The sequence below is a fragment of the Chenopodium album genome, chromosome 4 (genome assembly GCF_948465745.1).
Source record: "Chenopodium album chromosome 4, dcCheAlbu1.1, whole genome shotgun sequence".
NCBI lineage: Eukaryota > Viridiplantae > Streptophyta > Magnoliopsida > Caryophyllales > Amaranthaceae > Chenopodium > Chenopodium album.
Window position 1 is genome coordinate 14,921,215 of NC_137837.1, and position 72,089 is coordinate 14,993,303.

Genomic DNA, 72,089 nt, shown 5'->3' on the forward strand with positions numbered 1-72,089 from the left:
TCAAGTCAACAGACAATCCTTATTTCCACCTAAGGGATTTCGATACCATAATAAATATTAAGGGGATTGATAGGAAAGTCTTCCGTTCACTATTTTCTCTATCTCTTGAAACCGTTTGTCAAAAATGGTTCTTTTCTCTTGACAAAGAGAAAACCTCTACTTGGGATGCTATTTTAAACGCTTTCATTGATAGCTATAAATGTAATATTCAAGTTGAAACCGATCATAGGGAACTTGAGATACTTAAACAAAAAGAGAATGAAGGTTTCACTTCTTTCTTTAGTGGAGGGAAACTTCCGCTAAGATGATTCAAGTGCAACTGAAAAAGAGTCTATGAGATTGTTCATAAAGAATCTCCAGGAAAAGTATTCCAAACATCTCAATTACCAAAGCAACTTTAATACTTTCAAGGCCGTTTATAACATTGGAATCAATATTGAAGACGACCTTGCAAAGGAAAAAGTTGTTAACAATAATTCCAACAGTGGCTGGAAAGGAAAGAAGAGCGACAATCCTTCTTCTTCCAAAACCACCTAATCAAATAATGTTAGCACCTTTAATCTAAATGAAGTCCTCGCCATGAATAATTAAGGACAAAAGAAACCATTTAAGAGAAACTTTACTCCTATTGGTATGAGTTATGACACCGCATTCGACCGTCTTCATGCAAATGGACCATTTGGGGATCCACCAGTCGAAAGGAGGACGGCTAATTGGAATCCCAATGCACACTACAAAACCATCAAGGTAGGGGCCATCTTACTGAGAATTGCTGGAAGCTAAAGGAAGCTACCCAAGACTTGATTTATAGCAATAAACTCCCAGTGCCTCCTGCAAGAAAGAAGCCAAGTATCAATAGTGCACCACTTTTTAATTCCTTGGCTATTTCTAATGAGGAAAATTGCGTCGACCCCTCATCTCTAATCAAACCAGTCGAAGAAATTCATGTCATTGAGGAAGAAGAGGAAATCTTTTTCAATGCCATGAGTGATTGGGCCCCAGACAAACAACCTCCCACCAGAGAAGACATTTTGATTTTCATAGATACAATGGGGAAAACAATAGATATGTGTAGAAAAGTTCTTGAACGCACAAAGTTAGAACAAAGTAAGAATGTCAATAAAGAGGTGACACCTATAGAGACTATTAAGAGGAAGCCATTTTCTCTCTAATTTGTCGAAACACCCAAAAGGAGCAATAAATTCTATACTCCAATTGGGACCACATATGCAAATATGTTCAAAATGCTCTCCGAGAGTGGCAAAATTAAACCTCTCGAACCGAGACCATTTGAATCACTAAAGAGGAGAGACAGTAACTATTGTCCATATCATCAATCAGGGGGACACACTATAGAACATTGTTTTAAATTCAAGGATTTAATTCAAAAACTGATTGATAATAAAAAGTTAGTCCAAATTCCACAAGAGAAAGTAGCTACCATCAATGGAGTTTGGGAAAGTGATGATGAGGACGTCTACCTAAAGGATTCGGAGGAAACCCCACTCTCCACAATATATCCAGTGGACGATATTTGGGATGAAGAAGATTCACCCATAGACGTTCTCACAAGATCTGGGAGAATGCAACCTCCCATTACCGCACAACAACCTATACCTACTACTCAACAAGTTCCTATACCTATCATAGAAGACAACGATGTTGTCAAACAACTCAAAAAGACTAAGGTCGAGATGAATGTATGGAAATTACTAGCTACATCCCATCAACATAGGGTAGCAGTAATGGATGCTCTAGCTAAGATAGGAATAGATTCTGAAACCACTCCTGAGGGGTTGGATAACTTTCTCACGAGTGATCTTCCTAGTCCCATCAATTTTATCACCTTTTCTAACAAGGATCTACCCCTCAAAGATGACAAACACAACAAAGCCTTAAATCTCACAGTAATCTACAAGAGAATGAATATCCCAATGACTGGATCAACAATTAATGTTTATCCACTTCAAATTGCGAGAATGTTAGGAATAAGGGGTGAAGACTTGTCTTCATCTACACAGGGAATAAGAGCTTATGAAAAAACTCGCCGTCAAGCCCTTGGAACAATCACCATGAATGTAACGACATGAGTCATAGAACATACTACTACTTTTCAAGTGGTAGACATTAAAGCATCTTTCAACTTATTGTTGGGACGCCCTTGGCTTCATGACCTTAAGGTCGTCCCTTAATCTCTTCATCAACAAGTGAAGGCTATCGAGAATCCAGTCATAAATGTGGAGCACGATGAAAATTATGAAGATTTGTGGGGCGTTAATGAAAAGGTTTCCTTAATCGAGGAGGATGAAAGGACCCATCTTTACTATGACCTCCACTCTAACATGATAGTAAATGATATCCTCAGTAAACAGGGACACTTTCCTAGAATGAAACTTAGAAAGAAGAAAGAGATATCAAAGCAAATGGGACTACCTGGCCTCCCTAAATTGGACACTTTTGGACTTGGTTTTGAATCGACTCTAGAATATCTTAAGCGAGCCCGGGATAAAGCCAACGCACTTAGGAACGCTCGTACCCATCAAAAAGAAATCCCAATGGATTATTATCCTCTCACCCTTAATGGACAATTCATGAGAGAATGAGAGGATTATCCATGTCATGAATATCCTGAACCCTTTATCAAGAATGGGATAAGATAACGTGGGTTTGAAATCTTCTTGGATTGCAACTTTCTAGATGATACCCCAACTCCTATCCATAAGGAGAAAGCACCTCCATGCTTTGACTGTAATGTCATGGGACTTCTCTTTGGGCACGAGAAGAATGAGCCAACATATATTGAGGATAATTCCTTGCTCATTCAAATGGTACTAGAAAGTGATAACTTTGATCCTTCTAAGCTTATCACTCCAGTAGAGGGATTAGTTCAAGGATGGCGAAAGACCGTGAAGGTGACTACTCCAAGTGGAAGAAAGATCTCTATAATAACAGGACAAGGACCATGTTTGAGGAATCGTTAGAGTCCGAGTCAGAGTCTTCCCTTATTGAGTCTTCTAAGTCTCTAGTTATAGCACCTTCCCCTAGTTCTTCTGTTTTAGCACCTTCTCCTAGAATAGTTAGTAGTCAAGTCCCAGCAGACATATCTCTATTTGATGTAATGGAATCTGAGTGTAATAATATGTGTTCATTTGCTTACTCCTCGTGTCACTCTTTAACCCAAGATGACGATCATTGCTTAACTAACAATGAAAATTACAAAGAAATAATTAAAGCAATGGAAACACTCGAAAATAGAACACCGGTAATTGAAGACATTGAAACGGTTGATATCTCAAAAGATCTAACCATTAAAAGAGAAGTTAAAATCGGACTACCGCTTAATAAATATGAAAGAACCGATTTAATTAATCTACTAAAAGAGTTTCTCGATGTATTCGCTTGGACATATTAGGATATGCCAGGGATAAATAGAGAAATAGCTCAACACACAATACCATTAATTCTAGGAATGAAACATGTAAAACAAAAGTTAAGTCAAATGAAACCCAGCGTAGCTCTTGAAATAATAAAAGAAGTACAAAAACAGATAACTGCAGGTTTTATCAAGGTATCCAAATACCTCGAATGGGTCGCAAATGTGGTCCCAGTTCCAAAGAAGGATGGAAGAGTAAGAATGTGTGTCGACTATCGAGATCTAAAAAAGGCAAGTCCAAAGGACGACTTCCCTTTACCACACATTGATATTCTAGTAGATAATTGATATGTCCATTTTATATAGTGTTTTACCCCCGTCCCTTGGTCGTTATTAGTAGTGTTTTTGGCTCTTTTGGGCCACTTTTATTACTAATTTGTGTGTTCTAGTGTTTTCGTAGTTTTAGTTGTATTTTACAGGAAATTGCACTCTTGGAGCATTTTCCCGGGCTTTATGGATCAACTACGGAAGCTAGAAGGACACGACCACTTTTAAAGCCCACGATCGGTGAAAGCCGGTGATTAAGGGCTCGGTAATTGGGATCCCGAGGCATTTGGACCAATTATTCGAGACCCGAGAGGAAATCCGGATTGGGCTGAGAAATCTAGCCCAATCGAAGTTCCAAGCCTCGAGGTGAAGCAAGGGCCCGATCGGGCAAGGCGCAGCAAGGCCAGGTGTTGTGCGTGCATAAGCGCGCCCGATCGTGCGAGCATCTAGCACGATCGGGCGATGCTGCTGGCAAGGAACGCGAAGAAAAAGGCGCGCCCGATCGGGCGCGTGTTTCTGGAAGAGCTCTTTTATCGAGCAATTAGTTTCTAATTAGGAAGTTGTTTTAGTTTTTTTTAAGTACGTTGGAGGACGATTAGTTTGACTTACCTTCTACTTCTTCCATCTTCTCTCTTAGACTTTCTCTCTCTACTTAGGATCTTTTCTCTCTCTTAACTCTTCTCTCAACTCTTGTTCTTGATTTTTATTTCCATTAATACAGATTAGTTTGGTAACGATTTCTCTTCTCTCAATCTTATTTCCCTTCATCATGACTTATTTTATTGCTTTGATTAGTTTAGTTTTTAATATGTGTGAGTAGTTTTATTTCTAGGGTTTATGGGGATCCATAAATAATATGAAGGGGTAAATTGTTGTTGTTAATTATCAATGCTAGATTAATTTCCTATTGATTGATTTAATGCTCTGTGACTAGATTTGCGCAAATCTTTTATGCATGAGTTTAACAATATTGATTCGAGATTCGACAGATGAGAATTGATGTTTAGGTCTAGTTTCAATAGGCATGTTAATTTATAAATGGTTAAGTCGAGATTCGAGAGATGAGATTTAATACCGGTAAATTAATTGTGTGATTGTAATACGTAGCGAAAGCCCTTTACAATCTGGTTAATTGATGCATTGATGATTGACTATTATTGATTATTGGTATTGCATGATAATTTCTTATTGAATTGTTTTAACGTTTTACAATTGCGGCTTGTAAAAGTATAGCAATATTAAATTGATGAATCGAGCAGATGTTAATTTGATATTAAAGGCTATTTTCAATAAGAACTTAGATCTAGTAAATTGCGAGAGCCTGTTAGATCTATGTTGATTAATAAATTGCGAGAGCCTGTTAATCGTGTTATTTATGCAATGTCAATGATTGATTACTATGTTTTACCCTGGAGTATTATTTATTGGTGAACCTATGCCCTAGATCCTTTTATATATTATTTTCTCCCTACTCTTAATCTTCGTAGTTTAATCTCCTTTGATTACAATATATTGGTTACTCTATAATCTAGATTATATTATTTAATTAGAAATAGAAAGACTCGTTTCTCTATGGATTCGACCCTACTTCCCTATCTACTTTAGTTAGAGGATTTAGGAATTATTTTTTATCAGGGGATACGACTTTACCCTGTCAAAATTTGGCACCGTTGCCGGGGAAACGGTTTTATTTTTATTTCTGATTGTTTTTGTAGTCTAGATTATTTCCCTTTTGTCTCAGAGAGCATTGCTCTCTGAGACAAATCTCATATTTGCTTTTAATTTTTGTTTATGCCCAGGTGTTCCAGATCAGGTTACATCCCATTCGATCCTGAGATCGAACGTTCCTTCCATAGATAGAAAAATCTCTACAAGCAAATCCTGGCGGATTCTGGTGATAACAACAATAATCACCGATCCTCCAACTAGTTCTAGCGATTCAGAGACATCATCAGACGCAGAATAAGAGATGGCGGTCCAAAGAAGCTTAGTGATTATTCACAACCAAAGCTTACGGATTTTCCACATCTCACCCCTACTCCAGCTCTTGATGGGGTTCAATTTGAAATTAAACCTCAATTTATAACGATGATAGAGAGGAAGTAATTCAGTGGAGCCAAGGGTGAAGACCCGAATCTTCACATTGCCGACTATTGTCAATATTGCAACACCATCAGGCAAGCCGGGGTCACTCAAGACCAAATAAGGGAGATTCTCTTTCCCTTCTCTTTAACTGGAAAATCTAAATTGTGGTTTAATGGCTTAAATAGAACTACACTTGGTATAACTGACTGGGAAACTCTTGTTTTGAATTTCTATAACAAGTATTATCCTGTAGAGAGAAAAGCAGTACTACGGAGTGCGATCCAGAACTTTGCCCAAGAAGCCGATGAGTCTTTATATGAGGCTTGGGAGAGGTTCAAGGACTTACAAAGAGAATGCCCTCACCATAATTTAGCGCAATGGCAGTTAATCCAATCCTTTTATAACGGCATTGGAAATTCCTCTAGAATAATTTTAGACTCTGCAGCTAGTGGGAGATTTATGAATCTTAATGTTGATGATGCAGGTCAGGTTATTGAAGATATGGCGATACACAATTCCCAATATGGGAATCCTAGAGGATTTGCTAACAAGGGGAAGCATAGTGTCGACTCTGTATCCTTTTTGCAAGCTCAGCTAACCTCTATTTGCTAAAAATTAGATAATCTCAGCACTGCTAATGTAGCTAATGTTTCTGCAATTAATAATAATTCTAATGAGGCCTTCTGTGAAAATTGTGGTATTGTAGGTCATTAGGAGCAAGATTGCAGGAGTTCCATGGAGCAAGTTAATGTCTTCCAAGCTTATAGGCAGAATAACCCATACTCCAACACCTACAATCCTGGGTATCGGAATCATCCGTACCTTTCCTCCCGGAGCACTAATGTTCAAAATCCACCACCACAAGAACCACAGGCGCCACAGCAGCAGAAATATTATCATCCCAATGCTAGCCAGAAGAACCAACCACAACAAACCCCCTCATCTTCCGACCCTTCTCTGGCGGAAATTAGAGAGTTGTTGGTTAATATGCAAAAGCACATGGAGAGCAGAGATGTGACAATTGATAAAATTCTAGCGCATAATAAAATTGTAGATAATCAAATTGCGCAACTCTCCGCTACTCTACAAGCCCGCCAACAGGGAGCTCTACCGGCGCAGCCAACCCGACCTACGGATCAAGCATTTGCAATTACTCTAAGGAGTGGTTCAAACTATGAAGGGCCCTCTATGCCCAGAGTTGATGAACCTGTCTTATTAAATAATGCTAATCTTGATTCCGTTAAACCAAACAATGTAGTTGATAGCCCTGCAGGGCTAAAGGATAATACTAACATATCTAATTCTACATTGCAGGGTACAACTCCAGAGAAGGTTGCTACTCCAGACAAGAGTAATAATGCTCCAAAGCCAATTATCAAACTTCCATTCCCCAATCGTCAATTGAAGACAAACTTGGATAAGCAGTTTGGTAAGTTCCTAGAGGTAGTAAAAGATTTGAAGGTAACAGTTCCCTTTACTGAATTGATCACACAAATCCCCTCGTATGCAAAATTTATGAAAGAAATATTGACGAGAAAAAGGTCTATTAGTGAGGAAGAGACGGTAGCTTTCACTGCAGAATGCAGTGCCGTACTTCAAAATAAGTCTCCACCTAAATTAAAAGATCCGGGTAGTTTTTCTATCCCTTGTCATATTGGCAATCTCTTGATTGATAATGCATTATGTGATTTGGGTGCTAGTGTTAGCGTCATGCCATTATCTGTGTGTTCTAAGTTGAATATGGGTAAATTAAAAGCTACCAATATAACTCTACAAATGGCCGACCGTTCTTTCAAATACCCCTTAGGTGTTTTAGAGGATGTCCCCGTTAGAGTAGGTAAATTTTATATACCTGTAGATTTTGTTGTTCTTGATATGGCTGAGGATATGCAAACCCCAATTATTTTGGGTAGACCATTCCTTAACACTGCAGGAGCAGTCATAGATGTAAGAAGTGGTAAGTTAACACTATCAGTAGGGGATGATAAAGTTATTTTTAACCTGAATAATTCCCCTAAAAGCTCCATGACTGAGGAGAAATGTTGCAGTGTTAATGTGGTTGTAAATTATTCTAACAAGCCCCAAGCTCTTGAAAAAGATCCCTTGGAGGCGGTATCTTGTGTTGCATCCTTTTCAGATGAGATAGACAAATGGCAGAAGGAAGTCGATGCAATAGAAAGAGCACTCTAAAATGTTGGTCTTGGTTTCGAGGATGAACAGGTGGAACCAATTGAGCAAGTTGTGCGAATCGAGCCTACGGTAAGTGTTCCGCCAGATCGAGTTGCAAGTGTTGAACGCAATGACAATTTGAAGCAACCTTCGATCGAAGAAGGATTTTTAGTGCGTAGCATTGAAGATCCCCCAGTTCAAGTCAAGGAGGATCCACCAGATAAGGTGATTTGGCGTCCCACAGGGTATGTCAGAAAGCCGCATCGCAGCCTAAACACCGCTAGACCGGGTGAGAAACCACCCGATCAAGCGTTAGGCCAAGGGTCCTAGATATTGTATTTGGTAAGAAGGTCGTGCGGGACCTAGATAAACCAGCGCTTTGCGGGAGGCAACCCGTATTTCTTGCTTTCTAGACTAGCTTCTTTTTTATTTTTAATTTTATTTTAGAGAGGCGAGGAGAGTGAAATTTTACCGTTTATAAGTGTTTTTGTACAGGTATAGGTTTAAGTGGTCGAAAGACTTAGAAGAAATTTGAAGACAAAGAAGAAAAAAAATAGCTAAGGAATTCAGACCGGGCACGGGCCCGATCGGGCAGAGCTCGCCCGATCGGGCGCGCAAGCATGACATATTTCCAGCCTAAAATTCGCCCGATCGGGCGCGATCGGAGAGCTGGGAATCGAGCAAAATTCGCCCGATCGGGCAAAGTTGCCCGATCGAGCGCGCAAATGCCGTCAGAAACTCGAGCTAATTTCGCCCGATCGGGCGCAAATCGAGTGAAGGAAAAGATATATCTGGTGGAGCTCGCCCGATCGGGCGAGTATGAGGGCGAAAAATCGTTCGTGTTCACGCCCGATCGGGCGGAGCTCGCCCGATCGGGCGCGGAACTGAGTTCTGGGACTTCAGCATTATCCTCCCGATCGGGCGAGGCTCGCCCGATCGGGCGCGCCTATTTTGACCGTCCCTTTAAACTTTTCCTCTTCTTTATTTCCTCACTTTCTTCTTATTTCATCTTCTTCTCCATTACTTTCTCTCTCTAAAACCTCCATTTTTACACCTTCAAACTCACTTCTTTTTCAAGATCTCCTCATATTCATCCATCAAAACCTCAAAATTCTTACATATTATTAATCCTCACATCTCCCTCTACATTTCCCACCTATTTTCTCCCACTTTCTCTCATACTTCCTTCAAACACCTAGAGAGAGAAAGCTCCAAGCATCAAGTTTTTTCCAATAAAATGGCCTCAAAACGTTCAAGGACACAAAGGGGTGAGAGTTCGAGGGCACCACAACCAACAGTCAACCCGGATCTTCAAAATCCGGGATAGGAGGAGGTTGTCATTACCTCAGAGGAGCAACGGGCTAGGATGCTAAACCTTATCGATCGCCAGGTACTCTCTACCCGTTTTATTCATCATCCCACACTAGTTAGGTTAGGCCTAGATAAATATTTGGAAAAATTGTTCAAGGGTATAGGCATGAGTGGTTTATTTCAAATGTGCCATGATACGTATGACTACTTAACATTAGAATTTATTTCAAGTTTTAATGTTATTAAAATGAATGCACTAATTACTCATGTAAAATTCCGATTATTAAACAACGATGTGAGACTAACTCTTAAAGAATTCGGAAAGTTGTTTGATTTGAAATCGGATAAACCGATTGAACCCTCTCAATACCACACCACCGTGGTCTATAAGAGGCTAACTGGGGAGGATTTAGTTAACCTCCAGCATGCCAAAGGGACGTGGATTCAACATCCCGTCCCAAAACTTTGGCAAAGATTTGCCGGCCTCACTATTTTTGGGAGGCATGAACCAGCAAATGTTAGGAGAGATGAATTGGAACTTTTGGCATCCTATGTAATTCCTACCGCCGAAAAATTGAACATACCCCATAGGATAGCCAATCACTTCCAAAGGGCGGCCAATGCGGCCAAGGCTAGTAGGTCTAGGGCACCTATTTATTTTGGGGGGTTAGTGACCCACATTCCTAGGAAACACCTAGGTTGGAACCTGGATGGGCATAGAAAAGTTGTAGGATCAAACCTCATGGACCTACCCTATTTAGGGAGTTTGAACTGGGTGCAACCCGTGGGGAGTGATACTTGGTGGATAGTCCACCGACAATCGGGTAGGAGGGACCAAGCCTTTACCTTACCCAACCCCGCCTTGACCAAATTTGAGAAGGGGAAGCCTTCTTATACTTTCGATATTAATGGTCAAGGTGAGGTTCTACCACCTCACCCTTCACCACAACCCCACCAATCCCCCCTAGACCATTCCCCACTCACCATTCACCACATTACCAACCACCTCCACCCTTCACGTATGGCATGCCCACTTCCTCGGTCGACTACAACGTCGACCCCAATTCCCCTTATGAATTTTCGGCTTTTAGGAGCCAATTAGACCGCATCGAGACGGGGCAAGGGAGAGTTGAGGGTATGATGCAAAACCTAGATTCTAGGTTAAGCTCCTTAGATGGGCGGGTTGGTTACATAGAGAGGAACCTCGGGAGAGGCCTATACCCCATGTATGACTATTATGCCCGTCGGGGGGCTATTCCTCCCGATTCACTTACTCCCGATTGGTTCCAATACCCCCAAGGAGGATATTCTCACCCCGGTGCGTATGGTACTTATGTGGACTACTCTTCAGTCCACGGATATGGGGGTGATGCTCCTTTTGGGGGTATGGGTGGGAATGTGGACCCTAACTACTTTGCAGGTGGTTCGGGTTATGGTGGTGCTGGACCAAGCCAGGGTGGTGCCGGTTCGAGTCATGGAGGAGGATATGAGAGGATGGATGATGATGAGGACTAGCTATGTTGGGCTAGTTTCCGAGCCAATGAGGACATTGTCTGATTCTGGCTTAGGGCAGATTTTTGTTTGGTATTTTTCTTTTTCTCTTTTCTTTTATTTTTGGTGTGTTTTCTTAGGTTAGATTTCTTGCTTTCTAGGTTAGTTTTTATTGCTTTCTTATATATGAAAAATACAAAAAAATTGAAAAATAAAAAAAATCCAAAAATACGTTTCAGTGAATTGTAAATTATGCTTCCCTGTGCCCCTTACTTGAGAAAATTGTTTTGATTCTTGGTTATTGATGATAGGCATTGTGGATTAGTTAATCATGATTTGATGTTTGATTGCCTTGAAACCTTTACATGCGTCAATTTTGTCCAACTACTTGTGAATATAGTGCTTGACTAGTTGATTTGGTTAGGAATGTGTGATAGTTCCTGGTATGTCAATGAATTTGAGTATTGGTTTGCAACTATAAGTAATGTTTATATGATTCATTATTATGCACATTGAGGAGGACGAAGGCATTTGTTCTTTTAGGTGGCCTTCAGATGATTGTAGATACATTTGTTCCCTTCTTGCTACCCATGTTGTTGCCTTGAATTTTTGTTGTTTATTAGCAACATTACAAGCCTATTTTGCCCCATTGGTTACTAGTCCCAAGCTTGGCTTGGGGGAGCTATTAGTGAGTGACGTGAGGGAGTTTGTAGTGTGCTTATTATTTGCACAATTTGGGTGGGTTTTTGAGAAGTTGTTTTGTTGTTGTTCATGTTTATTTTTGACGAGCTTGAGAGTTATATTTTCTTGCAAAAAATAAAGCATGATATTATGAAAAAAAAGAGAAGTTCAAGAAAAAAAAACTAATGTGAAAAAATAAGTGAACTTCAAAAGAAAAAAAAAATGTTCAAATGTTCTAGTTGGAGGGTGATCAAAGGAAAATAATTTTGAGCCTCAATGAAAAAAAAAATTCAAGTTTGGAAAATAAAGTTTGTTTATTCACTCTACTTCTTCATTATTATATCTTATGAGTGAAATTGTAAGAGTTGGGTTTATTTATTATGATTGGAGTTTATTTGGTTGATGTTAGAGTTGGTTATGTAGGAGATGTATGATCACTATTTATTTTGATCATGGGTTTTATTAGGATATGGCTCCTTTAAGCATAGCTTTTCTCTCACTTATTTCCAAATTTATTCTACCCTTTACCCTAGCCTTACATTACAAGCTTTAAAGACCTTCCGACCTTTGTGCATAGAATTGTATGAATGTGAAAGTGTTGTTTATCAATGCAAGTTATGATTTGGCATATTTCGAGTCAACTAGTAGGATTGAGCGTTCATTGTTTTATACACACAAGAGTGTGAGTTGGGAGGGCATTGTTCACATAAAGGGGTTGGATGGAGAGCGATCGAGTACATCTTTTACTCGCCACAAAAATGAGAGTTGAGTGTATGAGCACTAGTCTTGAATTCTATATGCTCTTGTGGTTTGCTCTATTTGACAATTGTTAGGGAAGAAAGGTAATTGGATGGACTTGATTGGTTGACTCTGAAGCATGTTTATTTGATTTACCCTGAATCGTTTGTGCTTGATTTTTATGGATTGGGGTGAAGCATATTTATTGATTCATTGATGAGATCTTTGCTTAGGGACAAGCAAAGGTTTGGCTTAGGGGAGTTTGATATGTCCATTTTATATAGTGTTTTACCCCCGTCCCTTGGTCGTTATTAGTAGTGTTTTTGGCTCTTTCGGGCCACTTTTATTACTAATTTGTTTGTTCTAGTGTTTTCGTAGTTTTAGTTGTATTTTACAGGAAATTGCACTCTTGGAGCATTTTCCCGGGCTTTATGGATCAACTACGGAAGCTAGAAGGACACGACCACTTTTGAAGCCCAGGATCGGTGAAAGCCGGTGATTAAGGGCTCGGTAATTGGGATCCCGAGGCATTTGGACCAAGTATTCGAGACCCGAGAGGAAATCCGGATTGGGCTGAGAAATCTAGCCCAATCGAAGTTCCAAGCCTCGAGGTGAAGCAAGGGCCCGATCGGGCAAGGCGCGGAAAGGCCAGGTGCTGTGCGTGCATAAGCGCGCCCGATCGTGCGAGCATCTAGCACGATCGGGCGATGCTGCTGGCAAGGAACGCGAAGAAAAAGGCGCGCCCGATCGGGCGGCCCTTCGCCCGATCGGGCGCGTGTTTCTGGAAGAGCTCTTTTATCGAGCAATTAGTTTCTAATTAGGAAGTTGTTTTAGTTTTTTTTAAGTACGTTGGAGGACGATTAGTTTGACTGACCTTCTTCTTCTTCCATCTTCTCTCTTAGACTTTCTCTCTCTACTTAGGATCTTTTCTCTCTCTTAACTCTTCTCTCAACTCTTGTTCTTGATTTTTATTTCCATTAATACAGATTATTTTGGTAACGATTTCTCTTCTCTCAATCTTATTTCCCTTCATCATGACTTATTTTATTGCTTTGATTAGTTTAGTTTTTAATATGTGTGAGTAGTTTTATTTCTAGGGTTTATGGGGATCCATAAATAATATGAAGGGGTAAATTGTTGTTGTTAATTATCAATGCTAGATTAATTTCCTATTAATTGATTTAATGCTCTGTGACTAGATTTGCGCAGATCTTTTATGCATGAGTTTAACAATATTGATTCGAGATTCGACAGATGAGAATTGATGTTTAGGTCTAGTTTCAATAGGCAGGTTAATTTATAAATGGTTAAGTCGAGAATCGAGAGATGAGATTTAATACCGGTAAATTAATTGTGTGATTGTAATACGTAGCGAAAGCCCTTTACAATCTGGTTAATTGATGCATTGATGATTGACTATTATTGATTATTGGTATTGCATGATAATTTCTTATTGAATTGTTTTAACGTTTTACAATTGCGGCTTGTAAAAGTATAGCAATATTAAATTGATGAATCGAACATATGTTAATTTGATATTAAAGGCTATTTTCAATAAGAACTTAGATCTAGTAAATTGCGAGAGCCTGTTAGATCTATGTTGATTAATAAATTGCGAGAGCCAGTTAATCGTGTTATTTATGCAATGTCAATGATTGATTACTATGTTTTACCCTGGAGTATTATTTATTGGTGAACCTATGCCCTAGATCCTTTTATATATTATTTTCTCCCTACTCTTAATCTTCGTAGTTTAGTCTCCTTTGATTACAATATATTGGTTACTCTATAATCTAGATTATATTATTTAATTAGGAATAGAAAGACTCGTTTCTCTGTGGATTCGACCCTACTTCCCTATCTACGTTAGTTAGAGGATTTAGGAATTACTTTTGATTAGGGGATACGACTTTACCCTGTCAATAATACAGCGAATCGCGCACTTCTCTCGTTTATGGACGGATACGCGGGGTATAACCAAATTCTCATGGCAGAAGAAGATATGTAGAAGACAACATTCATAACACCTTGGTGCACTTACTGTTACACGGTGATGCCATTCGGGTTGGAAAACGCGGGTGCCACTTACCAACGAGCAGCAACTGCCTTACTCCATGACATGATGCACAAGGAAGTTGAAGTCTATGTAGATGACATGATTGTAAAATCAAATGATCGCCCAGGGCGTTTGGTAGTCTTAAGAAAAATTTTCGAAAGGCTAAGAAAATACAATATGAGGTTGAACCCATCTAAGTGTGCTTTTAGAGTCAACTCAGGAAAAATCTTAGGATATTTCATTAGCTCTAGACTAATAGAGATAGACCCAACCTAAATCAAGGCAATCATGTCAATGCCACCGCCCAAAACCGAAAAGCAAATTTGGAGATTCATCGGCCGGTTGCAATACATAAGTAGGTTCATATCCAAGTTAACAACACTATGTGAACCAATATTCAAGAAGCTCAAAAAGAATGTGCCAGTAATATGGGACGACGAGTGCCAAAAAGCCTTTGAAAAGATCAAAGCCTATCTCGCTAATCCTCCTGTATTAGCACCAGCACTCCCAAGAATCCCTCTTAGGTTGTACCTAACAGTCATCAAAGAGACAATGGGGGCTATGCTTGCACAAGAAGTAGAAGGAAAAGAGAATGACATCTACTATCTAAGTAAAAATATGCTCGAGTATGAAATACGCTATACACCACTTGAGAAATTGTGCCTCGCATTAGTGTGGGCCACAACTAAGTTAAGACATTGCATGCTCGTTCACACAGTCTTTGTAGTATCTCTAATGGATCCACTTAAGTATCTTTTTGAGAAATCTACACTAAATGGGCGAATTTCAAGATGTATAGTCAACTTAGCCCAATTTGATGTAAGATTCATGCCCCAAAAGGCTATTAAAGGATCCGTGGTCTCGGACTTATTAGCGGACTTCCCAATAGAAGATTTGACACCAATACATGAGAATGACTTTCCAGACGAAGACTTGATGGTCACAGAAGATGATACTTGGACTCTATACTTCGATGGAGCCTCAAACCAAAAAGGATGTGGCATAGGGGTATTATTGGTATCACCTAAAGAAGAACATATTCCAATCTCCATAAAGCTAGATTTCGACGTTACCAACAACGCTGCAGAATATGAAGCATGCATGGTAGGCCTCGAAACAAAATTGGCATTGGGAGTAAAGAAACTTCAAATATTCGGAGATTTTTCTTTGATCATCAACCAAATTTCCAAAAGATGGAAAGTAAGGAGTGAAAGCTTGGCCCCTTACCAAACATACTTGGATTCTCTCACAAACTAACTGGAAAAGGTAGAGTACACATATCTACCTAGAGAAGAAAATTAAATCAATTTGTTGATGCCTTAGCAAGACTAGCCTCAATGGTTAGGATTCCTACGGAAATTGAGCAAATGCATAACGATAGAAAAAAGACATAAACCGGCTTATATTCAAGCTATAGAGGATGATGAAGTGGTCCAAGAAGAGGAAGAAGAAGAAGAAGAACCTTGGTATACGGACATCCTCAACTATGTCACCAAAGGAGAATACCCACTCCATGCTGATAAAAGAGCAAAACGAGCCTTAAGACTTTTGGCTTCCCAATATGTGCTCATAAACGACGAGTTACATAAAAAGGTACCTAAAGGTTGAGCTCTTCTATGTATAGGCAAGAAGGAAGCCCAAAGGGCCATGAGAATAGTCCATTAAGGAGTATGTGGAACACATGTGAATGGAAAAATGCTAGTCCAAAAGATAATGCGCGAAGGGTATTATTGGACTACCATGAATAGGAACTGTCATCAATATATCAAAAGATGCCCTAAATGCCAAATATACGCCAACTTACAACATGTTCCTCCATCTCTCCTCTACACCTATACATCACCATGGCCATTCTCAACATGGGGAATAGATATTTTTGGAAAAATTACTCCTCCCGGAACAGGAGGCCATGAATACAATTTAGTAGCAATTGATTACTTCACTAAATGGGTTGAAGCAGCATCATATGCAAAACTCACTGCAAGGCATGTAGCACTCTTTATCGAAAGAAACATTATCTGTCAATATGGAGTCCCACATGAAATGATAAGTGATAATGGAACTCACTTTCAAGCAGAATGTGAAGAATTGCTACAAAATTATGGCATTCAACATCATCACTCTTCTCCATACAGACCTTAGGCAAATGGTGTAGTTGAGGCAGCTAATAAAAATTTAAAGACCATCATTGAGAAGATGACAGAAAATTAGAAGGATTGGCCTGACAAACTCCACTTTGCTCTATGGGGTTATCGTACGTCAATCGCTCGTCAACAGGAAATATGCCATTTTCCTTAGTCTATGGAATGGATGTCGTACAACCTGTAGAGCTAGAAATACCTTCATTATGCATCGCGTTGGAAAGTAAACTTGATGAAGTTGAGTGGACAGAGCAAGATATGAAGAGCTAATTATGCTCGATGAAAAGCGACTAGAGGCTCTACATCATACTCTGTGCTATCAAACCCGTATGGCTAGACACTTCAACAAGAAATTCAAGACAAGAAACATCAAAGTAGGAGACTTGTGTTAAAAGCATTAAGGAAAAATGTTTTGGATCTAAGAGGCAAGTTTAGGCCTGATTAGTCTAGACCATATATTGTCATAACTATCCTATCATGAGGTACTACAAAACTAACTGATATGGATGTAAAAGAGTTCTCAAACATGAAAAATCTTGACCAACTTAAGAATTACTACCCATGATTACTTGAGTAAGATACTCAAGAGAGCTACGTTTGGCCTGATTGAAAGGAATGGTGTCCTTCGAACAAGTGTATTATTCTGATAGTGGGTTCAGAATTATTAGAAAGCTAATATATTAAGTAAGGTCAAGTGATCGGAATGCCTAGGTGGAGTTCGCTTCCGATCAGTAATATTAATGTATAATTAATATTACAGCTTAATCTTGACTGAACTCTTTGGGTCACACCCAAGCAATTAACAAACCAACTCGATGAATTAATTCGGAAGAAATTAATGAGTCACCTGAGCATTAAATATTTATACGTTGGAAATTCGAGCTTAGAGCGTCAAAACCGAGCGTCGGAAGTTGAGTCAAAAATAGTAAATGACGAGACGCGCAAATAATAATAAATCGACAATATTTTCCAAAATACACCTAGCATCGGAATGCCCCGAGCATCCGAGTGCTAGGGGCATAATGTACTAGCATAGGTGGCTAGCATGTGCACCAACCCGAGCCTAGGATGGCTGGTGCATGCTAGCGCACCAATGCTAACAGCCATGGGCAGCCACGGTCGCAAACAGCAGCACCCCGCACAAGCATGTGTGGCTTGCTAGCTGCGAGTAGTAGCAGCCCGCATCACCTATGTGCGGGTGGGTGGGCCGTGAGCTAAAGGGGAAGCAAGTAAAGGGAGGGTTTAAATATGAAGGACATGTGGCAAAAGGAGAGTATGGAGTGGGGAGCAAGTATGGTCCCCTACTCTCCAAGTGGTCCTCACTTCTCTTTACATGTATTAGTGACACTTATAGATTTATTATTAGTTTTCTTATTTATTTTAATTTAGCTTTAAAATAAATTGTGGAATTTCATGCTCCCACATTGATGGGATAGAAATTCCCACTCTCCCTCTTCCCTATTGTAGGCGTCGCTCGAAGTGCGCCTACGTTAAAAGCATGTGGTGAATATGCTTGGAACTCTTAGGAAGTAGGAATCGACATATACGATTAGGGACAAGGAAAGTAGGGAGTCGCCAACAAGTTTTTAAGGAACTTGTAAACCGTTCACAGATCATAAAAGGCAACCACGATTAAGTGACAACGATAGGCAACAACGATTGACCCGTGAAGGTTACACCCCATTCATAATCCATGAGATTACTAACTCCATATGGTTCGAAACCACGAAAGGAGGATCGGGGATGATGGTACAAAGTGAGTCATGGAGTCACATTCGCCCGTATTGGCCTCTACTCGATTCTTATAGTGAAAAGCGATTCCTGCGATCTCAAAGGCATGCAAACAAAGATTCAATTTACTCCAAACTATTATTAGGCTAAATTGGTTGAATATTAATGCAACATATAATTCTAATATATTTGTGATCACTTGATTAAAAAACAAGATTAAAAAGGATCCTAAACCAGTTGTCCAAATTATCTCATTAGGCGTGATTTTCAATTACACATTCCCTTTAACATGCAATATAGTGATCAATAAAATATAATAAAATAAACATTAACATTGGAAGAAATTTAACCATAATAGCGTTAGTCAAATCAAATAACCCTAATCATGATACTAGCAATATTTAAATAAAATAACAGTAATTAAATTAATTAATTACTCACATTCTGCGCGTTCCTTTAAATTGCTACATCATGAATAAACTGTTAGTAACTTCAATAAAAAAAATATAAAACAAATAGAAATTAAATTAAATAAAGAGTAGATTTGATTTGGTCCAAACCCTCAGTTAATTCTACCTTTCACGCCTTGGTTTAAGTATAGAACTATGGGTTAAGTATGAACTCCTTGGAGTGCTTAAAGGGAGAATGGTGTAATTAGAAATATAGATTTAAGGCTTAGAATATGAGAGAGAGAGAGAGAAGAGAATGATTTTTGGTGTAAAAGAGAGGAAGAGAGAATGATTTGATGATCAAGATTGTTGATGATTGGAAAAGGGGAGATATGACCTCTATTTATAGAGAAAAAAGAAGGTCGAAGAATCAAGAAAAGATAAGAATTCGAATCGGATAAAACTCTTGCGATAGACAGCAGTTTTTGTTTTTATCATATCTTTTGATCCAGAAATTGGAATAAGATGAATAAGATATAGTTGGAAAGCTCTTGAAGTCTAATTTCTAACCCAATTAGAATAAGATTAAAATATTATGTATAATAAAAGATATGGCCGAAATAGTGAGACGGTGTCAGTTTTGGATAGAGTTTGACATTTAATTCATATCTTTTCCGTTATAGCTCGGAATTGATATTATAATATATCATTGGAAAGATAATTTCAAGGGATATCCAACCATATAAAATTTGGATAAAAAATATGAGGCACGAAAATAATATCTGTCTATCTTTGAACATCTTTCAATTCGGATAGAAATAGGATTTTCATAAAAAGGAGTTTTATTCAATTTCAAACCCATTAACCTTATCTTTTCAAAAAGGATAATTAGGATCTTTTAGAAACTTATAGAAGTTTCTAATTAATCCTATTTGGTTTAGGAATTGAATCAAATAATTTGGACCCTCCACATGATCATTGGGTCGTAGGTAAGGTGGGCTTAGGTTCGGTTTGGGCTCAGTTTAATATTTTGGCTATAACTTATTCGTTATAACTCAGATTTGGGCTTATAATATATCGTTGGAAAGATATTTTCAAGCCCCATCCAACTATTCAATTGTTGGACCCGTATTATGGACCAAAATAAATTGGATTAAACGTTTTTATAAAAAGGACACGAAATAGATGATTTTAAAGGACACGGAATGAATTATTTTAGGTTTAAAGACACGAAAAGAGGAAAATAAGTTATGGTTTGGGGAAATGGGCTAGAAGTTGGGTTGGTTTATGAAATGGAAATATGGATTTAAGCACTCCAAGATTAAATACTCAACCCGACCAATAATGGCGGTGAAAGGTTGTTCATCATCGGGCTTGGTTTAGGGGAGACATTTTTAGGTGTCTACACCTATAAATACCCATCTTGGGTTTTTGGGAAAAGTGCTCGATTAGGAGTTCAATAGAGCATTGCATTAGCAAAAACTCTTAAACTCACATAATACTCGGGTTTTGGTCGGACCTCGCTAACCTCGAGGTAACGGACCTAAAAGTTGGTAGTTGTTTTTGCGGGTGGATCTCCGTCGGAGGCTCTCGTATTTTTGGGGCTAAGCTTCTCAAGTAAGAGCCCAATTTGTGGGACGAAGCACGCAACAAAGGTAAATTTCCTATTTTTCCCTTTTGTGCTTATTTATGCATAAGTGATATTATTTATTGCGAGCGTGATCCTTGGCTCGGGTTTTTCCGCGGTGAGTGGGACTCACCAAACCCCAACACTGATTCCTTAGGAAAGGATATGTAGGCAACCCTTATAGGGTGTGGCCACTTTAATTGTTACAAATCTCGCAACTCAACATCGACAAGTCAACTCAGAACAATCGACGCGAAAAATTCAAGACCAACGCATCACAGAAAATTTGTCGCTTGACAAACTGTAGCACCTGGCGACAAAATGTAGTACCAGGCGACAATTAGTAGCGTTTGGAAACAAAATTAAAATTGCAGCGCCAATTTTTCTGCATTAATATGGGCGAATTTTGGTGTATTTCGGAAATTTTTTACTTCCGTACTCGAATAATTTTCAGAAAAATAATTAAAGTATTTTCATTGCTTTAATAGAAATTAAAAGTAAATGTTGATTTAATTTAAAAACTAAAAATTGCATTAATAAAATAAAGTAAAAATTACATTATTGATGGAATTTAAATAAAGCTTAAAAATAAATTAACTTAAAAATTAAAAATTGGCCTGCTAGCATGCCTCGTACATTTATGCGGGCTGCTAGCCCTGGCCTGCTGCTAGCAATGGTGCGCTAACGCGCACCAGCCAGTCTAGGCTCGGCTTGGTGCGATTGCAAGCCACCTTGCTGGGCCATATGCCCTAGCACTCGGTTTTCTCGGGGCATTCCGATGCTATGGGTATTTTGGTAATTTTGTTGACTTATTAGTAATTTTCTCGTCTCATCTTTTATTATTTTTTACTCGACTTTCGACGCTCATTTCCGACACTCCAAGCTCGAATTTTCAACGTCTAAATATTAATTACTCGAGTGACTCAATAATTCCTTCCAAATTGATTCGTCGCGTTGGTTCGTTAGTTGCTTGGGTGTGACCCGAAGGGTTCAGTCAAGATTAAGTTGTAATATTAATTATACTGATTGGAAGCGGCCTCCACCAAGGCATTCCGATCACTTGACCTCACTGAATAATTAGCTTTCTAATAATTCCGAAACCTCTATCGGAATAATACACTTGTTCGAAAGACACCATTCCTTTCAATATTGCTAATAATATTATGCTTTGATGAGATTATTAGGATGATGATGATTTGTGGAGTTAATATTATCGTCACTATTATCATGTTGCTTGATATATTATTGTTATTGCTTGATCACGCCCTCTCTTGCAGGTTTAAAGGGAATTTGTACTTGAAATCACGCTTAATAAGATAATTAATAATTTGAATTAAGCTAATATGAATTTAATACAATTCATCGCCAATAATAGATTTATTTGTGTATTAATAATCAACCAATATAGATTAAACAGGTTTAAGATTAATATATTGATTGTATGTTGATCGAAAAGCGCACATGAATTTGAGAAAAACAAAGTGGAGGCCTATTTAGGGCAGGTTCAATCTCTTTTATGTTGGATTTGTACTTTTATCCCCGAATATCTAGTCATGGTTCAGGACCACTATGGAGTTAGCTATCTCTGTGACCGTGAAGGGGTAAGGTGTAACCTTCACCTCGTGAACGGTTTACAAGTTCCTAAAACTTGTTGGCAAGTCTTTAACTCTAACTTCCTTCCTTTAGGACACCATCATACTTAAGTGCATGATCACAGTGGGGCTCAAAATTGGGTCACATGAAATATTCCTTACAATAATGGTCTTGACATTTTTCTTTCAATTAACGTATTACTAAATAATTTGGGCTTCCTAATCCGGGGCCCCGGGCAGCCGCCCTGTCTGCCTCGCCCTAGATACGGGGCTGCTCATGTGGTCCTTATTTCCTTCAGTGTTATTTGTTTTTTCCCAATTATTTATCTTCTCTAATTAACATCCCTTTATTTATATTTCCTCAATATTGTTAATTGCACCATGTGTTACCTCACACTTGTCAAATCACCTTTGAACATTAATATCTTTAATTTGGTTCTAGTTAAAATTGCTACCTCCGTTAAATGTTATGTGCAACTTTAGAATATTTTATATCTTACAAATAATGCCCCAAAGTTGCACATATAATTAACGGAGGTAGTATAAAAATTTAATCTTTGAAATATATCATTCAAGACGAATCTAATAAATAAGATCACACAGAACCATATATTTTCTTAAGTATAAAACATAAAAAAAAAAATGGTCAAAGAGAGATGTGTGAATAGTGAGAAGTCCAAATGATACGTACAATAAACAAAAGTAAATATCATTATGCTACCATTTCTTTTTCCTTTTTTATTCCCAAAATCACCACTTAGTAATAGTCAAAGCGATGCACTTAAAAAAGCAGAGAGTATAAAAGAGACGAAAAGAATTTTGAAATTCACATTTAGAATAACAGCCCAAAACCCGCCGTATAATATACTTCCTCTGTTCTATTCAAAAAATATATATATACTTCCTCTGTTTTTTTAATTATTGCATCACTTACCTTTTAAGGAAGTTTCACAAATATTGCACCATATTCATTTTTAGAAATAAAATATATGTATTCACGTTGCAAATACCCAATATAAACTTACTTTTAACACTTGATTCTTTAGCTGATGCATGTTTACTCCCTCCGTGACACATTAGTCGCAAAAGTGGCTTGGCTCATAGTTTAAGAAAATTATAGACTAGACTTATAGACTTATTGTAGACACCTAAAAATGTCTCCACAAAACCAAACCCGATGATGAACAACCTTTCACTGCCGTTATTGGTCGGATTGAGTATTTAATCTTTGGAGTGCTTAAATCCATGTTCTATCAAGTATATTTCATGAACCAATCCAATTTCTATCTCATTTCCCTAAACCATAACCTATTTTCCACTTTTTGTATCCACATCACAAAACCGAGGTGAACTGATTTTATGGATATATAATTTTGATCCAATTATTATTTTTTTGAATAGGCATTTTAATAATATTTCCAACCATATATCATAAGCCCAATTCCGAGTTATAACGGAAAAGATATGAGCAAAACACTAAACTCGGCCCAAAACCGACACCCTTCCACTAAAACGGCCATATCTTAAAATCTAAAAATTATTTTGACCTGATTTTAACTGGGTTGAAAAGTAAACTTGATAAGATTTTCAATGATATATTATATTCCTTATTCCGAGTTACGAATCAAAATTTAACACAATTTTAAAAACAGGTAAAAAAAACTGGAATTATCGCGCAGCAGCTAAAACGCCGCGACGCGGCAAATGCGGACGTGTCACGGTGCCTTTTTTTGTAATTCTGCATGTTTAATCCACCGTGTCACGGGATTTTTCACCGTGTCACAGTGCCCATTCCGTGACACGGGGATGTTCCGTGTAATTTCCGCATACTTTTTTTTACCGTGACACGGTGTACTGTACCGTGCCACGGTGGACAATGCCGTGTCACGGTGCATGTGCTGTGACACGGGGTATCTTCTGTTCTTTCCGCGCAAACCCTTCACGCGTTTTCTCTCCAGTACCTTAATTGTTTCCCGTGTCGCACTGTTTTCCACCGTGTCACGGGAGTGTGCCCCGTCTGACGGTGCCTGGCACCGTGTCACGGTGTTCTCTGCAGTGTCGCTGTGTTGATTTTTAGGGTTTTTATCTTTTTAGGGTTCCGTGTGTTCCTTCTGCTCATTTTCCCTATAAATAGGACCCTTCTTTATGCAGTTCGAGGCATCAAATCATTCTCTCTTCCTCTCTTTTACACCAAAAATCATTCTCTTCTCTTTCTCTCATATTCTAAGCCTCAAACCTATATTCCTAATTACATCATTCTTCCCCTAAGCACTCCAAGGAGTCTATACTTAACCCGAGGTTCCGTCCTTAAACCAAGGCGTGAAAGTTACAAATAACTGGGGGTTTGGACCAAATCAACTCTACTTTTTATTTAATTTAATTAATTTTTCATTTGATTTATATTTTTTATTGAAGTTACTAACAGTTTATTCGATCATGATGTAGCAATTTAAAGGAACGCGCAGAATGTGAGTAATTAATTAATTTAATTACTCTTATTTTATTTTTATATTGTTAGTATCATGATTAAATTAATTTATTATTCGATTTGACTAACGCTATTATTGTTAAATTGCTTCCAATATTAATGTTTGTTCTATTATATGTTTATGATCACCATATTGCATGTTTAAAGGGAATATGTAATTGAAAATCATGCCTAATAAGATAATTTGGACAACCGGTTTAGGTTCCTTTTTAATCTTGTTATTAATTCAAGTGATCACGATATTTTAGAATTATATGTTGCATTAATATTCAACCAATTTAGCTTAATAATAATTTGGAGCAAATTGAATATTTTGTTTGTATGCCTTTGAGATCGCAGGAATCACTTTTCACAATAAAAATCGAGTAGAGGCCAATACGGGCGAATGTGACTCCATGACTCACTTCGTACCATCATCCCCGATCCCCCTTTCGTGGTTCCGAACCATATGGAGTTAGTAATCTCATAGATTATGAATGGGGTGTAACCTTCACGGGTCAATCGTTGTTGCCTATCGTTGTCCCTTTATTCGCGGTTGCATTTTATGATCCGTGAACGGTTTACAAGTTCCTTAAAAACTTGTTGGCGTCTCCCTACTTTCCTTGTCCCTAATCGTATATGTCAATTCCCACTTCCTATGAGTGTCAAGCATATTCACACATGCTTTAACGTAGGCGCACTTCGAACGACGCCTACACCTATAATATAAAGTATTGTTAGTACGAGATAGAAATAATAATAATAAATAAAAAAAGTAGTGTGGGTGGGGTTGGTAGGAAAGAAAAATTATAAAATATTTGTGAAAGTGGGGTTAGTTGGAGAGAGAAATTATAAAATAATGGTGGATCCTTTCAAAATATAGTAGTTTTGCAACTAATATGAAACGACCGAAAATAGAAAGTGTCGAAACTAATGAGGACGGGTGGTCACAAAATATATGGATACATAGAAACATATGCTTTTAGAATTGATACATATAGCAACAACATATGTTTTCTAGTACAGTTAGCCACACCGCGCTGTGTGGCTGCTTGTTAAAAAAAGGAATAATTTTTATAACACTGACATAGTAATCCCATCATACGAACGGAGTAACCCTTATTATACTTATTGATGAGATGAACTTTTAAATAACAACGTAACCCTTATATCATTAACTAAATAACCTTATAACACTAACCAAGTAGCTTCGTGGTGGCTATTCACACAGTGTAGGCATCCATATATAAAATCTAGTGTACTTTTTATATGTTGACTTTGTTTTTTAATACTTACAACACTTCCCTAAATGAAAATGTCACAATAAATTTTGCGTAAAGTTGTATTTACAGCGTATTAAGATAGTTTTAAAATTAATACATAACTTAATATAATAAAAATGTTTAATACTTCAATCCTTAATTCAATGTACGTAGAAAGTGGATAGGAAAAAAAATAAGGGAAATTCTCTTTGGTGAACCCCAACTTTTTCATTTTCCAAGTGGTAAACGTTTTCAATTTTTATTTTCAATGGTAAACCTAAATTATTGCTTACCATTTATAAGGGTTATTTTACTAAAAATCCTTAACTTTAGTTAGTTTTTTTATTTTTTTAATAATTAAATTATTATAAAAATATTTTTTTTAAAAAAAAAAAAAAAAGAACCCCTCCCCCAGCCAATCAGCAGCCTCTCCCCTTTTCCGGCGGCAAGGCCCCCACCGGCGACGCACGAAATCCCCCACCCTCGGCTGGTGAACACCCGAACTCCCCCACCCTCGGTCGACAATACCCCCCTCCTGTTTTCGGACACCCACCTCTACCCCAAATCGACCCAAACCGCCTCAAAATCCGACAACCACCTCCATTTCTCCCTAATCCGACACCCACCTCTACCCCAAACCACCCCAAAATTCGCCCCAACCCTTCCCCGAAATTACCCCTCTCCTGTTTTTCGGACACCCAAAACCCTAATCACCCCCCTCAAACCATTCGAAAACTCGAAACCTCCCTGAAATTCGTTCTACCCATTTTCTACGGTTTCGGATTTTAGGGTGGTTTCGGGTTTTTAGGGTGGTTTCGAATGGGTTATTGGGTTTGGGGGGCCGAAAAACTAGGGGAAAGGGAGAAAAGTACAGTCGTCGACGCCAATGGTTGGGTAGGGGCGTCGGTCGCCGATGGTTGGGTAGGGTGTCGGCCGCCGAGATGAGGTGGAGGGGCTGGAAGTTGGTGGGGGAAGGGGTGGTTAAATTTTTTTATTTTTTTATTTTAGTATAATTGTTAAAAAAATGAAAAAAAAAAAAAAAAAACTAACTATAGTTAAATGTTATTGTTACAAAAAAAAAAAAAAAAAAAAAAAAAAAAAAAAAAACAACCTAACTATAGTTAAATAATTAGATTAAATCATTATTAAGGTTACCAGGCCAATTGATTATTCATTCTATTTGGGGTTTACCATTGATAATTAATTTTAAGAATGTTTACCACTTGTAAAATTAAATAATTGGAGTTCACCAGTGAGAATTTCCCAAAAAATAAAATAGGAAATGAGATAGGATGAGATGAGATGAAATAGAAGAGGGGGTTTATCTCGATAGTCAAAACGATCTTGTGATCTTTTGAGGAACAGAAGATAATAAAATTGTTTATTTTTCTCAACACAATTCAAATTGCATCTCATTAAATAAAAAAGCACAATTTACCCAAAAAAAAACATAATTTGACAGCGTTAGCTTTAGAATAGGCGTTTATTATTATTATTATTATTATTATTATTATTATTATTATTATTAAACTATCACCTGAATAAATAGTGATATCAACGTGGCATATTTTTAATAGCAGTTCATAGGTAGAATGGTTTTTTTGACTAAGACATATTTTTTTACTACTTATTTTTCAATAATTTAATATAGTTACGTCCATATCAATATAACTATATACTAAAAGACACACCACCAATCACATGTGTCATCTTCTGGTGTGTCTTAAGTATTTTTTTTATTATTTTTTAAAATATCTATAAATAAAATTGTTACTTTTTAGTTAATGATAACTTAACTTAATTGATACCATTTCAATTTGTAAGGAAAATATTATATTTTTCATGTACGAAATAATATCTTACTTATTATAAATCCTTATATTTTAACTTATGATTTTGTTAGCTAAAATATACTCTGTACAATATCTACTTACATAAAAAAATTTGGTTAGGATATTGTTATAGCTTATAACGCAAGTTTAGGTATCTTATTAAGAGATAGTTACATATCATATTAATTAACATTATTATTTTTTTATTAAGCAATTGTTACTTCATTTGTGATTTCGACTTGCCTAGTTTTTGTTTCCAATATGTTTTCTTTTTAATATTTTATTATATTTCTTTCCCTTATTTTCTAATGATTAAAATTTATATTATCATTGATGATATATAGACTTATAACGATCTATACTTCGGGCCTGTTCACATTTACTGAAATGAGTTGAACTAAATTGAACTGATTGGAGCTGAACTGAACTGAATATTTTATGAGAGAAGTAAATTAGGAGCTGAACTGAACTGAAATTAAGTAAATGTGAACATGCCCTTCATATATACTACAAATGATATAATTTTAATCCATCAAAAAATTCCATTTTTTAATATATATATTTTTAATATACATCAAAAAATATGTACTACTTCATATTGAATGTGCTTAATTTTATTTATAATCACATACAAGCATTGATCCAAGTGTTGTATATATAGTGCAAATTCCAAACGTTTTGGAGCACTTAGCTAGGTCCTATTTGGCAAAAGTAGCGGTAGCGGGTAGCTTTTAGCGGTCGAGCAGCGGGTAACTGTTAAGGTAGCGAGTAGCTGTAACACCCCAATAATTCTCTCTTAAAACCTGTGAATACCCTGAACAAAATCCAAGAGAATTATTGGCGTGCTACCGTCACGTGTTCAAACGTTAAGGCTTTATCAGAAATTAGCAGCGGAAAACCAAAACAGTTATAAATAAACTTCAAAACAAAAGAATTAAATCAAAATAAGTGTTACAAACCATTAAGGCCCTTATTCAAAACCCAATAAAAGTAGTAATTGATAAAATCCAGTCTTTGAATAAATTCAAGCCCAAAAGAATTAGTGTCAAATAAAATCGAATTAAAATAAATTCAGATTGCAAAAGAAATAAAATGCAAACAACCAACTCTCTACTCAAGATCCCACAACCCTGATGAATGCTGCATGTGTAAGAACCTGTGGTTACTCTGCTCCCCAATATTACAAATGTAAAAATTGGATCGTCACAGGGTCATTGAAAGGCGAAGGCCATGACCAAAGAAAGACACACAAAAGCACGCAATCAGCAAAGCTGAGTACATACAAGCTGCGAAATTAAATAAGAAATCCCTAACATGCTACTAATAATCACGCAGAAGCATCATTAAAATACGGACTCAACACATGGCCCAATTATCAAATTTATTAAGACCTCACTAGTTGATATTAACTAACTCATTTATTTATTTCGTTGGATTTAGCAATAGACAAGGTTGTCCAACCCATGTCCCATTTGGAACATCAATAAAATAAAAATAAAAAACCCCATGCCTCCTTTCGGAAACATCAATAAACATCCAACGATCACGGGCGCGACTCCGTGGCCGTAGTTAGTATGAGACCTCACATAACTCCTAGTTTTAAAAAAAATATTTGAAATAGGAGACTCGTAGATCAGACGGCCTCGATAAAAGTACACGGCTAATACCCCGTGTACCCCAACCCCTGATTGTCATTACTCCAGAAGTGCACCAATCCAGAGTTTTATTGCTCATCCATCTTGTACTTTACGTGATTTACAGGTTTAGACTTGGTGATGACTCACAAGACAAGTTTCCAATTTCAATTCTCGATTTATTAGTGACAAACAACACTTATTATTTATTCCTTTACTACCTCGGTGTATAAACACCTTGAGTGCATAATGCACCCCAAAACCTTAACCTCGTCTTATAAGACTTGAATTCTTCCTTTACTCATCCTGTTTGTATAATCATGAATGAGTTATAATAAATTAATCTTTACGCCAATCATATACCTTTGCCTCTAAGCGTACCTTGCATAATTAGAGCACAAATAATACTTGCAATATAAAGTAGTGCACATCATTTGAAATTCACAATGTATAACCAGACAATTTAACCCAGTCAATCCTATACATGATACTAAGTTCTCGATCCGTCCTTAAACATGCACCTACAAGCAAGGTTTCGTAACTTGTACGTACCTTGAATAAACGAATTGGTATGCCACTTTACTAACTAGAAATCACCTTCAATAAACTCCTCTCCTAAACCAAATAATAATATCTCAATCAATACCCAATCAATCAAATTTACAGCAATACTAACTTACTTTTAAAACCTTCAAAATCCAAATCAAACAACACTTTAAAACCTTCCTTTTAGTTAAAATTAAAGGCTTATATATAGTTCTTTAAATTTTCTTCATAAAAACCTTAAAATACACTCTTATACATGAAATTACAGCAAGTTTAAAGTTTAATAAAAATCAGAAAATTATTTAAAAACCCCCTAATAATCTCCCTTTTTAATGGGTGATTAAACCCTCTTTATAAAACATCAAAAGTACGTAGTACTTAGAAACTATTTCCAACACTTAAAACTTCAATAAAAACATATATTTATGCTTAATTAACTTTAAACATAATTAATTTTATCAATCAGACTCAAGGATAATATTTTAAGTATAAAAAAACTTTGTTAAAATAAAAAAGTGCCCGAAAATCATATTTAGAAGCTGAATTTGGCCACGAGAGGCTGGTGCTCACTACCAAACATAGTGATTCTTTCTTAAAACGTTGTTTCCACATGAAAAACACTACTATTTCATCAAAATCGGGTGACTTCAGAACCTGATTGGGATTAAAATGGGATTAATATTAACGAACGTAATCTAAAAATTAAAACACGAATTTACATGTTCAAAATAATCTGGAATTAAGTTAAACTAATCATTAGTTATAATCACCAAAATTTCAAAACATCATTACTATAAAAGCCCTAAATCAATTGTTCATAAAACCCCTAAAATCAAGATTTTCAATAAATTGAAACCCTAGGTTTATAATTCATAAAATATGAAAATTTATAACATAAATATAATCTGAAATTTATAATCTTTATACCATCAAAATATAATTTGATACTAAAAATATAATCTTTATACTAAAATCAAAACCCAAAACAATTAAATTAACATTAAGCAAAATAATGAAACAAAAGAGGATGAGAATAAGACTAACCTTTTTGTGTGGGAAATTTTTGGAGATTCATGGGGTATTTATAGGAGAGAATTATTGTAGGGTAAAAAGGAAGATTGGGCCTCATAAAAATAATGGGTCAATTAAGTAAACAAATGAGTTAGGCTTGTTTGATTGGACATAAATTGTAGAATAAAGGTGCATGAAATAATTTGTTCAAATAATTTTTGACCCAGATTAATAATTTGAAACTTTTAAAATTAAATTCCGAAAAATAACAAATAAATATTATAAATAAAATAAAATTTCATTTATAAAATATTTTAAAAATACGGGGGATTACAGTAGCTATCAATTAGTAGTGGGTAGAGGTTAACTGTCAATTAGTATTTGGCAAAACTAGGCATGATTCGCTCTTCACTCATGCCCATCATGAATATGCTTCATCACATGAAAAGCTCCTCTCTACTTGTCCCCACCACTCGTCATTAGAAATGGGTCGTCATAGGTCCAAGATAAAGACAAGACCAACAAAATACACAAACACACAATCAGCAATGTTGAGTACATAAGCGTAAATAAAACACACTAACATGCTTTCGCCTTATCACCACACAACTTACCTTGTTGCACGTGTTTTCAAGCATACGACGTTCAACACGACACTCAATCAATAACTAATCTATTTATTTAGTTTGATTATGCATTGAAAGGGTTTTCCCCCCTAACCTGCCCCAATAAAGGGGTACTAACACAGGAGCTAACCGTGCCAGTATAAAAAAAACACTCGTAAGTGGCGGAATTCCTACACATAGTAATAAAAAGGAATATACAGCATTCTGTACTCCCAATAGAAGTTATGGTTAAATATAAAACCTCATAACTCTCCCCATATGTTCATTCTCAAGGTATATACGTTCCAATAGTTTTGGTGCGTAATCTCTTTCACTTTACGTTATTTACATATTATTAGACTTGGAGATGACTCTCAAGTCATAACACAATTCAATCATTATAATTAGGCAAAAGCTAACAAACGCCCCGGGGGCATTGGATAAGTTAGCTAAAAGTAGAAAGATTAAATTAAAATGAACATTAATTACACCATCAACGCGTGATTTTGTCATGCTTTCTCAAATTAATACCATTTTAGGAAATATTTTAAATGCTTAGCCAACGCCTGGGGGCGTTCGTTAGCAATATCCTCATAATTATTCAAACAATTCAACATACCAATTTAATTCTTGAATAATTAGTGACCACATAATATTTAATGTTGAACCCTTTTTAATTTAACTCAGTGTCAAAGACACCTTAAACGCATAATGTGCCAAAATTCTTATCCCTCGCTGTTAGAAACACCTTAAGTGCACTAAGGCACCAATGTATAATTTATTCCTCATGTGGGATTATTTTCTAATCCTAAATTGATTATATATATATATATATAATTATTGTACGTTATCTTTTTATTAGGTTTTTTAATTTTCATATTTCATCATCATCATCATTATTATTTTTATATCTTGAACATGTTTTTTTTAAAAACAAAACATGTTTTAATTGAACGTAATTTTTATTTTGTAATTTTATTTTATTTTATTTTAAATTTATATATTTCATTATAACCCTTTTTGTTATCATTTTATAACATATGATTTTTCTAGGATTGATAGAGTTTTTTTAAATATGAATTATCTAGGATTAATTTTATTCAAGTTAATATTTTAAAATAATAATTTGTCAATGGCTTAAACTTTAGGATTTGAGCCCACAATTTAATAATATTTCAAAACTCTAATTGTACTCCCTAATAATTTTCCCAACAATAATTGGCCTAAATCTATAAGATGAGATGAAAGCCGGTGCGTTGCACGGTTTTTTATACATAAAATCACATAAAAACTAATTTTTGTAATTAGATCGTACTCATAAAATTTTGATTAATTTGCTGTTGTTTGTTAAGGGTAACTACTTTATTAATTTTATGTAATTTATTCCCCCTAATAATTATTTTGTTAAGATAACTAAAAAAAATACATAATCATATATTCATATGTAACAAAAATATTAGAAACATGTATATATACCAGGCCATTTATCTTCTATTCCGATAGAATCACCAACTTTGTTCACAACCATATGTACTCCATTGAATAAAAGAGAATAAATACAACAAACTAATGTTAGCAAAAATTACTTTGACTAATATCTATATCTATAACTATATCTATATCTATATCTATACTTCTATACTTTATTAGTATTTAAAAACAAAAACCATCATCCTTATAATGCCACATGTACATTTCATTTTTTTTTTCTCCAATGCCACATGTCACCTCATTTAATCTTTCTTTTTTTTAATCCCTTTTCTCATATGAAAAAAAAACCGTAAGTGCCCCGTTTTGCGTAACAAAAAATGTATCAATTGGTGGACAAGTATTTTTTGCTGAAAAAAGGCACTTGCGTTAATTTTTGCCAATTTCGAGCTCAAATTGGGTCCTTAAGAGCTGAAATGGCCACTAAAATCTTAATCAAACATTTTTTGACATGAAATCTGATGCAAAAATTGAATTAGGTTGCAATTTACAATTTCTAATAACTTTTGGGATGCAATTTTTTTAAAATGACTACAATTTGCAAAATACAAACTTTAAATAGTTGCAATTTGTAAATTTTCCTATACTAGGGTGGCTAACGCCACAATGCGGGCGACATACCTAGCCATATATGAAAATAGCCATGTATGAAAAGTTTTTTCAATTTAGCCTTATGCTATAACTTTAGACGTTGGTAGGGTTAATGAGGGAAAATATATAAACAAATATTTTTAGAACTACTCCGTATTAATGTAAGCATGCTATTGTTTTTTTAATTTTAATTTTTTTTTAAAAAAAGACAATTAACGAGAGCAAATAAGTAAATAAAAGCGATTGCCGTATATAATGTTAAAATAAAAAATAATTCCGTGTATACGTTGCTGTAAAAAATATTTCCCACCATACCGTTCACTTAGGCTCGGGTTTTTGTTTCGTTTTTATGCTAGTAATAAACCGCTAATAAAGATTGCGGTTATACATAAATTAGAACCGCTAATGGTATTAGAGGTTCTTTTTTAAATAACCTCTAATACCATTAGCGGTTCTATTTGAAGAACCTGTAATGGATAATGTTCTTTAAATTAGAATCGCAAATGGTACTAGCGGTTCTTTATAGTCTCGGATTTTACAAACCTTCACTAAGCCTATATATACGGTATCACGGGAAATACTTTTAAAACTGACATATATTCAGAATTATTTTTTATTTTAGTATTAACTATGGAAATCGCTCAATAAATAAACATTTTAGAAGGTATAAAAGGTAGGGATAAATTGTTAAAGTTATACATTGTCATATACTCAGTGTTTCAATTATTATAAAACGGAAAAGAAATTAAATAAAATCGTAGGGTATAGAAAAGCTCAGAAAAAGGCAGATGGAATAAGGGTGGTCCGATGATAGACAGAGTCCAGTAGAGAGGTTCACCGTGCTGTCAGCATTAATGGGTCACCTCTGTAATCTTTACCAGTTAACGTGAAAGAGAGAGAAAAATACTCCCAAAAAAAAAAAAAAAAAAAAAGTGAACTTTTTTAACAAAAAGAAAAGAAATTAACACCCTTTTAATTTTTTTTTTTTTCTTTCAAAAGAAAAGGGAGAGCGTGGGAGAATATAGATCCAAAAATCTCTGAATTTTAGAGAGAGAAAGTGAGTCAATCACAGTCATTGTACTCATTTTTTTTACCAACTCTCACCAACTGTAGTTGAGTTTTTGAGGATTAATTCTCTAATTTTTTGGAATATTTTAGCTTTCTTGGTGAAATTTTTTCCAGGTACTTAATCCTAATTTTGTTCTTTGTTTTTCTTGGGTTTTAGTTTCTTGGATTAATTAGTTAAAGAGATTTAATTATTGTTAACTTTTTTTTTCTTTTTTGTTTTGAATCTAGTTGATGCTGAATTAAAGGTGTTGTTTAATTTACTGCTGTTTGTGTTCTGGGGTATAACAGTTTGTTTAATTTGCAGTTTTTTTTGTACCTATTTGCAGATTTAAGGTCTGTGATTAATGTTCTGGTGAATCTGGTGAAAGTTTGGTAAATTTTGAGGAAATTGTTGTTATTTTGTCATTTAAAGCTGAATTAGTTGTGGGGTTGTTCAGATTTGGCAGTTGATTGAGTATATGGTTCAGATTTGACTGTTGGTTGAGATTTCTTGTAAGAGTTTTGAAACCCTGGAATTTATATTTCACCATAGTAGAGGAAAAGTATTGAAAAGTTTCGATCTTTAAGTGTATTAGATTAGATGGCTGCTTGGAAATGGAAGAATCAGCAAATTAGGTATTGAAATTACTGTTGGAAGAGGGTGAGAGACATTTAGATTGAAAATCAATGGAAGATTTGTCCAAATATGCTCATAGCCCAGCTCATCTAGCTGTTATGCGCCGAGATTATGCGGGTTTAAAGCGTATAATTTCGTCCCTTCCTAGACTAGCTAAGGCAGGAGAGGTTACTACTGAAGATGAGTCTATTGCTGCTGAGCTTCAGGCTGATGAGCTTTCTGCTACGATTGATCGACGTGATGTTCCTGGCCGGGAGACTCCGTTGCATCTTGCGGTGCGTTTGAGGGATCCTACATCAGCAGAAATTTTGATGGCTGCTGGTGCTGACTGGAGTTTGCAGAATGAGAATGGATGGAATGCTCTCCAAGAAGCTGTTTGTACAAGAGAGGAGCAGATTGCTATGATAATAGCGAGGCACTACCAGCCTCTTGCTTGGGCTAAATGGTGCCGTAGGCTTCCTCGAATTGTTGCCTCAGCATCTAGGATTCGTGATTTCTACATGGAAATATCATTCCATTTTGAGAGTTCTGTTATTCCTTTCATTGGCCGGATTGCCCCGTCAGATACTTATCGTATTTGGAAACGTGGGTCTAACCTACGCGCTGACATGACTCTTGCGGGCTTTGATGGGTTCTGTATTCAACGTTCTGACCAGACGTTTTTATTCCTCGGAGATGGCTACTCTTCGGAGGATGGGAAGGTGTCTTTGCCTTCAGGCTCATTAATTGTCCTTGCTCACAAGGAGAAAGAAATCACCAATGCTTTGGAAGGAGCTGGTGCTCAACCGTCAGAATCTGAAGTTGCCCATGAAGTAACGTTGATGTCTCAAACTAACACATATAGACCAGGCATTGATGTCACACAGGCTGAGCTTGTTCCTCAAGTGAACTGGAGGCGACAGGAGAGAAGTGAGATGGTTGGAAATTGGAAGGGTAAAGTGTATGACATGCTTCATGTAATGGTGAGTGTGAAGTCTAGAAGAGTTCCTGGTGCTATGACCGACGAGGAGCTTTTTGCTGCTGATCCTGAAGATAAGCTTGCTAATGGGGGTGAGCATGATGATTTTGATGACATATTAACTGTTGAAGAAAGAAAACAACTAGATTCTGCTCTTATGGGAAATTCCGAGGGTAATGGCGAGGATGATGAGCATGGTGATGCTGACTGTCACGAAAGTGGATTAGGGTCTGCTTTTGAAAATGGTGATTCAAATGGTAACGGTAAAGAGAAGAAAGGTTGGTTTGGCTGGAACAAGAAGAACTCCAAAAGTGCCAATGATGATGCTGAGGATGCAAAGACATTAAAGAAATTCTCAAAGCTTGCTCCTGAAGGGGGCAGCCTAAAACATATTGATTCTCAAAAGGATGACGCAAGTGATCCAAAGAAAGGAAAAGATAAGAACAGCAAGAAGAAAAAGAAGAAAGGGCCAACCAGTGAGTCTAAGCATGAGAGTGAATACAAGAAGGGTTTGAGACCTGTTCTGTGGTTGACCCCAGATTTTCCTTTGACAACCGAGGAGCTTTTGCCATTGCTAGATATACTAGCGAATAAGGTTAAGGCTGTTAGGAGACTTCGAGAACTTTTAACCACTAAGCTACCATCTGGGACATTCCCTGTCAAGGTACTTTCACTTACCTCTTCTATATCATCTTTCAATGCTTCCCTGTGCTGTTTTTTACGTTTTTGTATGTTTACGTTGTATTCCTCATTTATTACTTTTATATTTGAGAGTTTGTGATTATTATTACTCTTGTCATTTATTGAGTGGTATCTAACATGTACCTGTCCTCTAATGTCCATTTATACTTTCAAATTTCAATTTTAAACTTGATTTTTCATTTTACTCTGACATTGTCTTTTCATTTGAAGAAACATATTTCTTTAGTTGCTAATCTATTATTCATGATTACTAGAATCTTATGGTAAAATCTTTGTATTAGCTGACAATGTCATATTGAATGGGCCACTGGCATGTTTCCTGTACATGAAACAGATATGGTAATTTATAGTTCTTCAAGATTTAGTTAGATTAGTCTACTGTTGCACCACTCTATTGGAAAACAGTTTGCACATTCCACCAAGATGTGGTTAGCAGTATAACTCAGTGGATGGGGGTTTGTGTGGATTAGGTAACATCGGATGTGAATTGAGTAAAGATCTGTAGCTCGTCTATCAAGCCTTTATCTCTCTGCCTTTCTGCCCCCATTAAGAGATAATTGACTTAAAGTGAGAACAAATAATAATAAAAAGAAAAAAAGAAAATCAGTATGAGGTTGTGGTCCAGTGTGCTGCAGATGGGATTGGTTGGTTATACTGTGATCTAACTTTAGCTGATGCTTTGGTCCCATAATAAGTTGGAAGCTGATTTTGCCATTAAAAGAGTCCATGCAACGTTCAGGTGCTGTAAGCTTCCAGCTGTATGTTGAGCTTAAATGTGAAATTTGAGTAGTGCAAAGCTGTGGTGGTCTTTTGGGATTTGAGTTGGTTTAATAGTCTAGGGTACCCATTTTTTTTTAATGATGTTCTTTTTTATTGTGTATGCCACCCTTAATTTATGTAAGCTGAGCCTGTTTGCTGTGAAAATAGGCTAGGCATGCACTTATTATTGTCTTTAACGTAGGGACTTTCATTCATTTAAGATCACAACTTAGTTGTGGTGCCTGACTTATTGAAAATATTGATAAATTTTTTGGCACTTTTTGTGACGTCAAGCTATCTTTTGTTACTTATCATGCTTCTCAATGTTTGGACATAAGAACACTGCTGGAAGTACCCTTGTGCCCTGGTGAGATCTCAATTATAAGACAAATGACCTATTGAAGGAAAAGAAAGATTTTTTTTTTTTGGTTTGAGAGAGAGAGAGAGAGAGAAGGGGGGGGGGGGGAGTTGGGGTGCAAGCAGTCCACCTGGTTGCAGGACAACTTATGAACAAAATCAAAATTGTGATCATGCAAAATCTTATGGACAAGATACAGAACATAATATTTGTCAATGCATCCTATATAAGCAGACAAAATAATATACAAATCATCATTTTACTATTATTTTTTGTACTAGCCAAAGGGCAACAGACCTGAATGATCCATTGGCTATCGCTTTTGTTTCGATCATTTTAGTCCAACTCTAAATCTTTGGTGTGGGAGGAAGGGTTGGATGGAGGGAATGTTATTTGTCATTCTGTGGTTCTCCAATTTGAAAGCGGGGAGGTAAGGGTATGGAAGAGCGGGCCTTTTTGGAGGTATTTTGGCATTCTAAATTTAATATGTTGGCTTTGGATAATTTATTGAGTCACATATGCATAGGCTTAGATTCATGATCATAGTGGCATGTCAATCATTCATTCTAGGCCATTTTGGAGATATTTTGGCATTCTGAAGTTAATATGTTGGCTTTAAATTTAAAAGCTAGCTAATCTATTGAGTCACATATGCATAGGCTTAGATTCATGATCATTGTGGCATGTCAATCATTCATTCTAGTTGCTGTATTCTGTTGTCATCAAGCGTATTTGGTATTGTATTATTGTTGCAGATTTATTTCATGATATTAATGTTTGTGGAATGAAACATGGTCAATGATGCCCTGAATTTTCAGCTTATCAATGTGAGGGCGATTGTTTCTCCTTCATGCTTTCACACACCCTGACTTCCCCCTTTTTTGTTGATGAGATTCTCCCTTAGTGGGTGGGGCCTTAGTTGGGGTTTTTTTGGGGGATATTCTTTAAATGCAGCTCCTATTAATTTTATTTATCTGCGACACTTAAATAAAATGATGTGCATAATTGCTTAATAGAAAATGTAATACAGTTTTCTGATCCATTATGCCTTTTTTTTTATCCATTCTCTCTTTGAATGTAGAATATGGTAACTAATGAGCCTTGTTTGGTCTAAAGTGCTGTGAAATTTTGTCTATTGCTCTTTACGCTGATTTGGCTTTTTTAGGCTTATTCAAAGACGCACACTTGATCTATCTTCAGTGAAAATTTTCCTCTAAATCTAGCTGTTCTAAGCTCCTACTTTTTCTTTATGCAGGTCGCCATCCCAATTGTTCCAACAATTAGAGTAGTTGTCACATTCACAAAATTTGAGGAACTCCAGCCTATAGAAGAGTTCTCAACACCTCTTTCTAGTCCAGCTCATTTTCAAGAAGGCTCAAAATCGAAAGACTCAGAGGGGTCCTCTTCTTGGATCTCATGGATGCGAGGAAGTCGTGGGCAATCAAGTGATGGTGAGAGCCAAAGTCATCGCTATAAAGATGAAAATGACCCTTTTAGTATTCCAGCGGACTACAATTGGGTTGATGCCAATGAGAAGAAGCGTCGCATGAAAGCTAGAAAAGCTAAGAGCAAGAAAAACCGTAGACCAACAACAGCACCCAAAAATGGGGATATCGGACAACAATTGAGTGAGGAAGTGGAGTAATATCTGCAAGGAATAGTCCGTATCAAGTGAAGAGACTCCCGTTCAAGGTAGAGGTAAAAATCTCTCCTTATGTGCACTCAAAACATTAGACCAAGTGATGGAATGTTTCATGCTGTTGTGAGAGAGAGGGAGGGAGGCTGCAGGGCAATTCTTGTTGACCCCAAATGGCGCTTCTTCATGCTGTCGTGTTCTGTTAAGTGATGTGAAATTCGTGAAGTAAAAGCTACCATGTTTCTTGATAGCTTTGTTTTTGTTCTAACCTTTGTTTTTCCTCCCTTAGACCAGTGTTATGTATCTATTTATTATTTTTCTCACCCACAAGGTATTTGTTTGTTTCATAAGTTTTCGTTCATCAATGTTAAAATGATCGTTGTTTGTACTTACTTTGATGTGTAGTTTAGGGATCACATCAATGTAGCTTGATGGCGATAGATCCGCTGATATGTTACTTCGTTGAAAAGCTTGCTGACTGATCTTTCTTGGTGCTAAATTGCTTTTGCAAGTGTTACTAGCTACGTTGCCAATTTTGATGAATATGTGGGGTTGATTTTGTAATTTAGTGGTGAGAGATCGAATCAAGTTCTAACTTCTTGGATTAGCACTTTGCAACTTTGCTCAATGGAGTGTTACATCATTCGACACAACTTTGTTAAATGGGGAATTACATCATCTTACAAAATCGCCACTGTGTATTGAAAAGGAGAGAAATCCGAATTTACTATAAATCTAATGACATGAACTTTGTCTACAACGGGTGTATTGTATACAGGACGATATAGCTACTCAACTACATTTATATCTATATACTAGTATAATAACTCGTAGTATAAATGACTTTGTTGCTCGGAAAGCTTCTGTATGTGCAATCTTCTCATCTTCTGCTTCCTTTTCACTGTAATTGTAAAAGATCAGGTAGCAAGACAATCAGCATAAAATGTATATAGCTTTATTTAGAGCTTACTATTGAAAATCATCGGAAAGGCAGAACGATACAATTATGGCCCTCAAATATACAACAATCTACTCTATATTTACAAGAAAATATGTCACCACATATTTGTACACAAGAAAGCAAAATTGATCAATTTTAATCTGATCTACAATGGAATTTATAAATACTGATTCTTTCCCTTCACCAAAATCGGTCCTTGTTAACACTCAGATATCCGGCCATGACTTTCCCTCCCGTGTTCCTCATACCATCAATCAAAAAACACCACGTGGAACCTAAGGCGCCGATGAAGAAATCAGCTTCAGTGGCCATCAAGAAATTGACCAAAGGATATTCCGTGCTCGTCTTTCTCCCAAGGCTCGCCTCATAGGTTGCCATTGTTATGTTGCTGACCTGCCTTTTTACATTGGTGAAGTAAAAGTTCCATCCTGATGAAGTGTAAAGCTTTGTAAGGTCGATGACTTGTTGCATCTCGGTGGATAACCAGATGCTCCTTAAGTCCGGGAATTGTTTTCTTATCCTTTCAGCTAGGCGCATGTACTCCTTGAACTCCACTACCTTCATTTCGCAAGCTTTGTCTCCCATTCTTACATGCATGCTTAGGAGTGGTCTTGGAATCCATGGTTTGCGGTTGGACCATACATATTTTTCTATCTCAGGTGCAGGGTGGTCTGTTTCGTCCTGTTATGAAGGAAGCATAGCGATTTTGTGATTATACATCATACACATTAGCAATTCCAATTGGCTCATCATCAAAAATGACTAAAAATCCAATCTAAAATCCTGGATGAACACAATAACTTCGTCTCAGGATGAACCAACTGTATCTGGAATGCCTAACGATATTTCTGAACAAGCACACAAACGAAGGGCTCATTAAGTGAATGGGTGTTACTATACAAGATGAATCAAAGCAACCTCTTTTTCCGGAGGAAGTATTGAATTTTCTTATGCAATCAGATGAGGAAACAGAGGTGACTGAACATGATTATGCTGAAATAGCCTGTGTACTTGATTCATCTTTCTAGATGTAAAGCAAAATGGTTTAAGAGTTACGTTGCATGCCTACCTTCAGCCAGTCTCCATTACTATTCGCGAGGACCATTTCTGCAGCCTCCTTTCCAAATGCAGCATGTCGAGCAACATTCATTAGATGGCATGTGTAGTCAGTCGGAAATCTCATCAGATATCGTACAGCCTGACAGATTAAACCAAGTTAGTAATATGTTTTGATTTATCATGTACACAACCAAGGAAACTAAATCATGAGATTAGCCTTATCGTTCTCATTGCATACTCATTCATGAGACGAAGCAGGAGGTTGCTGTCCTCAAGTCTGATCCAAATACTATGCTATTCTCTTTACATAATTCTAACTAAAGATAATATGTACACTCAGGTGATATCTCGAAATATAACTTCTGATGATGCCAAACATCTAATTATATACTCCTTTAAATGTAGCCAACTCTATTACAGTGTGTTCAGAGCTTCAGACGATGAAATTTAGAGGGAAAGGGAGTTTTCCGTTAATTGCATAAAGAATGGAGAAAGGGAAAGGATGTCAAGTGAAGAAATCCATAAGACAACCAAGCATAACGAAATCATGAACTAGTTACCTGTGCGCGCCACCATCTTCTGTCCATTTTCCGATGAAATGCTACAAAACTCCCGTTTATTTCTGTTGTTGGTTGCAAATAACTCCAAGGAGCACCCCAATTTCTGCAGTAATTCAGTACACAGATGAAAATTTCACATTGTCCTCAGAAGATAATGTACGAGTACTCAGCATAAGGTGCAAGAAATTACCTAGGAGTCCGTCCTGCCCATATCTCCTTAGAAGTGTAGTTCTCTTTTGCTTTTATGATACCCTTGTCCCATGCTTCCTTGTGATTCATAAGTTCAAACGCACGATCCCTGCATTCTTGGGATGTCTCCGGAAGAAAATAGCAAGACCAACTTGCATGAGATGATCCTGTAATATCCATCAAAAGCACATTGACTTTACTAAATTCAGCATTCTTAAGCACCATTTCTCAAAACAGGTTATAAGTTAGCTACTTAAAACACTTGTATATGAGTTTCAACACTTTAAAAAAAAAGCTGAAACTTAGGAATGATAGTATTCAAGACCTAAGATGTCAATTCAAACAAAGTGAGTACTTACAATTCCAATAAATTATGCATAGCTATTACCTTTGCAGCCCTCATGATCAGCACGGTTGTAGTAATTTGTTACAAGCACCCTCTTCTCAGAAATGGCAAGAGCAAGAAGTCCACACATTCCAGCAATTTGTGCACCTATACCAAACCCGGGGAGTCTTTCCCAATCAGCTACAAGAAACTTCACTTGAGGGTCATGACAGTTCAATGGATGCTGATGAAGCCATACATCACGCTGCACTTTCCTTGTTAAGGGATAATTTTCTTCATCAGATCCCGTAATCTACCAATGTAATGAGGATGCAGACATTAGATTATAACCAAAAGGGTAATTCACATACATTGTTGAAGATAATATAGAAACATACCCAGGGAGGATAAGCACCTTGAGATATATCCTGATGCCTGAAATCATTCAACTGCTCATTTTCCGAATCCTTAGAGTATACGTCTAATGATCCCTTCCAAAGGGTCCAAGGGGGGAATGTTGCATTACCAACACGCGTATCTAGCCTCTTGTTCATCAGGGCTTTTGACTTACAGTTCTCTAAATGAGGAGCATTCGGGACACTTGATTTCGTGTCTGTCCATGGGTCTACAGATTCATTAAGTAAGTTGCTCCAAGATGAATATAGCATAGACACCTTATCGTCGTCACAGCACAATTTTTTCCCCCTTGGATTCACTTCCTTCTCCACTGTTCTTGAGTTAAAGTCACTGTCTCCTACTGTATCACAGCAAATTACAACTTCAAACTTTAAGACATGAACAATGAGCCCAACAAAAGAAAAAGTCAGTTACTTAACCAAGAAACACTACAAATCTTCCACAGTAAATTATTAATCTTGTAATCAATCATGTTGCATTTATACTATCCAAAAAAGAAAAGTTTCAAGGTCTTTACTCTGTTACTTCCTCTGTAGGCCACAATGCCATATTTCTATTTTAGGCCGTCCCAAAATAATAGGTCACTTTCAATAATTGGTAACTTAGAATTTACCTAAAACTACGGAATATTGACTCAATCCTTTAAATGTGAGTACACGACTTGTAACAAATTACAATTATTTAGGCACAGAGGTATATTGTGATATGTGAATCATACTACTTTCAACCTAAAACAAAATTCGTGAGTACAACTACAAAACTTTAAATAATCGAACCTTTACAATTCATAGCATACATTTTCTTCTAAATAAACTAATTTCTTCCTATGAAGTACATTAATGTTTTCTCAATGTCTAAGGTAAATGCACTACAAACAAACAAATTATTTCATTTCCATACAATATACTCCCACCCTCCCACAATCAAATTATCTACTTTTTGCACGGAAATTAAGGTACCTAAGAATTAATAGAGAACAAATCTATTTCAGAGTAAAAGATGTATATTTTAATGGAAAAATGTTAAACGTAGTCCTTATGGGCACATCCCAATTTTCGTAACCAAATTCAAATGTTTAACAAATCGAAAAACTCGACTTACAAGTAATCTGTGAATTAGAACTCCAGGGCAAGATAGCAGCTGAAATCTGATGAAACTGAATGCCATCGAATTCGAAACGGCCAAAGGAAGTAAGAGCAGCAAGGAATAGAGAAGTAAGACAAACTCCACAAAGAAATCCAACAACACAAATTTGACATGGAAATGAACTACTCATTGATAATGCCTTTTGTGACAAAACCCTTTCAAGACCCTTATGATCTTCTGCTTCCATTGTTTTTTTTTCAGTGTTAAATTTGATATATTAGACCAAAATTATTGGGATTATATCAAATCTTTTTTTAAAGAAAGTGTCACACCCATCAAAATAGCAACTAACTTTTTCAACCACTTTATCACATGAAACTGCTTCTCATCCTTTGTTTCTGTGAACAAAATAGTACCAAAAACAAATGTTAGCTAGAAATTCACCAAAAAATTAAATTCTATTTCAACTATTAACCAGAAAAAAAAAAAAAAAAAAAAAAAAAAAATTGAAAAGAAAAAAATTGTGATAAAAATGATTATGGTATTTTATTTATTTTTTTTTTTATTTTATACTATATGATATTTGATGTATAATTGAGAAATTAAGACTTGGAGCGTCAAAATTTATGGTGGGTGTATCAACCTCGTTACATGCATAATAATAAAGTATTGTTATTAATAAAAAGGGGAAATTTGGGTTTATAAATTTAATAATGTATTTTCACGTATGGATTAAACATTAAAAATTAATGGAATTCTTGAAAAAAAGAACTTGTTATTTTGTGAAAGTATTATTTAAAAAAAATATATATACTAAAAAAAACCATAAAGTAAAAAAAATTAAATTCGAGATAAAAGAGTAAAGTCATATATCATGTATTAATGGTATTAAAAAAAATAAAAAAAATAAAAAAAAAAAAAAAAAAGAATACTTTGTTGGGAGATGGAATTTAGGAATTGCATGAACTCGAAAACTCTGAAATAAAGGAAAGGATAAGTATATATTCCCAAATATTAAAAAAAAAAAAAAAAATTACAAGAATAAAAAAGAGTGATAATTCATAAATGAAAATTCAGTGAATTATCAAAATTAAATACTCTTAATTGGGTATATTTAAGAGAGAAAAATAAAACAGAGGAAAGATTAATTTAGCCATTACCATGTATAAAAAATGATGAGAATAAGAATTTCCAATTCTCATGTAAAATTCAAGAAAAAGATTTAAAATGAAAATTAAAAATACCCAATTTCCATATAATTTTGAAATCAAATTAGAAAATTAAATCACAGGACAATAAATTCAGATAAAATTACCAGGAAATTCTTTGTGATAGAGAAGCAGATAACTTAGATTACTGTTGAACAACTGAACATTTGTGAGAGGAAAAAAACAGAGAGAAAAGTAAAAGAAGAGTGAAGAAGAAGAGGAAACAGAGGAACACTTGTATAAACCAACAAAATTGAAGATATAAATAAAACAAAAAAAGAAATGGAAAATGAATACGAACAAAGAAGAAAAGAATCAGACTTACAAATAGCATGCAAATAATGTTAAAATGAAGCCAACAAATTGAAGAAAAATAGAGTAATGTATTATAGTAAAGTTATAAAAATGTGTGGAATTTTGATGTTGAGAATTTTGGTTGTAGTATATACGTTGGTCTAAGGATGATATTTGTTGTGGGGTGGGGTAGGAGGTTATGTTATTATGTATGTGTATATTATTCTAAAAAGCTTACAATATTATAAAGCCTTTCTTATGAAGATAATGTACGGACTACATTTCAAAAACCTTTTCTTCATCTCTTTTGAACATTCTTCACTATTTTATACCACATCCGTTTTTAAATACTTACTACATTTTTCCATGCACGGAGTTATAGGAGAAATTGAAGAAAGTAATAAAATATGGAGGTAGTGGGGTAGTTGAGAAAATAAAAAATTGTAAAAAGCAAAAGTAGTGGAAGAATAGGAGGAGAGATTGTATTATGTTGGATCCATTAAGTGTGAGAAATGAATTAAATATTGTAAAAGCTTTACAAAAATGGAAATGGGGCAAGTATTTGAAAACGGCCGAAAAAGGAAAGTGGAGCAATCATTTAAAAACGGAGGGAGTATTGTTATACTTGTATATTGAAGAGGATCAGATTAAATCTCGTATGCATCACTTGTCATTTTACCTCTCTTAATTAGGATTTTATTATGATAAACAAAATGTTATAACTAAAGTGATTATGTTCAGGCTTTCTTTTATTATTTCGGGTTTAGTTTTGATTTTAGAAGTAAAACCAGAATGTTGTTTATATCTGAACATAATATTACATTTGACAATGGATAACTATTTCTTATAATAATTTAGGTATGGTTAGAAGTACATAACTTGTAGGAAACCTATATCAAAACCCATAAGTTATAATGTATTATATTAATTACTAATTAATAAATTGTTAGTAACTAAGGAAATTAATAATGAAGTTTATTCAAAGGGTTTAAGGGTTATGACTTTTCATTGTTTGGAGAAATTTCTTTCTAGTTGAGTAAAGTACTAAAAGCAAATGAATGTTGCAAAGGAAGTAGATTCTATCAAATACAACTAAGAATATATTCTTATAGTGGAGAAGAGGGGACCCCCCTAAATAGTTCTTTGCCAAAAACACTTACATTGATAATTTGATAAATAGTATAAGCTGGCAATTGTTCATTGCTCAACTATAATTTTCGATGATGCCAGTCTAAAATGTCATTTTTATCATCAATAATTCACTTCATATTGCTTAGCATAAAATGGACTGATTGTCTATTTCAGTCCACATGAAATACTTCATTGGATGGTGATAGTCTATAACTTTCTTCTTTGTTGTTAGTTGACGGTTTTGTGTATTTACAAGTTGTCTTGAAAAGGATTTTGTCGCGAGTTTTTAAATAATAGTCCACATCTTTATTTTAAAACAGTTGTAATATTATACTCTCTACTTAATAATCCTTCCGTCCCTAAATTACATTATTATTTCTAGCATTTATTTCTCACACTATTGAGAGAAGTAGAAATGTAATTTAGGAACGGATGGAGTATCAATAATATGTCATTTAATTTTCATAAATTAATATAAAATATTAAATTAAATCAAGTAAATACAATTCTAAGGTTTTAGAAATTAAAAACATAAATACATATGGAACGCATAGAGAAAAAACCCTAGCCTCCTTTTCTCTCTTCTCTCTCCTAAACCTAGTCTCCATTGTCAATTTTAAAGGGGCTTCCATCGGATTTCACCGGTGGAAAGCCCCAATCTTTATTTTCTTTTAAGCCTTTTTGTTTTAGGTAACAATAATGTCTCCCTCGAAAGAAAGGGTTTATCAACTTCGAAATACAAGGTTTTTTCGATCTCCTTCGAAAGACAAGGTTTTTTGTACTCCTTCGAAAGACAAGGTTTTATTTGTGCTTAATTTGGTCTCCGGTTGTGCGGGGCTACTATTAATTGTGGCTCGGATTCGGGTTACGGAATCAGCACAAGAATTTACTTTCTCACAAAATTGCGAAGAGACGACGAATCCACTCAAAAAGTTGTTGAGACAACGAATCGAGAATATGCCGAATTGTTATATTTATGTATTTGGATTCTTAGCCCTTCCCCGATTAATTCTTGTTTGATTTTGTTAAATTCGTTTTCATTATCGTTCATTGTCAATTGTAGATGCCGTATGGCTTATATTAATGAAATTTAGTGTCCTTTAGGACTTTTTTCAAAAAAAAAAAAAAATAAATAAATAAAAATAAAAACATAAGTAAATAATTTAGGGAAAGATCATTAATGTAGTCAATGGTAGAGAAATCACACTTTAATTAGTGAAGGTTAATAATGTTATTTTAACTTAAATTTATAAAGAGGTGTATATTGTCTAGGGTATGGTTGCCTAAAAGCTAAAACTAAGCCGTTGTATAGAGGACATGTTCGGAAAAATATAGTTGTGTAGGAAGCTGTTAGCTGTGATAGTAGGTGTAGTTGTTAGCTGTCAACAAGTTATATGTTACCTATGAAGATAGATAATTTAGGCATAAGTGTATTTTAGGACTTCTTTGATTAAAAAAAAAAAAAAAAAAAAAAAAAAAAAAAAAAAAAAAAAAACTAAACTGATCAAGTAAGATTGAATTATAGGTTAATCAATCATTCTCCATTTTTTTTTATTGTATAGTAGTTCACCAAATTAAATCTTAATGATATAATTTTTCTTTGTGTTAAGAGCATCGTAAAAGAAAATTTATATAGACTATTCTCATACGATTATTTTCAGTTAAGTTCAGCTCTAATAAGTTCAGTTTAGTTCAGCTCTAATAAGTTCAGTTCAGTTATTTCAGCTTCTAATTTCCTTCTCTTATCAAATATTCATTTCAGTTCAATCAATGAGAACAGACCGTGAATTTTATTTCATGTATTGAGTAACACTTTAACAAATTTAGTCTAGTTGAGATCTATACCTTATGCTGTCGTTGCCCTAATACTTATAGTCAAATACTCAAATGTATTACTTATGGTATTAATAAGTTTTGAGGGACCAATTAATGTACTCAATATTGCTAGACATAATCAACACCACATTATAACTTGTGTGAAGTTTCCACCGTACTAATTGTATCTTCTTCTTCTTTTTTTTTTAATTAAATTTTATTTTATTTTATATTTATTTATTTTTGTTGTTGTAAACTAAGGGCCTATTCTAATTGACTGAACTGAGCTGAACTGAACTGAATTGATCTTATTAGAGCTGAGCTGAACTGAACTGAATATTTTATAAGAGAAGGAAATTGGGACTCGAACTGAACTGAACTGAACTGAAAATAATCGTATCATAACAGGCCCTAATTGTATATTTGTATCTAATTATATTATGAGTAAGAGACTAATTTTGAGATGGAACGGTAAAACTGCTAATCTTTTGTTCGTTCATTATTAGAGAAATGAATTTAAACCTTCTTATTAGCATGAAAATTATCTTGTTTAACTTGCTTGCTTCACAATTTTTCAAAAGAGAAACTAGTGTGTACCCTGGGCGATGCCCCGAATTGCTATTTTTTATTTTGTACATCATTAATTTGATAATTATGTTCAACGGTTTGTATAGCTAGTGTATGATTCGGGTGTTACTTCGAATGTTACTTTTTTTTTTTTTTACCATGTATATATTTTCTAATCTTGTGAATAATAATTTTTTTTTTAAATAACCTCTATTTTTTTGGGGGGTTGGTATACGTGATTAATCCATCTTATATGAATATATGATGGTATGTGATTTTGCTGGAGTATGTGAGTGAGCTTCTCCCATACTACATCTCCATGGAGATAAAGAAACTCCATGGAGATGAAGAAAAGCCACTAATGGCACAATTTTTTATTTAATTTTTTTTTCTACTCTCTTGTGTCATGAGATAAGATATATTGGTTTTCCTTGTGCCGTGAGATGAGGTTTTTATATTGGTTCTCCTTGTACCGTAAGACAAGGGTTTTAACTGTTTTAAGTGTGGTTTGCTTAGAAAAACCAATATTTGATTGGAGGTCGGTTTTGCTCAAGAAAAAAAAACCAAAATTGTTACTTTTGCAAGTTTGAAAAGAATGATGTTCCTGCTTATTTGATGATTGATGGGTTCGAAAAGCTAATGAATGTTCTCATCATTCAAAAAAAGAAAAAAAAAAAATGAAGGCGAATCAACCACGTAGTGCATCTCATCGACTTCAACAAAGTGAAGAAATTGAAGACGACATCAACAGAGTAGTGCAATTCGATCGACTTCAACAAAGTGAAGAATTTCCAATCGTGATGTCTGTGTTACTGCTGTTACGATTGCGGGAGGGTGATAGAGATATAAGATATCGGAAAATATATGCGTGTTATATTTTCCGTAGATATGATTACTTGATTAGAGTAATAATATAGCTAATATTATTAATGTTAAGATGATATCTAGTGAATATATCTTTAGGATATAAGTTTATGGTAGTTTATCGTTTAGAAATATTGTTTTCTATCTTATAATGTTAGGTATTGTATAAATACTTAACATATTGGTGAATATTAAACAAGTCATTCAATTCTCTCTATCACCCTAATTTTTCATTTTGACACCTTACTTGTAAATCGTTTATTTGTATGCACTCCAAGTGAGAATATATTCTTGTGATGGAGGGGAGGGGACCCCGTTGAATAGTTATGCGATTTATCTCAATTTGTATTTTTAAACTATTGACTTTTTATTATTTTGAATATGAGTGTAATTAGAAATAATAAAGTTCAAATATATTTACAAGTATCTATCCATCTATCTATCTATCTATCTATTAACTTATACTAAAGGCGAATAACCAATGACACTTATCATTACTTTGTGAAAAATTTTCCCACCTTTTTCACTTTTTTTTTTTTTTTGCAAAATCTTTAAGTAAACTATTTATATTTTATGATATTTTCTTTTATTCCATATATACTCAAATATTTCTGCGTATCTTTTATATACTTTGTATTTGGTAATATTATTGTCATCTATCTTTAACTTATACTAAAAGCGAATAACCAATGACACTTATCATTACTTTGTGAAAAATTTTCCCACCTTTTTCACTTTTTTTTTTTTTTTTTTTTTTTTTTTTTGCAAAATCTTTAAGTAAACTATTTATATTTTATGATATTTTCTTTTATTCCATATATACTCAAATGAAATATTTCTGCGTATCTTTTATATACTTTGTATTTGGTAATATTATTGTCAAAAAATCAAAAACATTTAATAATCGTGCATTGCACGAGATTTTAACTTAGTTTCCTTATAAAAGGGTAAATGTTGATGTTTAAAGGTTTTGATGATGAGGAACTTAAACTACAGCAAACTCATTTAATAAAGGTTTTTCAAGTGTTTGTTTAGTTTAGGTGAAATTGATCTTGGAGATGGAAGAATCTATTAACTTATACTAAAAGCGAATAACCAATGACACTTATCATTACTTTGTGAAAAATTTTCCCACCTTTTTCACTTTTTTTTTTTTTTTTTTTTTGCAAAATCTTTAAGTAAACTATTTATATTTTATGATATTTTCTTTTATTCCATATATACTCAAATGAAATATTTCTGCGTATCTTTTATATACTTTGTATTTGGTAATATTATTGTCAAAAAATCAAAAACATTTAATAACCGTGCATTGCACGGGATTTTAACTTAGTTTCCTTATAAAAGGGTAAATGTTGATGTTTAAAGGTTTTGATGATGAGGAACTTAAACTACAACAAACTCATTTAATAAAGGTTTTTCAAGTGTTTGTTTAGTTTAGGTGAAATTGATCTTGGAGATGGAAGAAGTAACTGAAACTAAGAAGACTTGAAGAAGTTCTTTATTTAAGAAGGTTATTCGAAACAGAAGAAGAGTTCCCTCACAGGAACTGAGTTCTCTAACAGGAATGTTCCTTCACAGGAACTTGAAGATGGCTGGCTAAGATCTTTGGTGGAACTTAGTAAGCGTGGAGCGCAAGTAATCCTACCAGTACAAGAGCACAGCGCAGCAATGTCTTAGTCAAGATTTTATCTCCTAGATTCATTGTTAAATATGTTAAGTAGGATATGCATGAAGTCTATTAGAAGCGTGGCAAGTTAGCTTGGCAAATAAATTAAAATCGGAAATGATAAAAGATAGAATTCGAAAAAGATTTTTTTTAAATTATTATTTCTTAAAATCAGTTTGTTAAAAAGATATTATGCTTTTTAACTCAATCTTTCTATCTTATTTTTTGGAAAAGATTTTCTTCTAATGATTTACATAAAAACCGTGTGAAAAGATAAGTTAAGTTTAACTTATTTATCTTTAAGAAAACCTACTTTCTATACGAGTAATACTTGTATAAATAGTAGAGAAGAAAAGGAGGTTAGGTTTTTTGTGAGTTTATGTGTGAAGAATTTACAGAGCTATAATAGTGTAAGTTTGCCAAGCTTATCATCTTGTCATATTAGTTTCGGGTTTCATCCATAGCTTGCCTATCATATACTAGGTGTTTGTACTTGTAATTAGTTTGGGTTATTTGGGTGTGAGTGATTTTGTTATCATTGCATACAGAGAGAGAGCTTCTGTTGAGAAGTTGGAAAGCCTGTACTTAGGTAGTACGAGGGAGAGTCTAAGTGTGGGACTTAGACTGGGTAGAATAGAGTCCTATTCTGTAGCAAGTTTGTTCAGGAACTTGTGAGTAGAGGTTTGATTATAATAGGTTGTAACTTGGTGTTTGCCCTATTATAGTGAAATTGTTTGTGTTCGAAATCCCTAAGGTAGGGTCGAGGTTTTACTTCTAGTTGGGCACTAGAAGGTTTCCTCGTAAAATCCTGTGTGCATTGAAGTTCCTATTTTATTCTGTTTTATATTCAAAAAGTAGTCACTAGGAACTCACCTACAATTCACCCCCCCTCTTGTAGTGTTCGTCTCAACTAACAGTAAAGTTTAGATATCATTGTGAATTAATGAGAGTAACATCAATTTTATATAATAGAAAAATTGCATGCTACTTAGGGCCTGATCACATTTACTGAACTGAGTTAAACTGAACTGAACTGATTGGAGCTGAACTGAGCTGAAATGAATATTTTATGAGAAAGAGAAATTAGGAGCTGAACTGAACTGATTGGAGCTGTACTGAACTAAACTGGATTGAACTGAACTGATTAGAGTTGAACTAAACTGAACTGAAATTAAGTAAATATGAACATACCCTTAGTACTCGTCATCCCCTAAAAACCCATTTTGATTTTCTATAGAAAATAAAAATCTTTTCCAACCATTCATTCAGTTAATTCCTTCCCCCCCCCCCCTTTTTTTTTTTCCTATTCCTTTTACCTACTATACATATACTAAAATCAAATTACATCAAAGCACTTGATTATCCATACATACACTTTTTGTTGTTATAATTTGAAATAAATTACTTGAGCAAGAAAAAAAAAGGGCACTTTAATTGGCAAAGACGCGAAGTAGAAAGATTGAACTAGAAGAACTAAAGAAAAAAAAAAAAAGAGGTAGAGTAACAAAATTAAAAAGCTAATTAACATGATTAATGATAATTAGGTGGATTTTCAACAATCGAGAGGGAATGTCTACAAGAATAAATCACAGCCGTCAAATTGGATGAAAAACAATTGAGATCACGTGATTTATACGCGACAAATTAGGGGACCATTGACGACGGTCCACACTCCACTTAACTTTGGATTTATTTTTATTTAATTTATGTATGTTATTGTGGTTTTCTCGTCAGGTTAAAAGAATTGCAGGGTCAAGTACTTGTCTAATGCTTGTTTTCCTCCTTAGTCCTTATCTTATCACACACCTAACAATTGTATCTAGGGATGTCAGTGGGGCGGGTCTAGTAGGAGACCCGCCCCATCCCCGCCCCGATGGGGCGGGGATGGGTATAGCTTTGGCGGGTCGCGGGGCGGGGATGGGTCTAAAATCCATACCCGCCATGGGTGATGGGGCGGGGGTGGATTTTAGGCAATACCCGCCCCATCCCCGCCCCGCCCCGCCTGACCCACCCCATCCCCGCCCCGCCCCGCCTGACCCACCCCATACCCGGCCCAGCCCCGCCTGACCCATCTCATACCCGCCCCATACCCGCATTATACCCGACCCATATGTACATATATCATTAATTTATTTATTATGTATATAAAAAAAAAAAAAAAAAACTAATTAATGAAGTTTCTGGAAAAAGCCCACACACTCTCAATTTCTCATTCTCAAACTTTCAACCCTAGCCGTCACACACTCAGGCTCACTTTCTCCTCCATTTCTCACTTTCTCCTCCATCATCTACAGATCTACTCCTTTCCGTCAAAAAAAAAAAAAACAGATCTACTCCTCTCAGGCTGTCACCTTACTTCCACCTTTGAGGCTGTGAATCTCGTCGCCGGTAAACGAAGAATCTGACCAGAATTTCTTCCAGGTAATCTCTCTAACTCTTTCTCTTTTTTTTCCCCCAATTATTTTTTCCCTTATCATTTTATCATATGAAAAATAAATTAAATAATCAACTAAGAAATTAATTAAGAAGCCATTAGTTTGATTATGTATGAGTTCATTAAATTGATTTGCGTCTGTGAGTATGTCCTAGACTCCTAGGTAACAAAAACATTTTTTTTTTTATGAAAAATAATTTGAATAATTTGCTATTATGTTTGATTACTTGTTTTTTGAGTTGCATGTGTCTATTTGCATTTTATTTTGTATTTGTATTTGTATGACGATAATTTGTATTTCTAGTTGCATGATATAGAATAATTTGTACTTGTATGTTCAATTATGTCTACTGTTAACCATAGATGTTGATAATTTCAAAGTATATGTTGATAATTTGTATTTGTATGGGAAATTGGGAGGTTCAAGGGTTAGATACTCCAATCATCATCTTCCCTTTCATTCTCTTCATTTGCACCAGAAATTTTACAGGAAACACTCAACTCTGCGTCCTTCTTCATTGTAGAAGAGAAAGAGAATTGAGATTGTCAATTTTTTTAAAAATAAAAAATTTGGAGATTATTTAAAAAAAAATAAAATAAAATTGTGGGGTTGATGTCCTTGATGATGCGTGATGGTCTTATTTATATGCAAGATTAACTTGGTAAAAAAGGAAAGTCATATAGATATTAGGATGGATATTATAGGATAGATATTAAAAAAGATTAACTTGATGATGCGTGATTGTCAATTTTTTTTTTTTTTTTTTTTTTTTTTTTTTTTTTTTTTTTTTACAAAAGTTTTGTGTTGACTTGTTGAAAGTAGTAGTTTAATTTGTTCATGAATTGACCATTAAATTACTGCAATTTGTTTTTAGGGGAGAATGACATCAAAGAATGACAATAATGCTAGTGTTCCCACTTCAGCTAGTAATACTCCAATTACATTGGATGACGATGAAAGTCCCATGGAGACTAATTCCGATCCTTCTGTCCTACCAATAACTAGTAGGCATACTTCAGCAGTGTGGTCTGACTTTAAGAGAAAGAGGGTTGGTGATGCAGTAAAAGCTGAGTGCAACCATTGCTCTAAGCTACTTGCTGGTGGGTCGAAAGCAGGAACTACGCATTTGAAAGATCATTTAAAAATATGTCCAAAGAGAGTATGTCAAGATATTCGACAATCAAGATTGTTTGGTACACAAAAAAACTTGAATGATAAGAATGAAACGATGACATTGGCCCCTTATGAATTCCACCAAGAAGATGGAAGAAGAGACTTGGCGGAGATGATTATTTTGCATGAGTATCCAATTAGCATGGTTGAACATATGGGTTTTAGAAAGTATAGCAAGACACTCCAACCTGGATTTAAAGTGCCATCTCGCAACACAACAAGAAAAGATATTATGAAAAGATATGAGCTTGAGAAGGAGAATGTTGCAACCTTGTTGAGGAAAGCAAAGGGCAAGATTGCCTTAACTACTGACATGTGGACTGCTGACAACCAGAGAAAAGGTTATATGGCGGTCACCTCACATTTCATTGATAATACATGGAAGTTGCAAAGTCGGATCATAAGGTATTGTTTTCTAGTTACTTATAACTTGTTTATTTTTTTGGTTGCCTTTGTATTGTTATAGTTTTTTGTGTGAGATTTAAAATGAAAACATACCTTTATACTGATGTTCCCTGGAAAATATCATAGTAATTATAAGTGATGATGATAGGTTTTTATTTGTCAATTTCAATGGTGTTGATAGGTTTTTATATGTCCCTGCCCCTCATACTGCCGAAGTCCTTGCTGATGCATTGAAAGAAAGCATTCAATCATGGAATCTTGATCTTAGGTTGTCTTCTATAACTGTGGATAATTGTTCGACTAATGATGCAATGATGGAAATTTTGAAAGGAGTGTTTCCATATAGCTCACTTTTATTGCGAGGTGATTTTTTTCATATGCGTTGTTGTGCTCACATTTTAAATTTGATTGTTCAAGATGGTTTAAGTGCTGTGGTATCAAATGGTGTTCAAAGGATTAGGGATAGTGTTGTGTTTTGGACTGCTTCTGATAAGAGAGTACAAAAGTTTGAACAAGTTGCTAAGCAAATAGCTCCTGAGTGTACTAGAAAGTTAGCACTTGATTGCAAAACTCGGTGGAATTCTACTTATGAAATGCTTTCTATTGCTATTTGTTATAGAGAAGTGTTTGTTGTTTTAAGTGCAAGAAATAATTTATATAAGAATCCACCGACACCTGAAGATTGGGAAAAAGTTGAGAAAATATGTGAACATTTAGAAGTGTTTAGTAAAACTACCCTTAACTTTTCAGGAACAAATTACCCCACTGCCAATCTTTATTTTCCTAAAATTTGTGCTTTGAGAATTGCTATTTCTGGTTGGCTTTTATCTCCTCATGATTATGTAAGGAAAATGGCTGACATTATGTTGCTGAAATATAACAAATATTGGGCTAATGTGAATGGTTTAATGGGAGTGGCAACAATACTAGATCCTAGATACAAAATGGCTCTTATTCGGTTTTATTTTGCAAAAATTTTTGATGAGCATGACTTTGAAATTGAGGTTGGTAGAATTAGTGATCTTCTACGAAGATTGGTTGAAGAATATGGCTCTAAGATCGGTAAAACTCAAGGTAGTAGTAGCCAACAACCTTTTGATTTGGGTAGTAGTAGCAAAGCCAATGAAGAGGCCTTTATGCAAGAATTTGCAGAATTTTTGCAACAAGATAAGGATCCAAGTAATGAAATTTCTGAATTGGATAAGTATTTAGATGCTGCTAATGTGCCTCTAGTCCAAGATTTTGATATTCTTAATTGGTGGAAGACAAATGGAGGCACATATCCCATTCTTCAGCAAATAGCACGAGATATATTGAGCATTCCTGTTTCTACTGTTGCATCGGAGTCCGCATTTAGCACAAGTGGTCGGGTTCTTAATCCTTATCGTAGTCGGCTTTTACCGGAAGCAGTCGAAGCTTTAATGTGTACTCAAAATTGGATATGGGCTACTCTTAAAGGTAGATAGCTAAAATAACATTTTATTTAATTACTACTATTACTATTATTATTATTATTATTATTATTATTATTATTATTATTATTATTATTATTATTATTATTATTTTTTAATTAAGTCACATTGTTGTATTTGCAGATTGTGGAGAATTCAGGAATGATGAGTATGCCAAATTAGTGGGTGAATTAGAGGAAGAATTTGAAACATGGGATATCGATTCCGGAACAAGTGGAGTTTGCACCGAATAATGGATTTCTTATTATGTATTTTAATATTTGTAAACTTGTAGTATTTTTAATTTTGGACTTTGGACAATTTGAGTTACTGTTATTTTTTTTTTTCAATATGTGAAGTATGTACTGCATTCTTTGTATTTGAGTTGTACGCTGCTGTAGTATAGAATTTTTTTTTTTTTTTTTTTTTTTTGGAATTGATTTAAATATATTATTTGTGGTGGATTTCAGGTGGGGATTTGGTGGGTATGGGGCGGGGATTATGTGGGGCTAAAACGGGGATGGATATCCACATGGGGATGGGGCGGGGGTGGTTTTGAAGTTAGACCCGCCGGGGCGGGGATGGGGAAAGTTTCCAGACCCGCTGCGGGGATGGGGGTGGGGATGGGGATGAAAATGGGAGGCGGGGATGGGGATGGAAATGCCAAAACCCGCCCCGCCCCGCCCCGTTGACATCCCTAATTGTATCCGTGATCCAACCTAAAAATGATCCAAATTGAAAAAAATGTACGGAGTGTTTTTTTTAAAAAATTAAATATATACTACATCCGTTAACTGTATGTGCAATTTAAAGGTATGTTTTGAGAAATATAAAAAATTTTAAATTTATGGATAATAATTAACAGATAGTTTTATGGAGGAGTGTTAATGAGCCTAGCTAATCTGTAAACTATTCGAGTTCAGCTTGAAACATTTAAGCTACATTAGGAATTTAGGATGATATGCAATGGGGAGTAATGCCATCTTTGATTATGAAATGCTCAACAAATGTGTCATTCAATGTCTTAAGGAAATACACTAGTAACTCTTACAAAAGAGAGTTCCTAACATTTTGAATTTTTTTTTCCCATGTCACAGAGGGGTGGGGCCGTGGGTGAGGATCGAACTAAATGTCATAATATATGTAACGTCAAGTATGTAATAATTTACTAAGGGTCTGTTTACATTTATTGAACTGAGCTGAACTGAACTGAACTGATTGGAGCTGAATTGAACTGAGCTGAACTGATTGGAGCTGAACTGAACTGAATATTTTATGAGAGAGGGAAATTAGGAGTTAAACTGAACTGAACTTATTGGAGCTGAATTGAACTGAATTAAACTAAACTGAAATTAAGTAAATGTGAATAAGCCCTTAAATATCATTATATATGTGGCGTCAAGTATGTAACAATTTCTTAAAGAAGGATGATTGGATATTTGGATGAAGTAATAATAATGCGAAGTATACTCATGTTGAGTACTTGACCCAAACAATTGGTTGAGTACTTGATTACCCACAGAAAAAAAAAATGGCGACTAATGTAGTAATGTTATAGTCCATTCTAGCAGTTAGCAAGCGTGGGGTGTTGGATGGTGGAAAAGGTAGTACGTTTAGAGATAGTAGTGTTAGTGCCGTCATGCTAGGATTCAATCATCACTGTGCTTTGTCTACCTACCATGGAATGGACCATGGGAAATGACCAATGCTACTTATAATTTTGGACTTGATTACATACGAAGTACAAAATATTACACTTTATTATAAAATGAGGATAAAATTATTTTGTTGATCAAGATATTACACTTTATTATAAAATGAGGATAAAATTATTTTGTTGTTCAAGATAAAATTATTTTATAAAACATTATTATAAAACCTAAAAAAAAAACTTTAAAGAAATAAGGATTGGGCTTTCTCACCGGTTAAAACCGATGAAAGTCCCTTCAATTTCAACAATGGAGACTAGGGTTTTGGAGAGAGGAAGGAGAGCGGAGAGAAAATTTATACAATTATTAAGTCTTCAAATTTCCTAATTCAATTCGTTATTCTATTTTTTTAAATTATATTTTCAATTTTAAAATTAATATGTCATGTCCTTTTTCCTTTTTTTTTTTTTTTTTTTGCTATATCCCGACATAAAATTTATTTCCAACCCCATTTTAAATTTTTTTGTTAATAAGGAGCAGGAAAAAATTACATGAAAATTAAAATTTAAACAATATTTTTTTTCTTCAAATGGTTAATTCTGAAAAAGGGGTAGGAGATTTTGGTAAGAAAACCACGAAAAATGAACTACATTAAGCATTTGCGAGTTGTTTGTCGAATTTTTTTTTTTGTATAATATGGGTTAATTGTCGCCTGATTTTTTTTTTTTAACCAAGTTGTCGTTTGATGTTAGCTTTTTTTTTTTTACCAAAGTGTCGTCAGAGCTATTTTATTTACCAAGTTATAGTTAGGAGTTTTTTTTATTTATCAATTTGGTATTGGCATGGAGCACTTAATCATCTCATTTTCTCTCCAGCGAATTTTACTCTCCTCCAAAATATTTACAACATTAATTGAATCTCCAATCCTCCTCATTAAAGATTAATTCCCAAAATATACGACAAAGAAATTACAATTGAAGCTTTACACGGATGGATGTCAACTAGCTTAATTAGAATCTTGGGGGTAATATCCAAACAAATTTCGTCTATATCATTGCCCTTGTCTATTTACACTAAAAAAAATTACAACTTTTGAATACATTTGTATTGTTTGTCGATTAGTATGTGGACGGTAGTTTTTTTACCAATGTCAAAATCCTAGCTCCGCACCCCTGATTATAATTCTCCAATTTTTACTTATGAGTTATGATGGGCCTAGCTCGTTGTATTTCTACTATATCAATAAACATCCAAAAACAAAACCCAAAATTAATAGCCCAATACAACACCCCACCAAAATTATAAAAATAAATTACGTGATACAATCGAGCTAGCAACGGCTCAATAGCTAGCCCCTACACTTTTCCAACGGTAATATTTCTAAACTCAAGAAAAAGACAATTTAATCCTTCAAACTCACAACCCCAAAAACCTTCATCTCCTCCAAAACCCCAGAAATTATTCATCTTCATTCAACTCAATTCCTCAATGAAAAACAATGTAATTCTTCTTCTTTCTTTCTCTGAATCTTAATTCAGATTATCCTCTTCTCTGGGTCTTCACCATTTTACTCTTTGAAACACTGATCAAGTTACAATTCACAAGTTCTTAACTTTATCAGTAGTATCAATCAATTCTGGATAAAATGGGTTGTTTTTCCACCTGCTTTGGCAATTGCAAGCGCTCTCGAAGACGTCGAAGACGGCACGGGAATACCAACCAGTCTTCCCTTCTTCATCATGTATGTTCATTTTAAGGGGTTTTTTCATCTTGTATTTTGTTTGATTTTGTTTTTGTATGAATTGAATATTGATTCATTGTTTATATTTTTATCAGCTGCAGACATATGAATCTGTTGAAGGTTTTCAAGTGCCGCATTTGATTAAAGAGCAAGAAGAAGAAGAAAAGGGTGAAAGTCAAATTGAATTTACTCCTGATTCAAAGTAAGTTTTTTCATATTGTTCTTGTAATTTTTTGTTGGATTTTGATACCCAGAAAATTAAATCATTTATTGGATTTTGTATTGTTTAGAGAAGAGAAAATCGAGAAGGCGAATTCGAGTGAGCGGAAGAAGGTTACATTTGATTTGAATGTGAAAATCTATGAAGATTTTCGAACAGAGGAAGAATTGGATGTTGATTTCGAGGGAAACGAAGAGGAAGAGAAAGATGAGAGAGCAGAGATTAAAGAAGAGAAATCGGGTTTTGGTAGTCAATGTAATTCAGATTCAAGCTCTTCGAGCTTATTTTCTTTCCCAACTGATCATCGGTATCGAAATTGTAGGGATAGTGATGATGAATTTGATGAATTATCATCTGATGAAAGTGAAATTGATGATGATTATACTGAGGATGATGAAGATAATGAAGTAGAGAGTGAAATTAAGAGTGAAAATCAGTTGAAATGTCAAGAACAGTCGTCAGAATCTCTGTTTTCTCTGTCTTTAGATTCGAGAAAACAGGGGTTTGAGTCAGAAACAGGGGATAAAGAAGTGAATAGCCCAATACCAATCAAGAATTCATCTATTAAAGACTCGAATTCGAGTGAATTTGATGAAAATACTCGTAAATACGTCGATTCTGTATTAAACCCAGTTGAGAATCTGAGTCAGTGGAAGTTTATTAAGGCAAGATCAAAGCTTGCATCAAAGGATCAGTCTCAAGCAAAGGAGAATGTGGTTTCATCAGGCCAAGATTTCAGCTTTCCTGTGAAAAAGGCGGTTGTTTCAGACCGAGAAATCGGGGTTGATACAAGCCTTTCTAGCTGGCTAATGTGTTCAGAAGGAACACACAAGAATAACAGCAGAAGCAGCTCAGTTTCAGTGGGAAATTCACCATCTGACAGAAAAACATGCTCCTGTTCTCCTAATAAATTTGAAGATAGACCTATATTAGGAGCTTTAACTCTTGAAGAGCTAAGGCAGCATTCGGCTACTTCCTCGCCGAGGAAATCGCCAAGCAAGAATCCTGATGATGTCCCCATCATTGGAACTGTTGGAAGTTACTGGAGTCATACAGAACAGACAACTAATTCTGGGTCAAGCACAAAAAGTACTAAAAGCAGATTCAGAGAGGTTAGTCTGACAGTATAACTGTCTTTGATAAATTCTGTTACATGTTACAATAATTGTTGGATTTTTTTTTGCTTAATGTCTTTGATTATTGCTGTGAATTGGTGATTTGATTGCAGAGTGCCGAAGTGATTTGGGATGCAACACCATTCGAAACGAGGTTGGAGAAAGCACTTGAAAAAGAAGGCAGTGGTGAACAGATTGTAGCAATGTGATGGAAAGAAATGCTGTAAAACAGAAAATGTAGGAAGAAAAAACAAAAATCTCCCCCATCCCCAATTCTTTATTTATTTGCCGTATTAGTGTGGTCAATTGACCATGTCTAATACTGTGTGATCTATTGTAACTACTTGAATTTGGTTGTGTGAGTTGCAATAAAATGTGTGTTGATTTTTTGAAGGTCCTATTATCCTTTATTTTGATTAAACAGCTGAAACATAATCTAGTTAAAAGTGGGAATACGTGCGCGATTCTGATCATTGAAGATTTATGCAATTTAGCTTACAAATATATCCTATATCAGGGTCAATTTGAGGAAAAAAAGGCTTTAAAATTGGAAGAACAATGTGTTATATATTGAGATTTAGTGACACATTAGGTGGTACAGAGTGACAGTAGTCCAGATGTGAGATATTCAAGTTTATTTGCATCTTGTTTGTGAAGTGTTATACATAAACTATGAAGTGTCCAGAACTTCAAATTTGTGAAGCATATTTAGAAACCAATCCTAATGGTTCAGTTTATAAATCATCATCATATATCCAGTAAACACCCTGTTGTGTGTACTCATCCCAATGCCTCTCCGAATACAGATTTTGGCCGGGCTGGTTTCTTTCAACTCGAAGGGGTTGCCTTGGTTATTCTCTTCATGCTAAAGTCTATACCTGCTTTCATGCATCCGTCGGACAAGACAAGGGGTTTCCTAATGTTGGTGATTGCAATGGTTCCTATACTTTGATGATACATTGGCAAAAATTCATTAGTGGTGGTTATTATTGTTTTACGTAGGCTACAGATGTGATTGCAATGGTTCCTACAGATGTTCATTGTATCAACCAGCAACAACTTTCGCTGTGGTCTCTCTCACTAAACTACACATACTTTGCCAGTTTGCCTCAAACATAAATCCAGGACTACAAATACAAAAGGAAAGAGATTTACACAAATCTATATCTTTATAAAATGCAATATTTCGGGATAAAACTATTTACAGCATACCACTTAATGAACACTGAAACATCTTTCAGGTCAGAAAATAAAAGAAACACGGCCAAGATAAGCACATTGGCAATTACCATGTTTTCACATAGTCTACATGTCATGGAAGAGCCGTCTAATGTCCTCGACTTCAGCAGGGATGAGTGTGACTGGGCACCGCTTATACTGCAAAAGCATCAGCCAAAAGGTTAAGCATGGATTCCATAGTCATGATATACCACACGAAAAGAAAGCCTAAAATATCAAGTTCGTAAAAAAAAAAAAAATAATAATAATAACAGGAGCTCTATACTGGAAATGTATTTCAAAACAGCAGACAAAGCCACAAGTCAGTGTGTCAAAACAGAATCCTGACATCTGAGAAGCAATGCAAGGGTTCAAGCCTTACCTGAGAAACATACTTGAATATGCAACCATAACAGAAAACAAATCCTGATACTGTAACAACTGAAGGATTTGCACGTCTTTCCGAACACAAAGGACAAACTGTTCTGTCTGATGGCAGTGGAATACCCTCTTTAGCCGCCTGTATAAAGTAATTAGAAAGCCTAAAATTCACAATAGAGGAAAAATGACCAACTGTAAATTTGGGTAGACAAGCACTCTCCTTCCATAATTTTTAGGGGAGGGGGGATGATGAGGGGGAATGCTTAGGATGTAGGTATGAAGATATTGCTTACTTTTGGGGCTGGAGGCGGTGGTGGTGGGGGATAAATTGTCGGTGCAGACATCCTTTCCTCTGCTGACTGGTACCACCACTCCATCATCTACAATCATGATCATTAGGAATGAAGGACAAAGATGATCAGTCATACTCAACAAGGCTAAGCTTCTCTAGATTAGAGCTTCAAAATTGTCAGATCACAGTCATAACACTTAACAGGAATATATTTACCTTGAATACAAATACGGCAGCAATTAAGCCTGTCTGTGAATAATCAAGTGCTGCATACATACAGCTGAGCAATGCTCCTTGCAATTTCTGAAACATCATGCATGACAAATCATGATCACGTAGTCAGATGTAGATCAAAAAAACTAACACAACCACTTCACATAATTTTTCAATAGAGCAAAAACAAAAAAAAAAAAAAAATTCAAAATCCCATATACACAATGTCAACATAAAATTACCACAATAGGTGCCATAAATTACGTTACTCTGACTCTTCATTTCACCTTAAGTACCGTGTTAGATCCTCAACAATTTGACATGGGAACAAGCACTTGACACTATATCTTAGGATCACAAGAACAAGGAACCTTATCATGAATGAGTGGAATTTGCCAAGTCCAACACTTGCACATGTGATCATATCCAACATAAGTATGAGAAAATATTGAGTAACATAAGTGATGAAAAGCAACATAAGGAAAATTGTTTTCTTTTCTTTTTATTGATTCAACTCAAACTGAAAAAAGACAGAGGTAAGAGTGTTGGTACAATATGTGCCCTAGATTCTTCGTGTTTTTGAAATGGATGGGGTACTTTGTTAGCTGTAGCATGTTGATTTCTCAAGCCTTGTATTGGAAAACATGCCCTTTGAATGTTTAGACGGTATTTTACAGGCTATATTCATTTTGCAATAGCTCCGAAACACTTGAGCAAATGAGCAGAATAACTTTTTGTATTTGAATTGGCTGTTTAGGATTACTGATTGAAATGTGAAAACTAGAAAGTGAATGCTCCTGATAAATGCATAGCTCAAGTTTCTTTTGCTGCCTTTTCTCTAGCTGCTTGAGGAGAACATTACAATGATTTCAAACAATATGAAATCTCGAGTGAACGAAACATATGGTATTCGTTTACAAAGGGAGAAAGTTACAGACAGTTGAAATTCAACGAGACTTTTCCCCCTTTTGAGTGACTGGGATTAGCTTTCAGCTACTGTCTTTAATGACTTAATTAGTTCATGTAAGCCTTTCTGAAATTTAGTAACATCAATACACCTCTCTAGCCACCCAATTCCACACGGACCACAGTCACCACTGCTCATAAAGTGGAAAAATAGATACAGAAGATATACTTGTGTATGGGTAGCAAGAGATTGTGCTTTTTTCCTCATCTGTAACTCCGTAAGTATTGGATAGAGCATTACCTTCAACCATGGAGGACCACGAAGTCTCTCACGTTCACGACTTCTCATCCTTGATATTCTTGAAGAAGCATCCATCTACCTTGACATTAAAAGGTTAAGCTCAACATAAGAAAATACAGAATCTCTTTCACTGATACAAAGACTCGTGAACAAAAGTAATACCAGTTCCTGTCCAGTAGCCCGACAGACTTGGATCCCTAAAGCATGCAATCCAAGAGAATAAAACCCAGTAGCATCCAACAGATACAATGTTTGATAAGCAAATGTTAATCCTGCATGTTGATAATCATTCACTTAAATGACTAACCAATCATTAAAAAGACCATAGTACAAAAAGTCCTTCAGAAGACAAATCAATGACAAGAATTTATTCTCAAACACAGAAACATTTCTACCATGATTGGAAAATATATTAATTTAATACTCACCTGACCCAAAAGCAGCATTGCCAGTATGATTATTAAAAATAATTGTAAGCATTACTACTATGAATATAATGAAGAACAGAAGCATAAGGCAAATTCATGACCTACACTGATATATTATTGCACAACTGCGCCTCACAAGAGACGTGTGTGTGTGTGTGTGTGCTTGGTGTTAGGGGGGGGGGGGGGGGGAAGGGAATTTTTTTTCCTTGTTCAATTCGTACATACTATATAGTACTGTGAGTGTACTACCTTAGGTTAACTAACTCCACCAAAGTAACAATAGGACTTCTAGTTCCCTTTCAAAGGGAATAAGATAAATACAAGCACATGGTTATCCATCAAAAGCCACCAAATTTCATCTTCTCCTGCCTTCCCAACCCCTTTTCCCAACTCACTATCCACCAAGCTCACAAAAACAGATATGTGCATGCACAGCGATAAAATACACTCCAACACAGACACACACATGCACAGTTCACATCACCATTGACAAGTCTCACAACCAGTCTACTAGCAACCATGCCCGCAGAGAGAGAAAGAGAAATGGATAGCAAATTCTCCATCATTACCCTCAGATAGCAAATTTTACCTCACATTGCACTGATTCGATTCATGTCCTTCAGTAATTTGCTGATCTTCTTCAACTTGTAATTGATGATAAAGGATAAAAAGCAGGTAAAAGCGCTATTAACAATGGCAATGGATGGCTATTATGGACTCCATTGATGTTCAGGGAGAGAAAAGTAAAAGTAGTTTTTGTTGGCTTTGAGGGGGCTAAAGGTGGTATTCAACAACGGATACCTTTTCCTAATACAAAAAAGCTAAATACCATAACATAGCAGGACAAACATAGGTGAACCATATTGACACTCAGAACAACAATAGATCATATTGACTTTTGTCGGTTTATAACGTGATCACATCCTTATCAGAAAATTACAAAGCAAAAAGCACCATCAAAAGTTAATAAGCAACTCAGCTTTTAGATATGTAGTACCTTCATGGCCAGTATGTATCCAGGGGTAACACGCAGCTATAATTTTCTTTGCTCCGTGCAAGATTCGTTCTCTTGATGACAGATCTTGATCTGAAGTTCTACTCTGATCAACTGGATTCTCTGCCACATCTAGATAGTCAGCATCATCAAAGCTTTCATCACCTGGTCCCCATAAGCTTGCACGCACTGCAGTTTCCCTTTCTCTGCTATATATTGAATGCAATTTTGACTTAAAATACGGTAACACAACCTACAAAGTTTTTTAAAAATGGAGAGAAACAATCACATTTTCAGATGCAAAGAATGTTCAATCCTTACAAAATTAAGTTTGTGAGGAACTAAAGAATTTTAAATGAACTAAAGACCCTCTAAAAGGATCAGCTAGTAAAGAATAACAAATTTCTAGGGCAAGTTTTCCATCTCATTTCATTTTGCCTTTTTTCTAAAATAAGGTATAAGAAAACTTTTTAATATTTGAATTTCCAAATACAACTCAATGGTTACGCCCATTTTATGTGTCGTGAGCTGTACGTCTCAGCACAGAAAGGAGAAATTCAAAGAGGATTGCAATCTATAATATAATTACAGAGTCAATTAATGAGATTTCTCCAAAACCTCAATCCTCAACTCTCATGATTTAGGTTTTTTTTTTTTTTTTTTTTTTTTTTTTTTTTTTTTTTTTTTTTTTTTTTGCTATAACCTCCAATTTTTTTTTATAACTTCCACCTCTCCTATTCTTTTTCTTTCTAAATATACATGCTACGTATATATCGTGCGTTAGCACAGATACATTCTAGTATATGACAATTTAACTACTTCTTACAAAAACTAAAATTACTCAGTATTTACAGTCAGTGCAGATACAGATGATTTGCAAAATATATAAATAAAAGCCAAACGTAAATGAAAGCATACCAGAAAGACAACAGAAAGGACTCTTTGGTGCTTTTCTATCCCAGAAAGCTGAATCCCATCTGTGGAGTTGGAATGAAGAGCATCTTTTTTCAATTTCAATCTTACTGTTCTTCTTCGCAAGCCATACAATGACTCTGAGAAAGATGCATCTGAAAACATACCAAGCAAGAGAAAAACTTCAGGGGATCCTAAGAAAGTAATGACAAGTTTTATAAAAAATAAGACCACAACAGATCCTTCATTATTAGGATGACGTTAAGAGGAATGAATGTCAACAAAAGTCATAGGAGTAAACGGTTTAATCTTACTAGTTACCACCAAGAACATTATGATCACTGTCCTAACACACTTTCCTTATCAATCCCCTTTTTAAAAGAACACAATCGCTTGAAATGGATCCTACATTAACTATTCTGGAAGTTTAAAGAGGTCAAGAATTCAACATATAGGTAGCCTTCCCCCTTAGGATCTTAAAATTGAGACTCAGCCCTATACATTGGCAAAATAATTGCTAGATCAAGTATATGTTAAAAAACAATCTGACACCAGATCAATGGGTCACTTCAAGATGGGCTCTGCAAGCAATGTACTTCCGGGGATTGCCAGATCAAGTATAAGTTCACACATATTTTAACACTTTTAAGAGAGCTCCAATATCCTTTTAAATTTACTTTATCATGTGAAAGCACATTGAAAGCAAGGAGAATGCAAAAATGTTATATAAAGATTACCCGTAGTTCTCATGCTATGAGTCTCCAAAACTAGCATCAACAAGGCAAAGAACTCATTCTCATAGTCCAACACTTTATGTAGAATTGGCCTTCTTAGAGCCATTACCTGTAAGATCACATACAATCAGACACTTATACTCATATAAACAAAGACAAGCAACACACCAATGAGTAGCTGGTCATAAACACAGAAGTAACAACAGAACAGTTTCTTCGTTAAATCGTCGTGGAAACATGTCTACAAGGTAGAATTTACAGAAGGTGCCATATTACCATGTAAAAAAAAGCTTGATCACGAATACATTGCAGGGACAAAAATGACCATAACATAATACCATGATTGTCCCCTTACAGAAACACCAGATTGACGCCATTCTTCAGAGCACTATTAATGGTGTATTGGTGTTGGAAACATTAAAGTGAATCAGAATTACAGCGAATTTTACAATGATCCAAAACATATTTTCAGTATAGGACCAAGTGGAAGAGCATGAATTCCACGAAAACCCATCAATCAAGAAATGCATGTCATGAAAGAAATTGCATTTGTACTTCCAACACCATCCTAATCTAACACATAGCACGACTAGTACCAGGTTGGACAGAGGAGGGAGAAGGATCAGTTTCTTATATTGATAGCCCAGAAATAGAAACAAGGTGGGGAAGTCAAGTAGTCTAATATTATTCGTGCCAAGTTGCCAACACTTCAGATTTCTCTGACACATGGAGAATATTAGCTTCAAAGCAACTAAAGCTAGTAATGTGTTCCCTAGTAATATTGGCCAACAAAAAGCACATTATTGTAAAGATAAACGAACACTTAATCCAAGTGATACCTCCATAGAAATAATCAAGACATATGAATGGTCTTATCCCCCTTGTATATCTTCACCTCAGTAGATAACAAAAAATGAAGTCCTTTAAGGCACTCTTTAGTACCCAATTCCTAAGAATAAGTGACAAACTACTTAGAGCAGCTACCTAACACCACCAGTAAATCATGTATCATAGTCCAAAATACCCCTTATCTTCATTCTTCGAAATCCACTGATAAATGATCTTCCTTTAAGCAAACATCGTTTACAAAATCCTTTGATAGATAGCTACCACCTATCATTATCTCAAAAATCCAACAAAATCAGACATTCTTTCAACCTTAATGTCATTTTTGCCACAAATGTAATCACAGCTAATAGATTGGGTCAATAATTGAAATTATACTAAAAGAATATAGGGTCAATTCACTCACTCGACAACATATATACACTACAAATTACAAGCACAATCTGTTTAATCTGATCAAATCATTAGAATTCAATCATCATCTCTAATACCCAGAATCTAACACATTTAATTAAAACCCATCAAAATTTAAACCAATAGAACACCTCAAAACAACAGTCACCAAATTTCAATAAAAAATCATCAAATAATAGACCCAGAAACAAGTAATTGAATAATAAGTAGAGATAATTTAAGCAAGAAAATAAAGAAGCATACGCCAAAAGAGTAAGTGAGGGCGGCGCGAAGACTGGAAGGAAGCTGCTGAGCAGCCGCCATCTCGAAGAATGTGGGGCGAGTGCCCTGCCCACCCACCTGGAACAACATCTTCAATCTCCGATGAGTTGGGGTTTCAGTTGATGAACAAGTTTAACGAAGCAATGGGTGGTTGGAGAAGATTGTGAAATTTTAAATGCTTAGGAAATTAATGCTAAATGTAAAATACTGTTGTCCCAAATAATTGTTCTCGACTACTTGGTAAGGAGGATCTGCTTTCGATTCCCTGTAACAACAATTGGGACTTTGGGAGGGGAATCCTCGACTGAAATCTAACCACTCAAAACTGATCCCGAATTCAGATTATTCCAAAGGGTAAACCGAGTGGAACACCAAAAAAAAAAAAAATTGTCTTTATTCATTTCACTACCTAAAATAACCCCCACAATTCTTCTTACTATTTGGCCCTGTTTGGTATTAGCTGATAGCTGATTGATATAACTGGTTGTATTAGCTTATTTGACTAGATGTGATAATTTTAGTTGGTTTAACTAGCTGGTTGTGTAAAAGTATTTACTCCCTCCGTCCCATAATTACAGGCAAATAACTCTAAAAAGTACGGTTTTTAAGGAGGATGGAAAAAATAGAGGAATATTGTATGGAAAAGCTAAAAAGTGAAGAATGTTGATAAAAAGTAGAGAATATTGTATGGAAAAGTTAAAAAGTAGGTAATGATTTTTTAGGTATGTGTGTATTTTGTATGAAAAAGTGAAAAAGTAAGTAATGATTTTTTTGGTATGTGTGTAAGTTGTATGGAAAAGGTAAAAAGTAAGTAATGATTGGGTGTTATTTTTAGTAATAGGAGGAACATTTTGGGACACCCAAAATAGTATATTTGCCTGTAATTATGGGACGAAGGGAGTAATAAATTACTACCAATGACTATTACATGATTAGTCTATTATTTTATACGGAGTATTAAATCTAGTCAATTTTTTTTTAACTATAGTAATTTTTTTTTGAGAAAACTATAGTAATCTTTAATTCTTAGCTATCCATACAACATGTTAACTTTCTTAACAAAACCTAGCTCTTTGGCCTTTGAAGTAACAAACTTCATATGTTTTTTTTTTGTTTTTGTCATATCAGATCAAAATCTCTCACAAGTCAATTCAACCAAATTTACAATAGATATTTTAAGAGTAGGGAAGAAGGATAAGGGAAATCTCTACCTTTAAAATGCCCCTAATATGAGATTTAAACTCCGAATATCAAGGTTGGAAGGCTCAATCCTTCACTAGAACAAAGTTTGTTCGGTAAGGTAACGTAATAGCTTATATGCAAAGTGATTGAACTGGAATATAGTGCTCGTACATCAATGTGTATATGAAGCTAAGTAATACGGAGTACTATAGGATCATCTTATTGGATCTCAAGATTATACAATCAAATGAAAATTAGATGGTGATATTTCAATTATCAAAATTGTATGGAGTACAATCAAATGAAAATTAGATAATACACCCGGGTGCACCATGCACGGGTAAACAAAAAAAAGGCGGAAAGAAAATAGTAAAGAACATATCTATGTTTGACAAAGAACATACCTTTAATATGTTCTTTGAGTGTGATCAGTGTGTTCTTTGAGTATAATTATATGTTCATTACATTATAACTTATGTTATTTAACATATATATGTTGATAAACATATACTACTGTAGACACCCATTTGTGTCTCCCCAAAACCAAACCCGGTGATGAGTACCTTTCACGTTGAATCAGAATCGAATGAAACGAAAGTGTGGAAAGGTCTAGTGTTGCGGAAAGTTTTAATTTCTTTTCTGTTCTCTCTGTTTTTGAAAACTTATTTTAAGAAAACAGCCAATCCAGTTTGGTTGGTCCATGATATGGGTCCAATAGTAGTGTAGTTGGATGGGGTTTGAAAAGACCTTTCCAACGATATATTATAAGCCCAATTCCGATGAATATTGAGGAAGTTATGACCAATTTACTAAACTGGGCCCGGTTTGAGCTTTATGTACGGCCCAATGATCTTGGGGAGGGCCTAATATGATTTATCATTCCTAATGCAATTAGGAATGGTTTTAGTCTTCTAGATTCTTCTAGAAGGTTCTTTTCATTCCTAATTCAATTAGCATTGATAAATTGACTTTTGTTGACTTTTCAGAGTTTTAATCAAAATCAAATAGCATTTTCGAAGAAATTATATTATTTTATCCTCCAGTACGGTAAACTTATCGGATTTTCGAAAATGCTTTGGAATCAGGCTTGGCGCCTAACCCCAGGCCTTGGCGCCTGGAACCAGGCCTGTCGCCTGGCGCTAGTGTTGGTGCTTGGCGCCAGCTAGCCAGGGTTGGCGCTAGCCCTGTTTTCTGTGCGTCAGACTCTGTTTTGTCTAATTTATCTTTTTGGCTGATTTTCTCTATAAATATTGTATTAAAAACTCCGTTTTCATTCACCAATTATTAATTATCATGAACAATCAGTTTTAATTAGCATTCATTCATCATCTCTCTTAAAACATTCAATTCTTTCTTTCTTAAAACTTTGCTTTTTCATACAAAATTCCGCATTCACAAGATCTAGAAACACCTAGCCATATTCGAAGTT

General features: G+C 35.2%; 4 protein-coding genes and 1 non-coding gene across 7 annotated transcripts; 2 read left to right on the forward strand and 3 right to left on the reverse strand.

The window, feature by feature from the left end:
- Positions 1-6,049: 6,049 nt before the first annotated feature.
- LOC145629606 (small nucleolar RNA R71) lies at positions 6,050-6,156 on the reverse strand. The gene has a single exon (XR_014111770.1). It is a non-coding gene; the product is annotated as a small nucleolar RNA R71 (small nucleolar RNA).
- Positions 6,157-33,868: 27,712 nt separating this feature from the next.
- Positions 33,869-39,724, forward strand: LOC145628957 (uncharacterized). Of its 2 annotated transcripts, none has more exons than XM_081681404.1 (3): positions 33,869-34,329; positions 34,520-36,453; positions 38,864-39,724. In XM_081681404.1, the coding sequence occupies exons 2-3, from the start codon at positions 34,882-34,884 to the stop codon at positions 39,251-39,253; spliced, it is 1,962 nt and encodes a 653-aa protein (XP_081537530.1). In that variant the 5' UTR covers positions 33,869-34,329; positions 34,520-34,881; the 3' UTR covers positions 39,254-39,724. The 2 variants fall into 2 exon arrangements, with proteins under 2 accessions (XP_081537530.1, XP_081537529.1); XM_081681403.1 differs by having other exon boundaries at positions 34,542-36,453.
- A 453-nt stretch (positions 39,725-40,177) lies between these two features.
- On the reverse strand, positions 40,178-45,539 carry LOC145628958 (uncharacterized). Of its 2 annotated transcripts, none has more exons than XM_081681407.1 (8): positions 45,375-45,539; positions 43,857-44,239; positions 42,737-43,095; positions 42,402-42,651; positions 42,015-42,180; positions 41,825-41,927; positions 41,275-41,403; positions 40,178-40,886 (listed from the first exon to the last, which is right to left on the reverse strand). In XM_081681407.1, the coding sequence occupies exons 2-8, from the start codon at positions 44,086-44,088 to the stop codon at positions 40,386-40,388; spliced, it is 1,740 nt and encodes a 579-aa protein (XP_081537533.1). In that variant the 5' UTR covers positions 44,089-44,239; positions 45,375-45,539; the 3' UTR covers positions 40,178-40,385. The 2 variants fall into 2 exon arrangements, with proteins under 2 accessions (XP_081537533.1, XP_081537531.1); XM_081681405.1 differs by lacking the exon at positions 45,375-45,539 and adding an exon at positions 45,157-45,355.
- Positions 45,540-59,857: 14,318 nt separating this feature from the next.
- Positions 59,858-61,961, forward strand: LOC145626745 (uncharacterized). Its single transcript, XM_081679218.1, has 4 exons — positions 59,858-60,243; positions 60,339-60,445; positions 60,534-61,575; positions 61,692-61,961. Exons 1-4 carry the CDS (start codon positions 60,148-60,150, stop codon positions 61,785-61,787), a joined length of 1,341 nt encoding a protein of 446 aa, XP_081535344.1. The 5' UTR covers positions 59,858-60,147; the 3' UTR covers positions 61,788-61,961.
- A 767-nt stretch (positions 61,962-62,728) lies between these two features.
- On the reverse strand, positions 62,729-69,682 carry LOC145626746 (peroxisome biogenesis protein 12-like). The gene is made up of 10 exons (XM_081679219.1): positions 69,461-69,682; positions 67,961-68,066; positions 67,230-67,378; positions 66,315-66,564; positions 65,052-65,161; positions 64,890-64,964; positions 63,686-63,772; positions 63,471-63,557; positions 63,179-63,316; positions 62,729-62,955 (listed from the first exon to the last, which is right to left on the reverse strand). The coding sequence occupies exons 1-10, from the start codon at positions 69,566-69,568 to the stop codon at positions 62,884-62,886; spliced, it is 1,182 nt and encodes a 393-aa protein (XP_081535345.1). The 5' UTR covers positions 69,569-69,682; the 3' UTR covers positions 62,729-62,883.
- Between the last annotated feature and the right edge of the window lie 2,407 nt (positions 69,683-72,089).

Coding starts and splice junctions, on each gene's coding strand:
- LOC145626745 (XM_081679218.1), top strand. CDS start 60,148: ATGGGTTGTTTTTCCACCTGCTTTGGCAATTGCAAGCGCTCTCGAAGA. Junction 60,244..60,338: donor AGTCTTCCCTTCTTCATCAT/GTATGTTCATTT, acceptor TATTTTTATCAG/CTGCAGACATATGAATCTGT. Junction 61,576..61,691: donor CTAAAAGCAGATTCAGAGAG/GTTAGTCTGACA, acceptor ATTTGATTGCAG/AGTGCCGAAGTGATTTGGGA.
- LOC145628958 (XM_081681407.1), bottom strand. CDS start 44,088: ATGGAAGCAGAAGATCATAAGGGTCTTGAAAGGGTTTTGTCACAAAAG. Junction 41,928..42,014: donor TGGGCAGGACGGACTCCTAG/GTAATTTCTTGC, acceptor GAATTACTGCAG/AAATTGGGGTGCTCCTTGGA. Junction 41,404..41,824: donor GAAGATGGTGGCGCGCACAG/GTAACTAGTTCA, acceptor TTAATCTGTCAG/GCTGTACGATATCTGATGAG.
- LOC145626746 (XM_081679219.1), bottom strand. CDS start 69,568: ATGTTGTTCCAGGTGGGTGGGCAGGGCACTCGCCCCACATTCTTCGAG. Junction 68,067..69,460: donor CCCTCACTTACTCTTTTGGC/GTATGCTTCTTT, acceptor GTGATCTTACAG/GTAATGGCTCTAAGAAGGCC. Junction 62,956..63,178: donor TATTCAAGTATGTTTCTCAG/GTAAGGCTTGAA, acceptor ATGCTTTTGCAG/TATAAGCGGTGCCCAGTCAC.
- LOC145628957 (XM_081681404.1), top strand. CDS start 34,882: ATGGAAGATTTGTCCAAATATGCTCATAGCCCAGCTCATCTAGCTGTT. Junction 36,454..38,863: donor CTGGGACATTCCCTGTCAAG/GTACTTTCACTT, acceptor TTCTTTATGCAG/GTCGCCATCCCAATTGTTCC.